The sequence below is a fragment of the Felis catus genome, chromosome C2, assembly GCF_018350175.1.
Source record: "Felis catus isolate Fca126 chromosome C2, F.catus_Fca126_mat1.0, whole genome shotgun sequence".
NCBI lineage: Eukaryota > Metazoa > Chordata > Mammalia > Carnivora > Felidae > Felis > Felis catus.
In genome coordinates, this window is record NC_058376.1 from 52,243,055 (window position 1) to 52,315,143 (window position 72,089).

The following is a 72,089-nucleotide window of genomic DNA, read 5'->3' on the forward strand; positions in this document are numbered from 1 at the left end:
ATGGGGGGTGGGAGGGAGGGGTGGGTAGGTGATGGGCATTGAAGAGGGCATCTTTTGGGATGAGCACTGGGTGTTGTATGGAAACCAATTTGACAATAAATTTCATATATTAAAATAAATAAACAAATAAAATCTTAAAAGTCCTCACCATTCCTTCTTCATTTCCCTTCTCATCCTGGTCTTTCTCCCCTTGAAATACCCAACTAGATGTTCTCAAACCTGGCTACACTAGAGTATTAAAAAAAAATACTTTTGCTGCAATGTACCTCTGGAGTCGGGCTCATACCCTGGTATTTTTCAAAAATTTCCACAGATGGCTCTTTTGTGCAGCCAATGTGGAGAAAAACTGATTTAGACAATTTTCTTCAATTGCCTCAAGGAGGGGATATGATAAAACTGACAAAAAAAAATCTTGAGTCCTTTTCTACCTTTGTGCATCAGAAGTCTGTGTCATTAAGAGAAAGGTTTAAAGAGTTGATGCCTCACCTTGGACTAGTAAAAGATAGGAGATATGAAATGATGGTTTACACCTTCCCAGGAAGAGAGGGCTAAGACAAAAAAGACAAGTCACAACCAAAGGACAATGTGAGGAGGATAGAGCCAGCATTGGGGACTGTGTAGTCTCTTAAAATCAGTCTAGATCCCAGCTCCACACGATGGAAGCCCTTAATCACCCACAACAGGGATCACATTAGCTGTTTCCTCCCATCACATCCATTGGCAACAACCTTTTGTAGTACCTCATGCTTCTCCCGGATGAGCCAGTTTGTATCTTGAGAGCAGGGGTCTGTCCTTTCTCTTTCTAACTAAACCTTGCATCTTCTACTTGTAAACCCCAGAGAACTGGATGTGATAGTCTTTTCCTATAGAATTACTTATGTCAATTTTTCAAAAGGATGAAAAAGGAAAAAAAAGAACATTTCAATTTGGGGAACGTATCATGAAAGGTTTTTTCTGTTTCTTTCCTTCTGTCTTTAAAATGTATAGACAATAAAATTCTTTATAATTATTTAGTGCTTATATTACAACAGGTTATCTCATTTTATAGATGAGAAATATAGAGCAAATAATCAGGAATTATCCTTAGTCACAAAACAAAACAAGCCCTGAACCTATTCTTTAGCCTACAAAATCTCTCCCATTTGGGAACTGAATTTTATGCCATCTGGCTCCAAAATCCGAGCTTACAATGTCAGGCAGTACTTGGAGAAAACAGCTGCATACAGATCACTCTGAAGCCCTCATAAAAATATATGGTAGTAACATTTTTTTCTTTTTAAAAATGTTTTATGAGATCCCCCATAGTATCTTTTGCTAGTCTTGCTGTAAAAATAATGTTTATGGTGATTGAATATACTTTCAGTAAATAGCTTCTGTGGCTATCAAATGACTGTTTTTCTTCTGCATTTAATCACCTGGGAGGAAAGAAATGATGGCAAACAGATTTCACTGCCTTAAACAATATTTGTTAAAGAAAGACTTTTGCCCTGGAGCATCTTACTCAGAAAGTAATTTCCTGGTCACTGCTTTGGAGTCATTGCCTTATTATTTAGGATTTTCTTTTTCTTCTTTCTTTTTTTTTAAAGCATGAATCAGCTCTCTTTTTTTCTTTGTCTTCCTCTATCTACATAGCTCTGAAGTGACATCATGGTCTCTTAATATCACAGTGAGTGAATAGCACTCCCAATTTGTTTGAGACTAACCAGGCTCAGATATTTCTGCACTGGTGATGTTGCAAGTATCACATTTTGTATTTTTAAGGGTCCAAAGATGTTTCAGTAGACTGTGGATTCATGTAGATCTATGTGGGTCAACTTAGTTATTTGGCTTTTGGTCTTTTTTTTAAATGTTCATTTATTTATTTTGAGAGAGAGAGAGAGAGAGAGAGAGAGAGAGCAGGGAGGGGCAGAGAGAGAGGAAGACAGAGAATCCCAGTCAGGTTCTGCATTGACAGTATACAGCCAGACAAGGGGCTCAAACTCATGAACCCTGAGATCACGACCTGAGCCAAAATCAGGAGTCCGATGCTTAACCATCTGAGCCACCCAGGTACCCCTTAATTATTTGGCTTTTGAAATAAAACCTATCCTGAAATTTGTTATCCAGAATAAAATGTAATATCTTTGAAATAACTCATGAAGCAAATTGACACTAAACATCAAGTAATCCATTTTTCAGTAGATTTAATATGTAAGTTTTCATGTAGACATCAGGTAGATTTTACAAGCTCTAGTAATAATATTAACAACAACAATGATAAAACTGCAGCAAATGTTTTGGGATTTCATATAAAATAGATTAAATATCATTGAAAGACAAAAATTGAGTTGGAAGAAAATATTTCCTAAGGGAAACCAAACGGGGCGCCTGGGTGGCTCAGTCGGTTAAGCATCCGACTTTAGCTCAGGTCATGATCTCGTGGTCCGTGAGTTTGAGCCCCACGTCGGGCTCTGTCCTGACAGCTCAGAACCTGAAGCCTCTTTCGGATTCTGTGTCTCCCTCTCTCTCTGACCCTCCCCCGTTCATGCTGTCTCTCCCTGTCTCAAAAAAAATAAATGTTAAAAAAAATTTAAGGGAAACCAAACATTAGTCAAATGAAATATAAAATAAATGATAGTGTCCTGAGAAATAATCTGGCCTTGAAAAGAATGCTGTGAATATGCAAAATATTTAAATTAAAAGAGAGTATCGCTAATTAACCTTTGCAGTGGTAAGCTTTCGGTTATTTGGATATTATCACTATTTTTCTGTACCAGTTGTTCTATAAACACACTCTCAGGATGAGTTACAATTCTGCCCAGAAAAAAAAATCATGAGAAAATTATTTTATTTATTTTATAGCAATATTTGTGAACATCTGGGTTGAAGAGAAACTTTACAATGATTTTATAGCCTTGATGATTCTGATCTTGGTTTGTCCTCTCTGCTACCCAGCTACAAAAATTAAATCCTGATTTTTAACTAAGTTCTTTCTCATCAAAAAATATGGGTTCACTTTTGCTCCTTATGAGTTTGCCCAAAATAATAGTAGAAATCCTAATAATCAGTTGCTTCAACTTGAGAACATTTATTACTTTTAAGAATATATGTAATGATACAGTAATATGTAAGGCAGAGTTTCATCCAGTGTTACAATGACCTCTGAAGAATGCAAAGATCTTTCCTAGCATTTCATTCTTTTTGCCATTGCTACACCATTTAAGTCTTGACATTCTGCCTTCGGGAAACAGCAAAGAGTTGGTTCTCTGTAGTGGTGACCCTAGCAATTCTTACAGTTGTATGGCTTTTGCAAAACAATGAGGCTGTACTAAATTGAGTCCCCTGTCACATATTCATTGGTGCACTACATTCGCTCCTCTAATCTCTAGCAAGCAAGGAAAGGTGTGAAGGTCATCTGGGCACTAGTCTTTGGAGAGTAAGAAAAGTCAAAAATTAGCCACTGCCATTTACAATATTGATTGGGTCACAAATGGACCTGGAAAGGAAGGATTTAGAATTAACAGGAAACAGGGTTTGGGGAAAATAAATCCTTGTTTCTTCTATTTCCCAATAAAGATAAGAGGGTCTAAGAACCAAGTCCATTTCTGGAGTTTCAAAAGTGTAACTTTTAACATTTATTTATTTTTGACAGAGAGAGAGAGAGAGAGAGAGAGAGAGAGAGAGAGAGAGAGGCGGGGAGGGTCAGGGAGAGAGGGAGACAAAGAATCCGAAGCAGGCTCCAGGCTCTGAGCCGTCAGCACAGAGCCCGAGGCGGGGCTCAAACCCACAAACTCTGAGATTATGACCTGAGCGGAAGTCAGACACTTAACTGACTGAGCCACCCAGCTGCCCCTCCAAAAGTATAAATTTTAATGAGGCAAAGAACAGAGTATTTGTGGCTTCCTAGTTGTTTTTAAGTTTTACAGCATAGCATTTTAATTTTTTTTTAATTTTTTTTCAACTTTTTAAATTTATTTTTGGGACAGAGAGAGACAGAGCATGAACGGGGGAGGGGCAGAGGGAGAGGGAGACACAGAATCGGAAACAGGCTCCAGGCTCCGAGCCATCAGCCCAGAGCCTGACGCGGGGCTCAAACTCACGGACCGCGAGATCGTGACCTGGCTGAAGTCGGACGCTTAACCGACTGCGCCACCCAGGCGCCCCAACAGCATAGCATTTTAAAATGACAATCGCCAATCATACGTGTGTGTGTTTGAAATAGACATGCTTGACATTATTACACTGATCAACTATTACCACTTTTGAAAAGATATTTATTAGTCAAGTTACTGACAACTATTTTAATGCAAAATAAAACTGAGACTTTACAAGCCTGCTGTGTTTATACAGCACAATCAACATTATCTTATTTAGTTCCAAAATAATTCCTTGTGAGGGCAACACAATGCCAATTATCAATCTGTTCCCAAGTCAGTGTTTCAGTATCCAAAGCATACTTTAGGTAAGAGCCAGTATTTTCATAGGAATGTGTTTTCAAGCTCTACTTAAGAGTGATGATTGTGTTATGGTTTTTTTGCACATCAATATTAAACAGTAGCTACTAAAAGTAAAGGTGTGAGCAAAGACTAGTCATTAAAAGAATACACAGCTTGTGGTTGAAAGCAGGCCAGAGTTGACACGGTGACACTTATCATCAATATGAATAGTGCCAAATATGCTATGAAACACACAAATTAGCTATATTTTTCATTTCCACACGAACATCTAACTTCTTATATAAATTCTATCCTCTATCAAATGATAATATATAACCAATATGGATTCACACTAAGATTAATGCTCATAAAATGCATTTTTTACTTAAAAAAGAATTTCTGAGGATGCCTAGGTGGCTCAGTTGGTTGAGCCTACAACTCCTGAATGTGGCTCAGGTCATGATCCCAGGGTCATGGGATCAAGCTCTGCACTGAGCTCTGCTCTAAGCATGGAGACTGTTTGGGATACACTCTCTCTCTCTCCTCCTCAGCTCCCCTCCCTCACCTACACTTGTGCACTCTCTCTAAAACATAAAAATTTTAAAAATAATAATAATTTCTGTAATTAAAAAAAAGAATAGGAAAGCTACCAAAAACGAATTCCAATTTTGTAATATTTCTGCATATATTAATATTAAGTTAAGGACAATTGGCCCCATAAGCTTATTTTTCTTTCTTTTAAACATTCTACATTAGCCAAGATCACAGATAATGGTGTATCCACCTTATCATCAACCAATGTGTGGTGCTTGCATAGTCTTGAGGTGAATACAGAATGGAGTTTTTAAAAAAGTTCCTACAGGAAAGGGCATTTTTAAAATTAGGGATTAGGTTATGAATGATTTTATAGCCCACTTTAATTGTCTCAGAGATGTTATAAAAAGTTACATAAATTTGTAAAGTGCTTTCTAATTTTCCCTTGATACATTTTTTCCTCATAAAACTCTGTAAGGTAGGCGAGGCAGAAAGTGTTATCCTTAATGCACAGGTGAGTAGATTAAGAGTTAATAAATGTTTAATGATTTGCTTATCGTCGCCAGTTTTTTCAGTGCTGTCAAAATTTGAATGCAAATGATAATAATGTAATACATCAACTTGCAAAAATATGACAGCATAACAGTCATTAACTTCTCATTGTCCACCATCCCAAGACTGTCAAATATACCCTCTTAGGTGGAATCATGGGTAAATTGACCCAGATTTCCCGACCCAAGAAAATATCTCAATGTATAACTAAGAGTCTATCATGAAGCAGAAGTTCTACCTGATATCCTCAAAATGACTATGCTTTAATGAACAGATACAAAAAATTATTCAGAGAACATAAAACGATGAGGAGAATTATTAAAATTAATTTTGGTGTGAGCTTTCCTACTTTATTTACCCCTCTTCTCACACTTATGTTTCTACATTTAAAGCTCTCCTAGATGCTTGGCCACCTCACAGACAAAAACTGCTACACAGAATGGGCACCTGGGTGTCTCAGTTAGTTAAGCGTCTGACTTCAGCTCAAGTCATGATCTCATGGTTCATGAGTTCAAGCCCTGCATCAGGCTCTGTGCTGACAACTCAGAGCCTAGAGCCTGGAGCCTGCTTTGGATTCTGTGTCTCACTGTCTCTCTGCCCCTCCCCGCTTGCACTCTGCCTCTCTCTCTCTCTCAAAAATAAACATTAAAAAAAATTGCTATGCAGAAAAAGTTGTCTGAAACATCCAGAGCTAAATTAAAAAAAAAAAGTGATAAACTAGGAGATGTAAAGATACAAAAAGAAGAAATGAGAACAGAATAAGTAAGGTTGTGAATACTTTGTGAGGGGAAATAAAATTGTAAGAATGAAACAAAACAAAACAGAAAATCCTAATATCTAAATATCTTTCAGCATCCCCCCAGTACTAACCTGCTCATCAAGACAAAATGGTTACTATTTTATCTGGATTAAATTACCTATCCCTTCCTCCACGCCTTTCTCTCTCATCATTTTCCTTGTTTAGAATGTCCTCACGGTCATATTTAGGGATAGAAAATATGAGGCAGATATGCCACTGATCCTTTACCCTACACCTAGGGCAGACGCAATGAAACATTCCTCTGTCTGCATTCTTAACCTAGGCTGTGAAAATAGCATATGTACATACACACACACACACACACACACACACACACACACACACATATATGCTTGAGAATAATAGGAAAAAATGCTTTTTCTTCAACCCCCACGTTTACCCGTTTCTATAACAAGAACTATGTGGTCAGGTTGAGGTAAAAGACACTCATTGCTTATGCATGGCACAGCCTGTTGACTCCAGTTTTACCTCTGGAACTCACCTGCCTATAAAAGGAGTAGACTTCTTTTCTCTTGTTAATATGTTTTTTTGTACTCTTGCTCTCTGAATTTCTTTATCTTACCTCAACAGGTTGTGAAGTATCTTGAGGCCCTCCAGGTAACTGGCTAGAAAAGGATCTGTACTGTCTGCTCACGTTTCTCCATAGGTTAGGTTTTAAAGCTTAATATATTTTAAGTTTTTTTTTTTAATTTTAGAGAGACAGCATGAGCAAGGGAGAGGGGGAGAGAGAGAGAGAGAGAGAGAATGAGAATCTTAAGCAGGCTCCGTGCTTAGCACGGATCCCAATGCAGCAGAGTCAGAGTCGGAAACTCAACAGACTGAGCCACCCAGTTGCCCTTCAAGGTTGAATTTTTAAGAAAAAAATTATAGGAAGTCATATTATGACCTCAAAGAAGACATATATTCTGCATTCCAATTTTCCTATTAATAAAGGTGATAGTTTTGCATATTGATTGAGTCAGTCTTACAATCTTTAATATCAGTCACAGGAAGCCACTACAAACTCTCACTCCGGTTAAATTTTATGTGTCAGTTCTGGTCTAGGTCATACTTTTCCTTTGAAGACCAATTTGTCTCTACCTTTTTACCGAAACATCCCCCCAATACTTCAATTTATTTTAACCTGTCCCTACTAAATTCCAATGACCCTCATTGATGCTACCACTTATTTAGTACTTAGCACATCCTAGCTCATTATGTGAGCTATATTTTCAAATATATCTTCTCATTCTTTAAATGAATCAGAAGCCCACTCAAGGGAAGCCCTGCTTCTCATGCTTTTTATACCTCTGGAGTTTGACATGCAATGCTCAATTAATATTCTTTGACATTAATGATGAGATTCTAAGGAAATTACCACAACAGACTATGGTAATAGTGATTTGTGTACTGAACTACCCTTGATCCATTTTATGCATATCTGCCTGGACTTCCAGCCTTTTGGGCAGATTAAGTAAAGCAACATAAGGAAGACTTCTTTAGAGAAATCTCAGTTGTAAGGATGGCTAAAAGTTGCCTAAAATGGAAGAAGCAAATATATGTTCCTAAATATTTCATAGGGCATACACTGGTGTCTTTGAAATTAATGAATTAGAATTTCACTTTTATTCTGACATCTCTGGCAAATAGTAAGGAATATTATTTCCTGACTATACGGACATTAAAAATGGAAAAAAAGTTCTGATAAAAAATGAATACATAGTTCTGAAATCTCTAGGCAATATCATTCCATGTTTGGGCAAAGTTGTAAAAGAATGTAAAAATAAAACTTGATACAAGCTGCACTAAATATATCCAAATGAACACTTCTCTCGCTGACCTTCTCAAGTAAAATGTCATTTTAACTCAGATGGTCATTGAATTTGCCAATCCAAATCATCAGTTCTCCTACTAATTACTATATAACCTTGAGCAAGTCTTTCTACTTTGAGTTGATTTCTGTTATCTAGCTGTAACACAAAAATATTAATGCTTACTATTTGCCAGATTTCATGAAGATGATATGGACCTCAGATATTTTTCAGAAATACTTTGTGTTCTTCAAAAGAAATATGTTTAAATAATTACAAATCTTTGCTTTCAAGTAAAAGATTAAGAGAATAATACTACCTATGAGAGATTAAAATGTAAGCTAATTAGTCAATGGATTCAACATGTTCTAGAAATTTAAAAATTTAGTAAATATGTTTTGTCATTGTCATAACTTCTTCCTTAGTGGTTATCTTTGTAAATAAATCTATTGAATTCGTTTGAACCCCTTTGTAGGTTTTCTATGGAAGAGAGGATTTATCCTGTAACTTGCATTAAAACAAGATAAGAGAAATTTGTGTCTTAAAAGCATAATAGGGTGCATTTTTACATGTTGACAGAACATGCTTCTGCATCTAGAATCTAAAGAATATTTAATATGCAAAGTTAGCGGCAAACAGAGAAAGTAAAGATAGTTACCAACCATGCATCACCTTTGGTATATTTAACTTGGATATTTACCCTTCTCTTAGTGACATGAATTCTTCTTGTGCAAACATTTAATAAATACTGTCCAAGGTTAACTCTAAACCTCACAAGCCAGCAGAATGAACTCACATACTTTTGCTCCTAAAATAAGCCACATATTAATGCGATAGCAGAGGAGAAAAACAAAAAAAATAAAATAAAATTCTTAACCACTAAATGAAAAACTCTAGAAACTTCACTCCCAGGTCTCTATAACCTAAATGATCTCAGAACATGAACATATCGACCCATACAAACATTAACAGAATGGAGAAAACCTCTACCCTTTAAAATTATGTCAGAAAAGTCAAAGTAAAAGACTTAGAATCAAATGAAGGAAATTTTGTAGCAAGATCTTAATAAGTTGCTTATTCATGGATTCTTTTTTTTTTTTTTATTCTCAAGTTAGTTAACATACATTATAGTCTTGGCTTCAGGAATAGGACCCAGTGATTCATCACTTACATATAACACCTAGTGCTCATTTCAACAAGTGCCTTCCTTTTTTTCTTTTAATGTTTTTTGAAATTTATCTTTGAGAGAGAGAGAGACAAAGCATGAGCAGGGGAGGGACAGAAAGAGGGGGATACACAGAAACTGAAGCAGGCTCCAGGCTCTGAGCTGTCAGCACAGAGCCCAATGCAGGGCTCGAACTCATACACTGTAAGATTATGACCTGAGCCGAAGTCGGCCGCTCAACCAACGGAGCCACCCAGGTGCCCCTGTTTTCCTCTCTGTTTTTATCTTATTTTTGCTTCTTTTCACTTATGTTTATCTGTTAAGTTCTTGAACTGCTTATATCTGAGATTAGCATCCACCTCCTTCTGAAGAGTTACATTGTGCTCCTTTGCCCCCTTTTTAGTAGCTATTAAACTAATAACTGACCATTAATCTTTCTAACTCATCCTCATCCCTCAAAACAAAAGGGTTCTAATTTCACTCAAGTTGTTCTATAGTTGCAATGTTCCTAACCTGTTCCTTATCCTTCCGCCTCTTCTTACCTCCCTTTCAATAAAATTATCACTTATAGCTGTAATTGACTTCCATGGAGGACCTACTAAGTGTCCAGTACTTGGAGTACTCAAATACTCAAATCATATATATATATAGAGAGAGAGAGAGAGATAGATACACAATCACATATATAAATCCAGTCACATATGCATATATATACATGCATGTACATATAATCACATGCATACCTTACATATATACATGCACATACACAATTATACACAATCCACAATCACATACACATATGCAAGCACTTATTTATCATAAGCACACACACAATTACACACATACACAATAACATAATCATATAATCACATATTCATATACAACTGCATACACACATACAATCATACATACATAATACACATTTAATCCTCCTATAAATCCTATGAGTCTGATTCTTATTATCATTTTTCAAATAAGGAAGTGAGGTACAGAGACCTGTACAATATCAAGCAGCTTGTAAGTGATGAGGCCTGTTATTTGAAATGTAGACGTTTAACTCCAGGGTCCACATTCTTAATCAAAGTATGTTGCACCAACAAAGTATCTTTAGTATTTAATTCTAGTAACTGATTTCCCTGTCACTCTTCTGTGTTTAGCTCATAATCATTCATTGTCTGCAGTATACTTTAACCATGTTGCTAACCCCCTATCATGACCTCTCAGATGGCTGAATCAGTTTTTATATAATTCCTTTTGTAAAATACATTTCCTTGCATTGATAAATACTTTGTTAAATGTATTTTGACCATTATTATAAATTTAGATAAAGGAACAATCATCTCTTAATGTTAAATATTTTCAAATTAATATTTTACTAAATTCTAAATATTAAATGATATGTATATACAAGCATATTCTTGCTTCTCCCATAATATTCCAGCTTTATCTTTTTCTTTTCTCACCCATTGTATTCTCCTCCCGTTTTGAGATTTACCTTTTCCATATTCTCTACTATTCCTTTTATTCAAGCGCAGAAACCTGGGAAACAGAAAAGGAATCATGTCTACCCTGAATCTTTGGATTCTGTGTCAGGACTGATTGATCAATTGATTAGAAAAAACAGTCAAACCAGTCCCTGGAATATGTGGTCCCATTATTAAACTGAAGGGGTTTTTTTTCTTTGTTTTGTTTTTCTTTTTCTCTAGGGTAATTTACTAAATTGATTTTAGTAATTTTGGCTTCTTTTGTCTTATCTTTTTTTATAACACTTAAAGATTTTTAATGGCTGCCTCTATTGACATAGGTTTTCTTTTGAGCAAGAAACTCCCCTCCATTCCAAGAATATAATACATTTTATCAAATCATTTTACAAAAAGAAAATGGAGACCAAAAGAAAGTACGACACTTTTTATAGGGAATTTTACCTCTCTAGCAATATAGTAAAAATGGCGGCAATAGGTTGTTAAAAAAAAAAAAAAAAAAGTCTTATCATTAACTTGTCTAAATTTCACTTATTTATAAAATTACCAATTGTTAGAATATTATATAGGCAATACCATAAAATTTATTTTCTAGCAAGAACAATTATATCCAAAAAAGAAGTCCTCTGAGTATCCATTTGGGAAGGAAAATATGTATTTCATGAGAGCAAGAAACTGTCAGATAACCAATTTGTAAACCTACAAAACTATGAAAAAGCATGAATTTAAGCTCAGTTTAAACCACCCCTCAGAAATTTACAATCCTATAAAAATAGACACTAAGCTCAAGTCATATCACTCAGCTCACTCTCCAGCTCTCTTTGTCAAGCCCCATTGTACAGACCAAGGAATCAATGTGCAGAAGAATGTATACCACTTGTGAACTTTTTAAGAAGTAGTCATCTATCCCAAATTCAATGTCATTATAGATTAAATTTCTTCCATGCTCCTTACAAAACAAATCTTGCCTTAAAATAATATATATATAAATATATATAATATATATATTATATTCAAACTACAAAATCTATAGAAAAGTCCAGATACTCATGAAAAAATCAGCAATGACCTCACTACAAATCTCAATGTAAATTATTAATTCATGACAATAATTTACCCCCACTAAATGTACCTTACTAAGGACACTAGAATTTTAACTGTTCTATTTATTGATACATATTTTTCTTCAAACAATAATGCATAAAGTTCCAGGAATATAATGCATTTCTTTCAAATCATTTTACCAAAATACGTGGAAACAGAACAATTCAAAATTCTTCATAGAGACAGTTACCTCTTTAGCAAAGTGGCAGTTGTCTTTAGTGTAAAAAAAGTCTGCAGTCGATTGCTTAATAAAAAGAAAAATCTTGTTTAAGAACTTGTGTCATGGGGGCACCTGGGTGGCTCAGTTGGTTAAGTGTCCAATTCCGGCTCAGGTCATGATCTCGTGGTCAGTGGGTTCGAGCCCCACATTGGGCTCTGTGCTGACAGGTCAGAGCCTGGAGCCTGCTTCAGATTCTGTGTCTTCCTCTCTCTGACCCTGCCCCACTCATGCTCTGGCTGTCTGTCTCTCAAAAATGAGTAAAAGTTTAAAATAATAATAAAAAAATAATAATTTGTGTCATGGAAAACACTCAGGTTTCTAAGCTTCATGGAAATTCTGATCTATTCAAGTGCAAATGATATTCTCTACCACCTACTCCTCTTTGGTGTTTTGGGTGTTTTCCCCTATGTCAGTCCAGCTAACAAATGGTTAAGAAACATTCTCTGGGCAAACATCTTTCTAGTTTAAGAAATTTCATTTCCTCTGTAGTTGAGGTCATGAACTTGAAACCCTTTCATAAAGGAAAAAACACTCTCAGAGTCACATAGGTGTGAATCTGCTTAATTCAGTGATAAAAAAAAAAAAAAAAACCTAAACTCCTGCTTTGATACTATTTTTAAAATTTTTAATATTGCTCAAAATTTATGCTTATCACCCAGCTGGGTTTAGCAGAAAACTGAGGAGGTATACATTATTTTTTTCCAATACTTATTTTAAAAATTTACAAATTTTTTTGCTAATAAAGTTAATGTTACTCTTATTGGTTTAAAAACATTGAAATTACTAAAAAGCAAAGGGAGTTGAATAAAAGTATTCATCTTCTCACACTAAGAAAGCTTATATTATTCTTTCAGTGGATTTCCTTCACAGTATGCTTATGACACAATGTACCTTCTAAAATAGAAACAACAACACAGAAGCAAAGAGATTCAGAAAAGGACAAAAAAACAATAATTCAATTACAGCAAGTTTCCATATATGTGTTATTTGGGCACTTGGATTGTGACATCAACAAAATAAATTTTAGTCATTAATTCCAACTATCTTCATCAAACTTTTGGAAAAAAAAGAGGTGGCATGAAATGGAGAAACTTTTATAAGCAAGAAAAGGAAAGTTAAAGAAAATGACATTAATGAAGCCAGGATAGTCCACACACTAATCAATCAACCTCTAGATTTTTAAAAACGTGACATTATTTATCCTGTAGTGATTATCATGACTTATTTAAGTTTGAAGAGCTTCTTGCCATTTACATCCTAAATCCAGTTTTCTCTTAATGCCATAATTTCCAAAATATTCAGTGCCTAATAGCTAACAGTAAAATCTAGAATGATGTTTTTGTCATACTGAAATTTCTAGGTGCTATATTATTCAAGCCGCATGAACATATTCGAAATTTAGTTCACCGTTAACTTTTTAACAAGAGGCTTCTATTTTAAATCTATTTCAGAATCACTTCAACTATTTTTAACCGAAGAGTCATTCAGTTTTTGGTGTCACTCCAGCAGCATGGCCCTGCACTAAACAATGGAATAAGAGAGTAGCGAGTGTATAAAATATATGCCAAGAGTCTGGTCCATAGCAAAGGGCATTTAGTCTGTTTAGTATGTTCAGTAAATTCAGTTATTTTTCTTTCATCCAGTTGAATAGGTTTTCTTTCTGTAGACAAGGCCTGTCTTTCTTGTCTGCTGCTTTTTTCTCTTCACCTAGCCTGATGCCTGGCACAAAGAAATAAATATATATAAGCAAACGAGTCAATTAAATAAGACAGCCATGTAGAGATTTAGTTTGTGTTAAAAGAGCCATTTTTAAGTCTTTTTCGTGTAGCTTCAAAATTTTGAGAATTTGTATTTTGTTTCTTACTAAATTGGTAGTTATTTTAAATGAAACTTTTAATTTATTGCCATAAAATAAATTGTCTAGGACAACGTGCCATGTTTGCACGAACTTTTCCGGTACCCACAGAACAGCATCACACAAATCTGTGCAGACATGTCCCAAATTAGAGAATATCTCACAGAATTTTAATAGTTCGTGAAAAGATTATTACTCGCCAAACTTTACATAATGTCAAAATAATCCCAATTTTTAAAAACCCATCTTTGTTATTTAATGAGAAAAGATTATATAAAGGATTTACACATATTGATCAACCCAAAATGAATATAGAACATTGAATAATAAAATACAACTTTTATCATATTTTGAAGGCCAATCTTCACTCTGAGAGTTGTCTGCATGGGAACATTGACAAGGTGTCCAAAATCCACCTTAAACACCTGAAGTCCACTTTTATAAATTTGAAGACCCCCAGCAATCTATTCTCAGGCAATCTTTGACACCACTGCATTCACCTAATAATTTCACAGCAGAAAAAAAAAGACCAGTTAAAACCATTATTTCAATGAATTTTGATTGAAAACTTCTGCCGCAAGCAGCAGTAGATTCCACATGAGGTAGCAAATCGTTTTTGACACTAAGTCAAACCATTGTTATCAAGAAGCAGAGGTAATGTATACTTTGGGAAAACCCATCTGCCATATTAGAGCGATCTTCTAAATCTCAGTATTAGTCATATCATATTCTTCTTCAAAAACTTCAATGACTACTCATCATCTAACAAATAAGTCCAAGCCTGTGGAAGAAGTGAGGATAGAGTACAGGAGCATGGCTAACAAAGACCTGACTACCAAGGATTAACAAAATTGGCCTTTTTTTTTTTCCCCCACATACCATGAAGTCCAGAAGTAAATGAAGGAACAGTAGAATGGCTCCAAAATGCCAGAACAGATTAAAGATTGTTTCCATTCACTCACATGAAACTTTTGTCCTCACAATTCTTATTCTATGATAGCAAGACTGCTACTGTGCTTCATCACTGCACCCACAGTTCGTGCAGGAAAGGGTGGGAGGAAACTTTCATGCTTCCCAGATGTTTTTCTCGGTCCATTCACTTCCCTACTGCCAACCAACAAGGACTAGTTCATAGGTTCTCCTCTACCTAAGCGTCCATACCTCCATAGCACGTCTTCACTTTCAGGTCATGACTTTGCCTCATGTTTCCCTGAGGAACGTGAAGCAAGCAACAGCAATCTTGATAAACTTTCATTTCCACATCTTCTCAACTACCTCACTGGCTGCTGCTTCTAAATCTCCTTTGCTAATTCTCCTCCTCAACCTGAACTCTTGACATGGGAAAGCCCCAGGATTTGGCATTGTATCTCTTCTCTTCTCCTATTTACATGCAGTCTTTTGACAACCTTTTGCAGTCTCAATTCTTTAAAACTGTCTACGCTGACGACATCCAAATAAATCTCTCCAGTCAAGATTTCTCCCCTGCCTAAATCTAAATGTCACTTTGACAGCTCTATGTGAATGTTAATAGGCCACCAAAATTTTAAAGGTCCCTAGAAACATAAATAACAAAAACAGAACAACAACAACAACAACAACAAATACCCTGTTTATCCCAAATCTTTTGTATTTGGCTTTCTCAATTAATAGTCATAACATCCTATCATTAACTTAGAATAAACTCTCATAGTTTTCTTCAAATACTATGCATTTCTCACCCCCTATATACCATGTCAACAAATTCCCTATCTTCAAAACACAACATACCCAGACTTAGACCACTTCCTTCCACTTTCCCTACTACCACCATGGTCTGAGTCCTTAACATGGCTCACTTGGAGACTCTAATAACCTTATAACTTGCCTCTCTACCCTCAACTTTGATCCCTTACAGTCTACCATAAACATGACAACCAGAGAGATCCAGTAAAGAACCAATACAGGACTTGTCATTCTTTGGATCAAAATTTCTAATGGCTTCCAAACTGACACAGAGTGAAACACTTACAGAATTCTAGAGCATCTAGTTTATTTGTTTATTTTGAGAGAGAGTGAGCACAGGAGTGTGAGTGGGGGAGGGGTAGAAAGAGAGGAAGAGAGAATCCCAAGCAGGCTCTGTCCTGTCAGCACAGAGTCTGATGCGGGGCTCCATTTCACAAATCATGAGATCATTGCCTGAGTCAAAGAGCCAGAAGCTTAACCAACATAGCCACCCAGGCACCCTAAATACATGTTTCTGAACTTTTGTTCAAGTGTTTTTTTTTGTTTATTGTTGGTTTGGGGGGTTTTTTGGTGGGGGGGGGGGCTGAAATTCATTCCCCATATCTCTACCTAGAGAAATCTTCAAACTTGCATGACATTCTCTACTCCTCTTTCTGAAGAACTCATATTTTCAAATGTGAAGACCCAGTTTAAGTATCACCTCCTCCAGAGAGCCTGTCCATTCCATCTATGGGCTTTCATAAAACTTGAAAAACTAAACATTAAATTTTTTTTTAAATAAAATTAAGTATTTTATTAGAAGGTGATAAAACTAACAAATAAAAGTGAAAGAAGGAAAGGAAACTGAAATTATTGTATTAGCCCTAGAAGAATAATCAACAAATGTTTACAAATGGCTATCTATTTAGTTATGAGTACTTTCTCTTTTATACCTTTGTACATTATCCATTTTTTCTAATGTGGTATTTACATAAGAAAGCACTTAATCTCCTTGTTTATCAGCACAAACATAGCCTTAAAAATATAAAAGCAAATAAAATTTAAAAATTTCATTGTCACAACTTTCTATAGAATTGAGGTTATCCCAGAACAAGACGATTTTCTGAGAATGGGAGGAGTCCCACTTCTGAGACACAAATCAAGTAATCACGGCAATGTGTATTGAGAAACTGACAAATGTTGAGAAGGATGCTCAGAGAATACCAGGTAAGCACCCTTGCTGCTTCCCTCACGGGGATTATTGGGCAACCTCCTCCCTACATATATATACTACCTATAGATCTGAAGAAACTTGAGGGGAAAAAAAATCAAAGCAACATATTATTGTAAAAGAATGACACAATGAGGAAATCCTTCCAAACCATCAATTTTGCCATTTTACTTTCTAACTAAAATTGCTAGCTTCAATATTTTTAGCTTCTGTTCATTGCAACAGTTCCACACTCTGCTGTTGCTAAGTGGTGCCTTTTAATCTGACAAATATTTTGGTCTCATCCTGCTATCTCTTACTTGACCCTAGAAACAAGTACCACCTCTGAAGCCTAACATGCAATGCAGTGATTCACTTATAAATGTATAACAACACTTGGTCCTGTGTGTGTGTTTAGGAGTGTGGAGGTGTCCTAATTTGTACCATTTGCAGATTTCTGTAGTGTGAACACTCTCATCATAGCTGATTTCCTGGAGGTGGAAAGAGAGATATAATAGGCTCTCATCAAACAATTCAAACCAGTTCCAGCACACCACTAAGCCAAGCTCTCCATCATCTGTCCACTTCATGTGTTTAACCTCATGTTTTACTATTCCACACAGGAACTCTCTGCTCCTGTGATCATCCTTTACAGAACACCCTTTTACACTCTGACCATGTTCCCTGGGCCTGAGCTGCTTCCCTCACTGGGATTATCAGACAATCTCCTCTCTGTCCATGGTTCCATAGATTATTACCCATAGATAGTCAATTGAATTATTCAAATTCAACCTATGTCACATGATGAAGATCTCTTTGTTCCCCCCATTTCTCTGTGCTATTTCCTTCTTCAAAACTCCTCCAGCTCATATTTCTTAAGGACTTGCACGTTAGGCACTACACGTATAAAACCAAACAGCCACAGACCATGTCTTCATAACACACACTTTTAAGACAGGAATCAAGTAATAGGAAACAGACAAAGGTTGAGAAGGATGCTAAGAGAATGCCATGTCACAAATGACTTGATCACTTCTGGGGGATCCTGTGTTCCACCTCTGCATCATACGTATCTTATTTCTAAAAGTGTATTGTGTTCCTCAATTTCAACATACACAATTGTTACGTCGACACTGGCTGTGCCTTGTCTCAGCATTATCTCTGCCTTGAGTATGTTTTCAGGAACAGACTTAGGACTTTAAAAAAAGGTCTTGCTCTGACTTAACCTGAAAGCAGCTGATGACGTTGAAAGGAGGGCAACAGGGCCTAGGAATCTAAGAGAACACCAGAGGAAGAACAGGGCCAAGCAAGAAGTGAGGCTGACCAAGGACCCTGACCAGAACAATAAATTTGGTTGGGTGGAACTACCCAGGGAGCTGATAGCCAAGAAGAGGTTAATCAAGTCTAAAGATCACTGATAGCAGCTCACTGAAGATCAGATGAAGAAGGCTCTCCACCTCTCGTTTAACCAGCTTCCCAAATTCAGAAGTCTAAAGTGGTCTCTAACTTCAATTCAGAAAACCGGTATCCTAAAGAAACTGGATATTAGCAAACTTACATCATTCCATTACTGATAATAAATCAAAAGGATTGGGGGCAACAGTAGGGTTTTAAACAATCAATAGGTGACTTCATAGTTTGAGGCATCTTCTTTACAAAGATATATTGATTGACCAAGGCAGGCTTTCCGACCTCTCCAACACTCACAGTCTCATTTAATATCCTTTATGGTTTGATTTAGAACAGAAAGGTAGACGCATTTGAAGAGGAAAAAAATCCTTTATAGGTAGAAAAGTTCTGATAGCTTCTACAAAAGAGATTAAAAAATAAAATCAGTGTGAAATTACTGGGCTTCCCTTCTTCCACTTTCACAGAAACATATGATATTGAAGTTTAACCCATCTGTAATATTTTCCTCCTACTTTGAACAGATAACATGTATATTACAGATGAGATGATAATGCAAATAACTAAGGTATTCTTAAAGACCAATTCTTCTTAGATTTAACATAACTTAAGTCATTTTTCCTTATGAATTCATTATAAAATGGATGTTGGGGAATGCAAGATGTTGAAGAACATGAGTAAGTTAGAATAAGACTTCCAGATAATTGTAACCAACTTACTTTTTTGCCCTCACTTGTCCAAAACAACTACTTTGAGAACCAGTGGTATACAACCAGCAGTGCTCACACTAAGTCTTGAATATATTTGCCAATATCCCTCTTCTATGCTAGTATCAGCAATGTAGCTCAAACTACCACAAGTATAAAAATAATTTTGTCCAACATGAAAGTAGCTTGATTTTATAATTCCCCTTCACTGAAACATAATTATTTCCACTATAAAAAAAATTGCTACCAGTATAAAGTATATAAAACATTAATATCTTTGTAATGAAGCAAATTCTTCTGGCTTCTTTGATTTTCTCAACCTCAAAGAACTAAATTAAACCTCAAGATTATCATTAATTTAATACCAAATCAAACTTTTATTTATAAAAACAAATGCTGAATGTGAGTGACACTTTCAGATGATCATAATCTGGTGACATGTGCTAAATCTTTCAGAATGCCCTGCACCCTTTCTTAGCTTTCATTTGTGCACAGAACAAATTATTAGATTCTAACATCTACATCTCAGCAGCAACCATATTTTCCTTAATGACCTCCTTCTGCTATTTTCAATACCTTATCAAAACTTTAGGATTTCCCTGACTTCTTTCAACATTTTCAGTGGTAAAGTCAGCATAAGCAATCAATGTAGACTTAACACAAATCTCTTGTCTTCCTGTGCAAACATCAAAAAGTATATACACCATATAACATAAATTTTGCTGCCAAGTCTGAGATGGTTTGACTTCTAGGAGTCTGTCTTATTTTTCGTTTGTTCTAGTTTAGAGTAGTGGTTCTTACATATTAGCATATGTCAAAATTAGATGTAGAGCCTGTTAAAACATAAATAGTTGGGCCTCAACTTTCTGACTGAGTATGCCTGGGATAAGACCCAAGTATTTCTTTCCTAACAAGTTTCTAGGTGACAGTGTTTCAGGTTAGGGGACCATCCTTTGAAAGCCAGTGACTTAGAGATCACAGAGTTTCATTCTAGGATAACCTCTGCCATCCACTAGCTGCATTTGATCAAAAGATTCTTCTTTTTTTTTTTTTTTAGAATTTTTTTTGTTTTGTTTTAACATTTATTTATTGTTGAGAGACAGAGAGACACAGAGCACGAGCAGGGGAGGGGCAGAAAGAGAAGGAGACACAGAATCCAAAGCAGGCTCCAGGCTCTGAACTGTCAGCACAGACCTCAACGCGGGGCTCGAACTCACGAACCACGAGATCATGACCTGAGCCGAAGTCAGACAGCTCAACCGACTGAGCCACCCAGGTGCCCCTGATCAAATGATTCTTAAGAAAAGTTCATAGTCATAACTGAAATTCCAATGTGAGAATTAATTTTCATCTATTTTTTCAGTCTTCTTTCTACAGCCCTGCTGGAAGGATAGTAAAAAGTATTCAGCCCAATCATAAACAAAGACACATCAAGGATTTTAATATTTCAATGGAAGAAGAATCAATGAGTGCACAACATATTGGTTAAAGGTTAACAGTCAGAGGACAGCTATTATTACCTTTTGCAATAAAGAAATAGAAGTGCTAATAGCTTACCAAAGTCATTTAAAAAATTTCAGGTGTATTTAGAAGAGGCTCTGATCAACATTCCTTGTTTCTTATTTGTTGTAATCACAGGATAATCTGCCTTCTCTTCCCTATTTCTTTGTTTTGATACTTAAAAGACAGTGTTTTGGAAATACTCCATTTTTAAATTATGATTTTAAAAAGAATTTAACACAGAAAACGAAAATGTTTTAAAGTGTTGGTTGGCCATGCATATTATTAGAAATAGATAATAAATGAAGTTGTTGTGATAAAATACTTGCTTGCATCAGATGTACAAATACAAAGGGCTTAAAATAAACAAAACAAGGAGAACAAATTCATCTTCACCAAGTTGGATTCACCAGGCAAATGAGCAAGGCTACAAAGGCCTCACCTCTCACTCCCAACCATGCCTCCAAGGAGCATTTGTGAAAGTCAGGCCACCTCTCAGGACGTAAGTATCCTCCTCTGTAACAGGAATAATACTGAACTATGCAAGTATCAAATTCATTCGAGCCCTAAGTTTATAGTTCACGTAACAGTCTAGCTAGGAAAAACTTATTTCTTTTGTTTTCTTCTCTTTAAATTAGGGGTGGCAATTAGTCCCAAATAAATAACAAATTTTAAAAACTGTATTGCTCTGAGCAAGTACATTAAAAACAGACTCACCTCTTCAGTGAAATGATTGGTCCCAAAGTGAATCTTATAATAAAAACCAAATACATATATCCTGTTAAAGTTATTGCGCACTGTAAGAATGATAAAGAATAGATGTATCATAATTTTTAAAACCCTGCATAAGTTGTTATTATTGTTGTTTGTTAACATTTATGGGTAATTTTTTTTCCTGGTAAGCTATCAAACGCTATTTTAAAATATTGTCTTGTTTTTTCCCCTGTCTCTGTCTCCCACACACATGTGCTTTTTGTTTCCTCCATTATGTCAACTTCAAAATAATTATGCAAAAAGATCTAAACTGAAATTACAGTCAAGGTCTGCTTACAACCCCAGAAAATACTCCAATTGCTAAATTTAGATATCCAGGTAACTTCAGTAAAGGGTGCTCACCAGGAACCAAGTTGCTTAAATATTTATTAGGGATGTAACGTCACCATTATATAAATATAAGCATTGTCTCAAAGCAATATATCTTAAATATGTTTCATGAAAACCATTAAGCTATTTTATCATCTAAACAGATACATGAACATTCTGTTTAATTTTTCTTTCAAAATAGCTTATCTCTTTGTGGACTCTAAGGCCAGAAATAATTACTAATGTGTCTCACATAAAGAGGCTTTTCAAATATAAATATTAGTCATAGACCTTTTTATTACAAGATGTTAAAATATGCAAAATAGATGACTTCAAAATCCACACTGACCACCACTGATTTGTACTATGTCAATTCATGTTGGCCAACATCGTTATGCTGAAAGCAGTAAACCTGGTCATAGAATTCACCCTGCCATTATGACTAGGGAAAAAACAAAACTCTCCATCCTAGAAAAATCTCTCTCAACTTAGCATTAGATTTGCTATTATGAACATTTTTAGAAAGCTACGCTTAACAAGTATTTTGAATGACCGTTGACAGTAAGCCAAACACGCTAGCAACTTGAAAGTCACATTGGTGGCTATCACCCCAATGTAGAAAAGAATTTAATTGAAGATTGCATCATTCTTAATGCATTAAGATCCAAATATAGTATTGATTTACTTTTACAGGTGAATGATGGATATTTCCAGAAATTATTTATATCATCATCCCAGATTTTCATCATTTCTTTATGGATTCCATATTTAGCAATTATCATGCCAGTGACGAAGACAAGTTTCAGCCCTTTTTTCCACTCCTCACTGAATGAATCTTGTGAGGCAGGTTTGTCTCTCTTTCTTTGTGATCCCTCCAGGTCAATCATAAGAGAGGTGCATGTTCTCACTGGTAAAGAATGTAACAGGCAGGGCCTCCGTCTGCTGCCCTCCCCAGAGTATGTGCAACATGTTCAAATGTTCTCACAGTTCATTGCAGTGCAGCCCACTTCCTTCAGAATTTTTCTGAATTATTTCTCCAAAACGCATTGAAAAATTGGAAGAAAATACATGAAGACGGAACATGTGGTTTCCCTTGCTTATAGATCATAAAAGGTTTTTATTTTTTAAGACTTCAGTCACATTAGTTTTTAAATTATTATTTTTAGGATAAACATTTTAAAGTACCATGAAGAATGATCTCTGGAAGGATCAGTAGAAGCAAGGGACTAAATCCTTATTCTCTTATATCCGTGCAGAATATATGTCTGCCATGACTTTTCAGAGGTCAGCAGAAACTCTGGTCAGGCAAGAAGTAAGTGTGTGCTAAGGGAAGCAAGTTTAAGAACAGAGAAATATCAAGAAATGGACACAGAAATGTAAGACAGAGAAGGAAAAGAGAGCAGAAAAGGTGATACTCTCAAAAATATTCATGATATCCTGGATATTAAATTTAGTCACCAATTTAAGTATTAACACAAATATAAAGGTGATGATACTAGACACGAAGTGAATGGTTAAAATTACGGCTTCATGATATGAAACAAGGGAACATTACAACCACTATTTAATAAAAGTATTGTTTGTTTGTTTGTTTGTTCTCAGAGTCCAGCAACTTTCACTTTTCACTTTTTCAATATATTTTAAAATTATGAAATGGGATGAAAAGAGCCTCTAAATTTCTGATCTCCTTCAGTTTGGCTGTGTGCTAATGAATGTTACATAAGAAAAATTTTTTATCACACAAAAAACTTTATCTACATAAAATATATTATTAGAAATTCTATTTTTTTAACGTAGGACTTATTCTAACTTTTGTGAAATGCTCTGATACACAGTGCCCCCCAATGATGAAGATGTGCTAAAGACAGACATTTATTTATTCAATTTCTAAAGTTATCAGAACTCATAAACAAAATCAGCCATGGCTTATTATTAAAATTCCATGAGCTACATATTCAAGATATGTCACAAACTACTAGATTGTGGTCGTATTTCTTGTCATCCATCATTCCAGAAAGTGAAGTAAGAAGGTTCCTGCTAAATTAAAATCCAAAGAGATTTTGGAATTTTTGTGTAAATATGTTGTCCCCATAAGTACAAAAATAAAATCATAAACGTGTGCTTTGGGAATTAAGCTTTTAGAGTAACTACACAAAACTTGTTCCAGAAGATAACAGGTTCTAATAGCTACATTAAAGTTAAGCCTAAATATGTCCGCATGATGATTATCCTTATACAGCCTTAGAATGAGTACAAAGACTGCACAAAGAAAACTGTCTTTTGATTTCAACCCACAACCAGCTTGGCGATAATATCCTATCCGAAGCAAAGAGGGATTAGATTTAAACAAAGTTGTTATTCTTATCTCAAATTTGCTACTTGACTGAAAACCTATGGAAGGAAACAACTCTATCTAAATCACCACTCCACCTGTAGCTACTGGCAAGGTGCTCAATAAATTTTTTCTAGTATATTCACTCATTTTAATTGAAATCATACTTAATAAAATTGGCTCTATGATAGGTAATAGTGATACCAAAAAAGGCAAAATATGGATCTCAGCATAATTTTAGTTATTTTGGCCTCCATTTCCATATCTGAATAAAAAAGATACTGGACTGAATTATTTTTAATGTTCTTCCCCACCTTTAAATGTTATGATTCTACTACCCTAATTATTAATTATTTAGCTGTTAAAAAATTCAAGGCCACATTATTATCAGCTTTAAATGATCTCTGTTAATGGTAAAAAAGTAGTACAGGGTAGTGGTTTAAAAGCATGGAAATTGAGGTCAGACAGCCTTGAATTTAATCAAGAGAGAGTAATCACACAGTAATTTAAAAAGGGGAAATTTAATATAATGAACTATTAACTACAATGAGGGATTGGAATAAGAAGATATTGGCTAGTAAAAAGTAAAGAGACCTCTAAAAATTATAGGAACAACAGGTATAAGGAGCAATAACTACCCTTATTGCTGAGAGAGAACACTATCCCCCATCCCCCAGGGCTGAGATACAGACCTCATAGTAGAGGGTGTAGCTGTGACCCACTGAATGGCACAGAATTTGCTGTGATGCTTAGCTGGCAGAAATTGCTGGAAACGAGCTCTAAAACTTGGGTGAAAGCTATTCACAGAGAGGTGCCTCTCACTACCAAACCACCCAAGTGGTAGCCTTTGTCTACTAGGTGCTGCTGGCTGCCATGACCTGCAGGAGCCCGATGCTGAAGACTCTACCCACCACACGGAAGTTGGCTGCTGGAGGGGCAAATGCCCACCAGAGGAGTTTCAGAAGCTGAGCAGTAAAGAAGCTATCCATGCCATGGGATCAAACACTCCAAAACCAGAAAACAAAACCCTTTCTACCTACATTTTCTCGCCATCGCTCTTTAGCAACAAAACTTAACATTGTGTCAGTTGGCAAAAGGCCCAGATCCATTTTCACAGAGCAGGCAAAAAGGTCAATTAGAGCTGATAGGCAACAGATAGACAAAGGAGTACAGCCCACTCCTTTGACTCTGGACTTCCTTGCCCCTGGCTTTTAGCTTCCATACAACAACAAAACAACCTCATATAGCAAAACAACTTTATGTAACAATGTACCATTATCCTTCTTAAAAGAGAAGGTTTTATTCTTTTCCCCCAAATGAGAAATAGTCTGACAAGTCATTGCATCCATTACTAGCTATATTAATTGTTCCTCAAATTCAGTAACAGTCCCACTGTTACCTGAAGTCAAAATTGTAAATGTAACCACCAATAGTAGGTGTCTAATTAACATAAAGAGAAAGCAAGAGTCGAAGAAAGTGGTTAGCATACAAACGAACACACACACTCACGTACACCTGTCCAAAAAATCTTGTGAAGCTTCTATAGTCCTCATTTCTGTAACTGGTCATTTTAATTAATTAATGCTTTTAATTGATATCTTTGGCTTCCTTCTTCCATTACCCATTGGTCATTACCTCTACCATCAGCCAGAACCTCAATTAGCCAGGGTTTGAGCGACTCAAATCTTCACTGCCAAAGAGTCCGAGTCGTCAATTGTCCCATTCTTACCTTTCGTAAGTTGCTCGACCTTTCCAAACTCTTGTTACTTCCTTCATAAAATGGCAACAGAGGTACTAGTTCTCACTTCAAAACTTTCTGATGAGGACTAAATAAGTTAATACATAAGGAATTCTTCGTACATAGTAGGAATTATTATGAAAGTCTTTGTTAAGTCTTTATAATTATTATAAAAGTCTTCCTCTTTTAATAAAAGTATTAGGGCACACATTAGAAGAGTTGTATGTGTGGCAATATTTTCCTTTGGACTTCCAAAATAATTTTAAAGAATTACATTTACAGATACTTTCATCATGGTTCCTATTTTTCAGTATGATCTGAAAATTGTAGGGTAAATGTTGTATCTCTGAAAGGTGAAATCTTTCCAGGTTAAGATGGAGCACAATTTCACTTTTTCTTTATGTATATCTATGGTACTCAAATTTGTTACTACAAGTATGTATGATTTTTGTCCTAGCCCTGTGTCTGCAAATTTCCAAAATGTAATACCTGGAGGAAATCACTTAACCTACCTGGAGTTATTTTCTAATCTACAAAATAAGGGATGTAGAATAGATGTCTTCTAAATTTCTTCCATCTTTAACATATATGATTCTATTTTACAACTTCAGAGCTCTGTTCAGGTATACTTCACATATAGTGAACAAATGAAACTTTAGTTTATGTAAAGTTTATGTGAAGTCCACTCTTTGGACTAAGATAATATCAGTTCAAGTGCTACCATTTACCAGATATATAAGTTTGAGTGATCTGCTTGTTTTGGGGGCCTAAGTTTCCTCATCAGTAAAATAGAAAAAAACTAAGACCTCATGCACATTAACATGTGGTAAGAGTTCAACTAATTGTAGCTATGCTATGTTTTCAGATTAAAGTCTGCATTGATTCTAAGACATATTATCATTAAGTTATCATCCATGAAGAAAGAAAAATAAACAAAAGAAGGGATGGGGCACCTGGGTGGCTCAGTCACTTAAGCGTCCAACTCTCGGTTTCTGCTCAGGTCATGATCTCATGGTACGTGGGTTTAAGCCCCAAGTCAGGCTCCGTGCTGACAATGTGAAGCCTGCTCGGGATTCTCTCTCTACCTCTCTCTGCCCTTCTCCTGTTCGCTCTTTCTGTCTCTCAAAAATTAAATTAAAAAAATTTTAAATTAAATAAAGGAAGGGAAAGAGGAAGGAGAGGAGGGATGAAAGAAAGAAAGGAGGAAGACAGGGAGAGTTTCCAATTAAATTACTAGTAGATGTGTTCCAATATCAGAGATGGATATCCCAATGTATGTGTTTGTGGTGGAAGGGTGGGGTTAATTTTTAAATTAGTAAAATAAGGCATTACTGTTATTATTATCTTCTGCACATATACCGCTCTGGTTGAAAAAGCAACAATCATTTTTCAATTCTCAATTCCAACAATTAAAATATTAAATCAATACTGTAAAATGTGGGAAATGTGTGTCCTTTCCAGAAGGGTAGGGTCAGTGTGTTCTATGATGAATTAATTATTGAAAGATAGGCTGTTGGCTGATTGAAATACAGTAGCAAGCTAAAAGAGAATCCCTCTTCATATAGCAGCAGATAGCCTGGAAAGGGGGGAAAAAAAAGTATTCATGTAATTTGTGAAGATAGAGTAAAGATAGGAAATATTTGCAAAATAAAAATGGAGGACAAAACTGCACTTTTTTCTCTTAAAATAGAATATTAAATCTTAAAAATGTGGACATTTTTAAGTACCTATTCTGGAAAATTTTACATGTGCAGAATGTAAAAAAGTATCTTACATTGAATCAATGCAAAGCAAATGATTCAGTAACTAGAGCAAGGTGCTTCTAGGATTAGAATAAGAAGCCTAAAGCATTAGAAAGAAAGAAGCATTTAAAAAGAAAGTTAAAACATCGATCCTCTCCAAAGAAAGAAGCATGATAATGAAAGTTAAAACATCCATTTCCAATATACCCATTGATTTACGAATCTACTGTAGTCTTCAAGAATCTAGGGTTTTGATTCTTGAATCAGACAAATAAAATATATGAAAGAAAATAGATTTGCTAGTCCAAACACAAAGAGGGGTGGAAGGTGATTCCATAGAACAAGCTTCTAATCTGGAAACAAAAATGATTTGCTTTAAGTCATCTCACTCAAGAACAAGCAAACATTCTTTAACTAGATAATAGTGGCCATGGTAACACTGGGCTAGCAACAGAGCCAGAAGGCATTTAGTAATCTTTTATTTACTCAAAAGTATACCTTGTATGTCTAAGGCGGAAAAATAATGTATTCATTTTTCTTCTATCTTGTATAACTTGTTTTGTTTTCATTTAAAGCTATTATAGGATAGGCATTTTGATCAGTGTTTTTCACAATAAAGCAAGTCATTGATAACATGTAAGTGATAAATAGATTAATGAGACTTCTAAAGGTAATTTTGCCAACTCTTTTCCCTACAGAGTTTCATAGGCAGAGGGATGTCAGCATGAAATTGTACGCACTTCTATAGAAAGGAATTCTCCATTTCAAGTAGTCCATTGGTATTTATACATGTAGGCAAATGCTTTGCTTGTGTTCCATTAAAATTGGAAACAAAATATGCAATATACTCTGTCTTCTGGTCCCATGGAGATCAACCTCTTAAGGAAATACTCTGTTAGGTATGAAGTTTCGGATTTCATTGGTGACCTTGTAACAACATAGATTATTTAGCAATATTTTTCCAACATTTCATTTTGAAAGAAGAAAAAAATTCAGAGTATATATGCTATATAATGTAGTTAAATGAAAATAAATATCTTTTTTTTTTTTTTTTAACCTCAGAAGATAACTTGACCTATAATGGCTACCGTGTTTTGTTTTGTTTTGTTTTTCTATTCTTCTTTCTTTGCATCTCTATGCCTGATAAATTTTCAATCCCTAACCTTTCTGGACTCTTGTTTCCCCTCTACCTACATGTTTAATATTGACTAAACACTTAAAATTTGTTGTTGATTAAAAAGGAAAATAGGGGGATAGAATGCCTTATTTGTATAACTAATAATGCATAAGAGTTACACAAATATTATCTAACATATGCTTATTATCTTAAAACAAAATTATATTAGAAAGGAAATAAAACTTCAGAGGGTGAAGAAAAAGAGGTATTTCTGAGTAGATATTGTGGGAGAGTAACCTCAGGAGCACAGATTCAATTAATGTACTCCCCTAAGTTAGAAAATACAGAACTAGAATTTGGAATGTGAGTGATGAGAGTTATAATCCTTTGTTAATAATGATCTTATCCATAGAAAAAGAAGTAAGGCCTATAAGATAAAATAATAACAATACATTTCTAGTACTGAGTACAGTAAAAGCAAAAGCAGAAAGATATAATTCTAGAATAAACCAATCCTAACAAATGCCAATTTATGAAGAGTAGATACATGAAAACACCCAGGGAGAGAATTTATACAATTCCAAATTTCCATTCCCACTATAGGATTTGGTATCCAATCTGCCCACAGAAGGATCTTTCAGTACCTTGATTTTTACTTACAAAGAAACCTACTTAGGGGCTCTTGGGTGGCTCAGTCGGTTGAGTGTCTGACTTGATTTCGGCTCAGGTCATGATCCCAGGGTTGTGAGATCAAGTCCTATGCCAGACTCCATGTTCAGTGTGGAGCCTGCTTGAGACTCTCTCTCTCCCTCTGCCCCTCTCCTCCACTCGTTCTCTCTCTCTCCAATAAAGGAAAAGGAAAACAAAAGAAAGAAACATACTTAGAATTTTCTGGTTAAACTTTGTGAATCTAACATATACATTTATTTCTGATCCATCCAAACTCAAAAAAAATTATAGTAATTAAAAAAGGGTGGGCTCACAAAGTGTAAAATGAAAGAAAGAAAGAAAGAAAGAAAGAAAGAAAGAAAGAAAGAAAGAAAAAGGAAGGAAGGAAGGAAGGAAGGAAGGAAGGAAGGAAGGAAGGAAGGAAGAAAAAACAAAGAAAGGAGGGAGCAGGGAATGAAGGAAGAAAAGAGAGAGAAAGAGAAAGGAAGGAAGAAAAACTGGAGCACTGTAGAAAAGAGACGTTAAATAATTTTGGAAACTAGAAGCCAACTAGGCAGTTATTACTAATTTAGGAGACCTGAATGGAGATGTTTATGTGTGTGTGAGAGAAGAGGGATTAACAGCAAGAATGTAGCTGTTTCACACCACAGGAGCCTGAAGAATTGAAGGGATCAGTTACTTCAGTGAAGATGCAAGGCAGAGCAGAATGCAAGATAAGTGGCTAAGTCTTTAAAAAGAGCTGCTATATTTTCTTGTATCCCAAGCAGCCAAGTAATTATCTCTCTCCTACCTCTGCTAAAGATAAAGGGTTTAGTCTCTGGAAAAGCTGAACAATGGAGGATCTTATCTAAGGATATAAAGCATAGGTGAGGGAAGAGGTAAGTAATGTACTAAAAATAGAATTTGAGTGGTAACTTATTTACTAAACACTGAGTCCACCAGTCCCTTGACTATCCTGGTGCCTGTAATACTAACATCCATATCTAAATCCCCCAAGCAGGAAAAAGAAGGAAAAACTAGATTAAAAAAAAAAAAAAAAAATCCTGGCGTGCCTGGGTGGCTCAGTCAGTTGAGCGTCCAGTTTGACCTCAGGTCATGATCTCTCAGTCTGTGGGTTCGAGCCCCACGTTGGGCTCTGTGCTGACAGCTCAGAGCCTGGAGCCTGCTTTGGATTCTGTGTCTCCTTCTCTCTCTGCCCCTCCCCTGTTCATGCTCTGTCTCTTTATCTCTCTGTCTCTCAACAATAAATAAATGTTAAAAAAAAAATTTTTTTTTTAAATCCTATCCAGACCAACAATGGGAGAGCCCCTCAAACAAAACAAAAAGCCTGAATTCTCCCCTGGGTAAAATTCATCAGTAAACCAGCCCCACCTGAGAAAACGGGGCTCCAATAAAGCTCTTAGTGCCTCATTCTTTTTTTTTTTTTTTTTTGATTTATTTTTGAGAGAGAGAGAGGGAGTGCAAACGAGAGAGGGACAGAGAAAGAGGGAGACACAGAATCTGAAGCAGGCTCCCGGGTCCGAGCTGTCAGCACAGAGCCTGAAACAGAGCTTGAACTCAGGAACTGGGAGATCATGACCTGAGCCGAAGTCAGACACTCAACCCACTGAGCCACCCAGGCTCCCTTATTGCTTCATTCTGAATATAAATGAGAGGCCAAGGACCACAAGCCAGTTGTAGAAAGTCTCTGGTAAAAAACATGAAAATTAAAACATACAGAAAAACAACAACAGAGACAAGTGAATTTAAGGAATAAAAGTTTTAAAATATTTTATTGTCCTTAAAGAAATGAGAGAAGCATTTACCTATGGCCCCAAATCAGAATGCTACCATAAAAGGGGGTTATTTCAGATAACAAGAAGAAAAAAAGTCTTAGCAAATTAAAGTATAGTAAATTAAAAATAAAATAAATATTGAAAAATAAAGTTGAGGATATTTCTCAGAAAATAAAACAAAAAAAGAGCAAAGAAAAATAGGAGAGAAAATATGAGAAAAAAAAAGATTGATTCAGTAAATCCGACATTTATATAATAAGAGTTCCAGATAAAGAAAGCAGAGAAAATGAGAGGGAAAATTATCAAAGAAATAAATTAAAACAAGGAAAATTCCCCTAATTTAACTGGTATACATGGATCTCCACATTGAAAAGAGCTTAAAGTACCCAACAGAAACGAATTGAAAAACAAAATAACTCACACCAAAGCCCATCACTGCAAAATTTCATCATCTGAATAGTGAGGGAAGATCCTGAAACTTTGCGGGTAAAAGGGAGACAAAATTCACAGGCATAGGTCTGGGCATAAAAGTACCATCAGCCTTCTCAGTAGCAATGCTGAAAGTAATAAAACAAATGTAAAAATGCTTTTAAAATCCTGAGTCTTGATTTGCTACCTAAAAATTTAAGTCTAGGGGCACCTTAGTGGCTCAGTCAAACGACCGACTCTTGATCTCGGCTTAGGTCATGATGTCACAGTTGGTGAGATAGAGCCCCGAGTTGGGTTCTGCGCTGACTGCACAGAGCCTGCTTGGGATTCTCTCTCTCTCTCTCTCTCTCTCTCTCTCTCTGTGCCCCTCCCTGCTTGTGTTCTCTCGCTTTCTCTCTCAAAATAAATAAACATTTTTAAAAAAATAAATAAATAAAAATTTAAGTCTAAACTACCAACTATGAGAATATAAAAAAAATTCTAATATAGGTGTTCTCAAAAACTTTTCTCCTTCCATATAATTACTGAAAGTTGCTGGGGAATGGTCTCCAGCAAAACAAGGGAGTAAATAAACAAGGAAGGTGTGATATATCTCCAAGTTCTAGAGCAGCCACAGTTCCTAGTTCCAAAGAAGATGAGGAGGCTGGATGATTAACTGATGAAGAGTTTATCCAGAAGGTATGGTTAATGTAGAGTATCATTGGAGGGGCTACAACACAAGTCATTCCACAGCACTGTCACCAGAGAAATGTAACATTTTACACCTCCTGAGCTGTGCTGAGGTTGGGGTGTGGGAGAGGTGCCATCATCAGAGTTGGCATCCTCCACAACAAGGGCCAAAAGGTTAAGGTTAAGAGCCCGAGAGCCAGGACACCGACTCACGGCTGTTGGTCAGGCTGTACAGTTTTCTTCCCAAACAAACCAACTCCACCTTCAACCAAGTTGTGCTGAAGAGGTGGTTCATGAGTCGCACCAAACCAGCTGCTTCTGTCCCTTTCCTGGATGATCTGGAGGATGAAGCATCCTGACCAGGAAGACAAAAAAAGCTGTGGGTGCAGGAACTGTAACGAGTGACCTCAGTGTACAGGAGGTACCCAAACTGAAAAGAGTGCATGCTGCACCATAAGCAGCTATGTGCGGAAACTTCATCCTCAAGGTGGGGGCAAGATCCTCACCTTCAACCGGCTGGCCCTGGACTCCCCCAACCGCTATGGCACTGTCCTGCTCTCTGCTCCTCTGAAAGGCGAGACGTGTACAGGCATTCTTACAAGGCCGGAGGAACCCTGTGCAGCCACACTACACCCTACGTGCACTCCAAGGGCCAGAAGTTTGAGCTCACCAGTGTTCAATGGGCTCACCGTGGTTACAAAAACTACCCCTTTGTTATTTAAAAGATTTTGGATGCAAAAAAGTTAATTAATTAAAAATTTGAAAATGGATTAATGAGTCCTTTTTATTTTGCACACAAAGCCATCAGAGATCTTACCTGCGGACACCTCGGGAATTGCAATATAGATATACATGGCTCCAGACACTTGGTGGGAAACAAACGTGAGAAAAACTATTAGGGAGAAACACTTATTTACAGACTGGAGTTTCTGGTAGGGTTCCACATGGTAAAGCATGGCTTCCGTAGTGGTACTAAGAAAGCAGCAGGAACATCACAGGGATGGGAGAGGGCAATTAGGTACCAGGGGTCCCTGCAGGTATTGGCTGGGGACCTTGAGCTGTCCCTACCCACACCAAGAATCCCACCTTACAAACACTGTTACCTCTGCTGCCTTCAGAAAGAGCACTCCCTGGCCCCTCTTTGACACATCATGAGCCAAGTTACTGTCATGAACATATTTTTTTTTTTTTAGTTTATTTATTTTGAGAGAGAGAGGAAGAGTGAGCAAGGGAAGGGGCAGAGAGAGAGGAGAGAGCAAGAATCTCAAGCAGGCTCTGCACCACCAGCATGGAGCCCAATGTATGGTTTAAACCCACGAACCGTGAGATCATGACCTGAGCTGAAGTCGGACGTTTAACCGACTGATCCACCCAGGCGCCCCTGCCATGAACACATCTGACTGAGCCATCCTAGCTCACACATTTGTGTCCTGGATAAAAGAATGTCAGTGAAAATGAGAATCTAGCCTTTTCAGCTACTGTACAGTAAGTCAATCATTACTTTCTTGCATTGTCCATAAGAATGAGGATTTCCTTTATCACAGAAAATGCTTCAGATGCTAGGCGTGCAACAAATGTCCTTTGTAAATGAAGTCCATGAAGTAATGGATCCAGCACAGGAGAGAGGTGAAGAGAATTTTCTGGAAAACAACAAGAAGGGTGAGGATGATGGATATATGTCCAACCTCAGAGAAAAACCAGGCAAACTGAAGCAGATGAGGTAAGACTTGAAGTTCTGGCAGGAATTTTCCAAAATTCCTATGACAATAAATAGCTTATTTGACAAATTTGACTTCGTGGAAACTAGGACTGAGAAGTGAAGATTATGGGAATAATTTAGGCCAAGACTGTAAGAAAACTAAATAACAAAATAATAAAGGGCAATTAACTCCACAAAACACCAGCCAAAAAGTTGTACAAGAAAGGAAATTTAGCAGAAAGTCTTAACTTGGTTCTGAATTAAACAGTATATGCATAACTATGATAGTTTAAAACTCTGAATACAGATTTCAATTTACATGTTGAAAACTGGGTTTGTTTGATGGGAAGAGTAGACATGTATCTGTGAGAGGGACCTCAGAGTATGAGAGGGATTTAAAAGCGCTAAATCTTCAGTTTCTATAGAAGGAATACACAGTACACAATATCTAAAATTTAGAAAGATATTCAAAATAAGTTATTTTGGAACCGGGCTAACCACCAGAGAAGACACTTGATGGCATCCACTTGGAGAGCAGAGAACCGTGGGGGGAAGGGACAGACAGGAGACTGCAGTTTAACACCTTCTATTATTGCCTTTTGATTTACTTTTAATTGATTTTTGATTTTTAAAGCATTTCTAAGAATTACTTTGAGAGAACGGCACACTTAATCTGTAAAAAAATAAAAATCTGTAACTATGGAGAGTGTAGTACTTACTGCTGATGACATTACAAATTACATTATTTAAAAAACTATATGTCAAAACATAGCAAAAACTATAAAGATTTTTATATGCTTTGATTCAGTAATTTCATTCATGATAATTTATCATAAGGAAACAATTCAAAATAGCAAAATACTGTTCATTATAGTGTTATCTATAATAGCAACAAATATAAAATATATGTCTAAGAAGAAAGGATTTATGAATTATGGTAAGCTTAAGGACATAAAGGATTTGTAATTAAAATTTGTAATTATAAGTGCCATGTAGAAACATAGGAAATTGTGTGTGATATATAGCCAAATTAAAAATCATATGTACAATGCAATGGCTACTATTTAAAACTATGTTGCACATGGGGAAAGAACAGAAAGGATAAGTAAAGCAAGACTAAAAAGCAAAATTAAAATAAAGTAGATATGCAAATTAAAAAAAAAAACAACAGATTGTTTAGCCACCACTATAAAGACAATGTGCAAACTGGGCAGTGTTTGCAATACTTTAGGGAAAAAAAGCTGTCATCCATATGTGAGTTTTTGCCACGTGACAAAACACCCCAAAATTTAGCAATTTAAGACAAGAAAAAATTAGCTCATGGTTCTGAGATTGTTATTTTGGGGGTTTTGGTTCTTTTGCTTTTTGCTGGGTTCATTCATGTTGCCGAGTCTAAGACAGGCTAAGCAATGATGGCTCATCTCTGCTGCATATGGACTTTCATTCTCCAACAAGATCTTCAAGACTGGTCCACGTGGTAGCTAACTAAGTAGGATTCAAAGAAACTGAGAGAAGCATGCAAAATCTTTCGAGGTCTCAACTTGGAACTGGTACAAGGTCACTTCTGCTGCATTCTATTGACCAAAACAGGTCCCAAGCCTAACCTTCATACAAACCAAGTGGGGAAATGGATGCTAACTTTAGAGAAGGAGAGAAACGTGTCCATTTAGAAATGGACACAACCGTTGCAACCAGCCATAACTCTTAATACATGAAAAAGGTTTTTTTTTAAAGAGAGAAAACAAAAAGCCAACAACTTTCCATAAAAATAGCTTGACGATATGATCGTATAGCTCACTGAAAAGTAAACAGAAAACCCATTAAACATGAAAAACTAATGTCATAATAAGATAAATCCAAATCAAACTATATGGGGATACCATCATTTTGTTTATCAGTGTAGTAAAATTCCAAAAGGTCAAGAATATACTCTGTTGGTGAAGCTGTGAAGAAAAGAGCATTTCCATACATTATAGGTGAAAATGCAGAATAGTGGAAAAGAATTTGCCACTATACAGCCAAGTTGAATATGCATTTATTCTTTGACCCAGAAATCTCACTTCTAAGAATCTATCCCAAAAATACAACGGCAGGGGTGCCTGGGTGGCTCAGCCAGTTGAGTGTCTGGCTCTTGATTTAAGTTCACGTCATAATCTCACGGTTTGTGAGATGGAGCCCCATGTCAGGCTCTGTGCTGAGTGTGGAGCCTGCTTGGGATTCTCTCTCTTCTTTCTCTATCCCTCCCCCTGCTCTGCCTCTCTCTCTCTTTCTGTCTCTCTCAATAAATAAATAAACATTTAAGAAAAATATAATGGCAAAAATATGGGCAAAATTATGCACAAGGCTATTTATTAAAGCACAATTTGTAACAACTAAAGATCAGAAGCAAACACATGGTAATTAATAGGGAACTAGCTGAATAAATGAGAGTAAATCCACATAATGGAATATAATGCAACTGTTAAAAAAAAGAGAGAGAGAATGCTATAGGCAGTTATATCTCCAGGATTTAATGTTAAGTGGAAAAAAAAGTCATGCTAACATGTATCTAACAAGTCATATGAATATATATTTGTTTAGTTTCAAAAGAGAATGAGAGGATAAATCATACAATTAGTAAAATCTTTGTCTATGAAGGAGAGAGGAACATGGTTGGGGAACCCATGATAGAAGTTAGACTTCCCTTGAATTACTTGCTTTGTAGATGTATTTTGAACCCATTAAACATTATATAATTATAAGGTAAAAAGATATTAAAATAAAAAAACTGCAATCTTCAAAATTCAGAAGTAAAACCAAACTTACCATATATTTACTTAGTTTCTGACTTACCTAACAAAGAAAAATAATTTCAATTAATGAGAAACAGAGACCTACCTGCCCTTCCTGAGTGGAATTACCTTAAAAGAGTAATCTTTTAAAAGGGAATCTTTACTTTTTTAGCAAAAAGAGCTGCAGATAAAACAAGCAGACAAACACTTATATATATAAATGGTTAAAGCAACTATTTATAAATGTTAAATACATAAAAAGGAAACACAAAATTAAGAAATCAATGCAGTTAATTAGAATTCCATAATGAAATCTTATTATAAACTCACGATTTACTTTCTCTTAGAAAATGATATTTGGGGCACCTGGGTGGCTCAGTCAGTTAAGCATCTGACTCTTCAGCTCAGGTCATGATCTCACCAGTTCAAGCCCCTCATTGGGCTCTGCACTAACAGTACAGAACCTGCTTGGGATTCTCTCCCTCCCTCTCTCTCTGCCCCTCCCCCAGTCTCTCTCTCTCTCTCAAAATAAGTAAACTTAAAAAAAATGATATTCATAAGCTTGTCAACTAAAAACAGAGAAAGGCCGAGAAACAACAAGCAACCACTGGTTAAAACCAATAAGCAAACAGAAAAGACCCTAGCTTGCTTTCCTTCTTTTCTTTCTCTTTTTTCTTTTTTTTTTTTTTTTTTTTTTTTTGTCAATCACAAAATACCTTTTTGTGATTTGAAGCAATGGTTAGTTCCAGGTTTGGCAAAGGACATGTTAAAGATGATCCTGATCATCAGTTCATACCTGATAGCTAAGAACCTATCAAAGACAACTTTGATAAGATTATTTTGGGAATGATTCCCAAAAAACGGGGTTATATCCAATGGATGGAGGGGCAAACTTGATAAGATCTGAGACAAAGATGGACAATGTGTGTATCAACAAAGATGAAAACTTCAGTGGATTGATGATAATCAAACAGGTTAAAAATTCACAGTTCAGGGGCTCTTGGGTGGCTCAGTGGGTTAAGCATCTGACTCTTGATTTCAGCTCAGGTCATGATCTAGAGCCCCTCATGGGGTTTGGTGCTGACAATGAGGGACCTACTTGAGACTTTCTGTCTCCTTCTCCCTCTGGCCCTCCTCCCACCCAATAAGTAAACTTTAATAAAATAAATTCAAAAAATCCACAAGTTCAAAATGATATTTAAAATAAATTAGTCACTTTGGATGATGGTAGATAACTACTTCATTACTTAGAAAGTGGTAAATAAAGGGAAAAAAACAAGCATTTAGCCTGTCTGTCTCATAAAAAAAAAAAATACTCAATTTAACAAAATACTTGACTGCTAATCTCAAGACAGAGGGAAACCAAACATTTTGTGTCTCCAGATGAAAGATACAACACCACATCAAAGTGTTTTTACCCAAAGCAACAAGTCTGAATCAGATCAAGATATATAAAATCTGGTTTTCAACAAACAAATTGCAAGAACAAAAATTAGTAGGAGAGGTAAACTACAGATTAGAAGATACTAAGAAGACATATCAAAATACATGCAATGCATTCACTTTATTTGGATACTGATTTAAACAAAAAGTTGTAACCAAGCTTTTATACAATTGGGAAAATTTGAACACAGACTGGGTAATACTAATAGGGTATTTCTCATCTTTTTTTCGATATGATAATATTGTGGTATGTTTAAAAGGGAATCTTTACTTTTTTAGCAATATATGCTTATGTGTTTACAGATAAAAATATATAATATCTAATTTTTTTTCAAAACAGTGCTATTTTGAGTTATAAGAGTAGGTAGTGATGCAGCAAGGTCACAGTCAAGAACAAGATCAAGTTAACGTATCATTTGTAAGATGCATTTACCCATCCCCAAAGGGAACAAATGCTGGTAATGTTTTGTAAATTTTCTTCTCAAAATATATCCTATGAAGAAATGATTGAAATGAAATTTAGGGGGCACCTGGGTGGCTCAGTTAAGAGTCTAACTTTGGCTCAGGTCATGATTCTGTGGTTTATGAGTTCAAGCCCTGCTTTGAACTTATGAGTTCTTATGAGTCCTTATGAGTTCTGCGCTGACAGAGCCCCTCTCTGCTCCTGCTCTCTCTCTCTCTTTCTCTCCTTCTCCCTCAAAAACAAATAAACATTAAAAAATTTTAAAAAGAAATGTAGGATTGTTTTTCATTCAGTATATTAAAAATCAATGGTATAAACCAAAGAGAATTTTTGATGCATTATATCTCATTCAATTAACAATTCAAACTAAGTAAAATTTTGTCTCTCTTATTCCATTGTTCCTGCCTTTTTTATTCACTTTTTCTTTTTTCTTTTTTTTTTTTTTGCATTTACTCTCTAGGTTTATATTTTATCCTCTACTCTTTTATCATATTATTTACTTTTCTGTTCCTCACTTCTTTCTTTATCAGATAAACTTACCTATAAGGGAACTCCATTGTGGAAGTGCTTTATGAATGTCTAAGGTGAGCACAAACTTCAAAAAGTTGGAACTGTTAGCTGTAAAACTCCAGTGTAACCGTATCTTGCTGTATAGTTTTTCCATAGTTATCTACTGATGTATGTATGAAGATTTAATCACAACAGTAACACCAGAGTTCTCACATGGTCCAACTGTTAAATAACTCAGCATAATAAATTTAGCTGTTTTCACATGAACCACTGATGCGCAAAAATAATTTCCTGCTAATCAGTAATAATGACTATATACCCAGTGAGTCACCGTTACACTTTAAGAAGAAGACTGTGCTAATGCGTGAATAATTATTGACCTGATTAAGTGTCCAATCTTGCTCTTGGAAAAAAAAAGTGCACATCATTTAACAATTCAGCTCTATATTGTCTGTGCGATAAAAGCAGGAGGTAATTTGGATAACTAATGCACCAGCTCAATTCCGTGAGGCAGTTCCCAAAAGTAGATGATTTCCATCTCCCTTAAACATTTCAGGAACTTACATTTTTCTCTGCCTTGTGTCCTTAATATGCTGTCAACTATTTTCTAATTTTTTTTTCCTTAGAGGCAAAGGGAAAAAAGAATTAGAGAAAATGAAGTAGATGATAGGGTTTTATCTATCTCTCAGTTAAGAGGGCTTGGGGTTCAGAGAAAGAGCTATTACTAGTTAGCACACAGAACATTTCTCTGCAAGGCCACTTTTTAATGCTGTTAGAAAAGCAGGCGTCTTTGGGGAATGAGAAATGCGCATGATTCCATATATTTAGCAAAGACCAAGTCAGCGTGGGATGAAGAGCTAAGAGCTACTATTTGTCAGGTGACAGTTGTCTTTGATCAAATGCTTACTTGCGCTCGTTTTCCCATTAAATACAAAGATTATCTCACATTAAGTACAAAGAGAGCAGTTTTGCTGTCCAGAAATGTCTTGACATTGTAAATCAGGTCAGCGGCGTAAAGCAGAAAAGGAGAGTGCAAGCTGGAAAGGATACAGTGCTCCTTCATTTATGAATGAGTGTGGTGAGATCATGAATGCTACATTATTCACAGCTGGATAAATATACTAGGTCAGAAAAACTTTCTGGAAAATTAAAATCAGAAATAGTCTGAATCCTGGGGCTTTTGGTTGGCTCCATCGGTTAAGCATCCAACTCTTGATTTCAGCTCAGGTCATGACCGTTCATGGGTTCTAGCCCTGTGCGTGGCTCTGCATTGACAGCACTGAGCAGGCTTGGGATTCTCTCTCTCTCTCTCTCTCTCTCTCTCTCTCTCCCCCCCTTTCTTTGCCCCTCACCTGCTCACACATGTGCACACTCTCACTTCCTCTCTCTCTCTCTCTCTCTCACAAAAATAAATACATAACCTTAAAAAATATAGTTTGAATCGTGCAGCAAATCTGTTGAGACACCACCATAAGACGACTCACTATATACCACTATTTAAACATTTTTGCTCTACTGAGAGAAGAGGAATTAGTCCACAATCAAGTTAAGGGATATGGACAGCAAAGCAATGTCTTTTTCTTCAAAAGAGGCATTTGCTACCCACAATGATACTGTTCATCACCCAAACTACATCAGAGCTAAACAAGATATAAAGTATCCCTGCAACTGTCATTTCAAAACAATTTCAGTGATCCTGATGAGTGATCCAAGGGCCTTTGAGGAATAACTGAAAACAGATTGCAACTCTGAGAAGGGCAGAATATTTTCACTGAATGCAGCATTTGGGCATAATAAAAAATAGAGAACAGAAAACCTTGAGCCGTCTCTTTTTTGGAGATGTTATTCTTGTATCAGTTTTGCCCACTTCCAACCATTTACTTTAATTTTAAGGAAAATGTGAAGCTACCTCAGAGGCACGTTGAAACAACAGAGTAATATTGAGTTTTGGTCTCATGAGGCAAGTATATCTATAAGTCTGCCCCTCAATATTAACTCCAGGCTTTAACCATTGAACTTTTCAACTTCTTATTTACTGAATGGTATTCTCTCGTCTTGTGCCATAAAAATATGGATTCCCCACTGTACTACACTAATGAGTCACTGAGAAGGATGCACCCACTTCAGACTATAAATAATACCTCTATATTATATCACCAAATAATAATTGTTCTTCATTCTCATGACTTTAGGTCATTAATAAAATGAGTATGTAATGATCATTATGCTCTATTTAGAAAGGTAAAGCAGTATATAATACACTTTAGAATGACTTCTATCCCAAATGGCTAAAATATAAAGCTGTAATGAATAAGGATAATTTGTGTTATCAAGAAAATTTACTGGCCAGAAACCATTTACATTCCATTATACTGTAGAAAGTACTGCTATAGCAGCATAATAATATTTATCAAAATGTTTATTTCAATATAGATTTTTCCAACTCTAAAGAGACTCAATATGTTATTTCTTTCTCTGAAATAGATTTATCCATATTTGACTGGATTTACATCAGGCAGAAGGATTCAGAAAGGTGCAGACAAAATGTTGATGAAAATAGTGTGATGTTTATGCCCACGGAGATAAAGTTTATGTTTCTCTTGGATTTATTCAGCAGGGCAGAATGGGTATTGTTTTTGAGTTGTGCAGATTCTAGCAGTTTTCCCCTACCTTGATTCTGAATTCCTCTCTTCAGGGATTTCACTTCAAGAGACCCGACATAGGTATCCTGCTCTCTTGCCCAGTTAAGCCTCTTGATTCACTATCCTTCATCTCATCTCTGAAATAAAAATCTATTCCCCTCACTGGCATTGCATTAACATTTTTATTTGTTTGAATTTGAGTCACTGACTTGATGAGATTTTCCCCCATGATGCTGCAGAGAAATAAGGGGGTTCTTTGTATCTCTCTTTCTGAAGGCCAGAGTAACTATGAGACTTCACTGCAATTACACTTTTGCAGGGGCTAGCCATGTTGAGTATATGGTCTAGAGCAGAGAAGAGGAGAAGTATGTTTGTGAAAAAAACCACTTCGATTGCATTTATGATTGTATAGAGTGGGGTATCTGCTTGTCCTCATAGGTCAAGATCTTTATAAAAAATTGAACACTTTGCTCTACCTACTTCCGGAAAAAAGTTTTGTGAAATTGAAAATCAAAGAAATAGTGACATTTACAATATGCTTTAGGGGCCCCTGGGTGGCTCTGTCAGTTAAGCATCTGACTCTTGATTTTCGCTCAGGTCATGATCTCAGTTCAACAGATCAGGCCCCACATCCTGCTCTGAGCTGACAGCGTGAGCCTAATAGAGATTCTCTCTCTCTCTCTCTCTCTCTCTCTCTCTCTCTCTCTGTCCCTCCCCCACTCATGCTCACATGCTCTCTCTCTCTCTCAAAACAAATAAATAAACATTTAAAAATATATGTTTTAAAAAAAAACTCACTAGAAAAACTGAATTGGTTAAATGAAAGGGAGAAAAATAAAAATATCATTCCAGAAAACCTAAGCTCAAGAAAATCCTACAGTGGAATGAGAACATCCCTGTCTACCAAAAGAAAGAAAAGGAAACAACCAGTTGTTTCATAATTCTGATCGTCAAACTTTAGAAAGTTCATCAAATTATTGGGAGAGACTAAGTTTCCTTATGTAGGAGATGTGAAAGGAAACAGTAGTTGACTAATTTATTCTCTGTACCAACACAGTTTGTTTTATTTTGTTTTTTTGAAAATCTGTAACTGGGACAGAGGGAAATATGAGAGGGTGTGTTTCTCAAATGTATACTGCTGACGAAGACAGAGATGTCTGACTTTTTGCTTTAATCTATATGACAATATTTCTTTAATATGAAGTATTGCTGAATATCTCTTTGGCTTCTGTAGTATTTTCCAGACTGTGTGTATTTTCTCCATAAAAAGCAAAATTAGCACAAAGATACAAATTAATGAGAATAAGTTCACTGATATAATAGCGAAAATTTTCTCTTTTTCTATCACAGGCTTTTGCCTTTGGTCATTGTGATTGGCACATCCAATTCTACAAGAAGAAAAAAGGAGATAAAAGTTAGGTTTATAACTTCAATGAGGCTCTCTTCAAAGATTTAGTGGGAAGAAGATTAGAAACATAGGCCTGGTTGAGCTTTACCATACCCTATAGATTTCTATTTTCCATTTTTTTCATAGCTTCCTACTATACAATTCATCAAATATTTATGGAACACCCACACATGATTGGCTCAGACAGTGTTAGGAGATAAGGGACTGAAAAGAAATATGTAGAACGGTTTCTTCCCTAGATAACCTTAAATTCGTGTTAGAGAAATAACACAGGGTGCTCTGGTGGCTCAATTGGTTAGGCATCTGACTCTTGATTTCGTCTCAGGTCATGATCTCATGGTTCATGAGATCAAGCCTTGAGTCAGGTTCCTTGCTGACAGTGCAGAGCCTGCTTGGGATTCTTATGCTTCCTCTCTCTCTCTCTGCCCCTCCCCAGCCCTCACACTCTCTTCCTGTCTCTCTCTCAAAATAAATAAATAACATTAAAAAAAAAAAGAAAAGAAAGAACACATAGAGATTTTTTCTTTTTACATAGGTAACTTTTAGACATCAAATGATCAAGGTCATGAGTGAAAAATACAAAAAGAAAAAATGAGATTAGAAAAGAATGGTCTATAGAAGACTTATAACTTGGACCAGACCTTTAAATAAAATTGGTAATCTAGGCCAGGGAAGCAACTTCAGCCAAAACAAGAAGAAAAAATAAGTCTGAGACTATTGTTGGAGATAGAGACCTGTGTATAAGAGAACTGGAGAGCTGACAACATGAGATAAACATGGATGATGACAATTAACAGTAAATAGAAGACTAATGATATACAGTGAGCAAAGAATGTAGTCTACATGTGTCCTGAGTTTCATAAAATTACATACTTTATAGTTAAATGACATCATGTAAATTTTTACACTATAAACTGAGACGTTGTTTTGTTTCCACATCTATGAGAGTCTGAGGAAATTGCAGAGGTAAATTTTATTTCCTCTCCACACTAACTGGCAGAGTGAGTCAGAAACCCTGGCAAGCTCTGAGGGCAAGACATGTTTTACTTTTGCTTGAAAACATTAGCAGCTATTAAAATAATTCTCTTCATTTCATCTGTTATACAATAGACAGGAAACGCATGGAAGAAAAACACACATACCCAGGATCCATTAGTCCTTTCACAGCTGGGGAGAAATGAAACCTTGCTTTATCAAAGTAATTGGGTTATTATGTGAGACTAACTTCATTCCAGACCCCCTTTCTTTCTGTGGAGGATACGTAAGTGATCACTGTGTCATATTTCCACCTCACTACACTCCTTTTAAGAATATTTCTTTTATACCTCAGTAGATGATACATATATTTTTCAGCTTAAACTTATTATCATAAGCTTGTTAATCATTCAATTATTATGTAAGGGCATGTCAGGTGCTCTTATAAGTACTAGAAATAAATGATAAAATAAAGACTAAGGTCCCAGCCATTGTGGAGCATACATTCCAGTGAAGGAAGACAGCAAAAAATAAGAGACAAAAAGTAGACATGATGATTTCAGGCTACGGTCAATGCTATAAAGGAAATAAACAAGGTCACATGACAGAGAGTGAAGGGAAAAGGATGAAGCCTTCCCTTGAACAGGGTGGTCATAGAAGTGATCCCTGAAGAGGTACTCTTGAGTTTAGCTGGAAAGATGTAAGGAAGGAAACAGTAGACAGAAGAGTTCGATGAAGAGCATTCAGGCAAACAGAACCGTACTTGTGTCAGTCCTGAAGTACCTACAAATAACCCAGTGTGTTAAGGGAACAGAAAGGGGGCAGTGTAGCTTGGCTGCAGGTGGTAAGGGGGAGAAGGTAGAATAAGCTTGGAAGTCGAGGGGGGGACCCCACTGTGGAGAATTTTGTAGGGTTGGGAATTGGGAAGAAAAGAGTGGATCAGGCAAGAAGTTGAGGACTGTGGGGGAGATAAGGAAAATGGTCCTCTCACAGGGTTAAAAACAAATCTTCTAAAACATTATTGTCTTGACAAAAAATGTACTCTTTAGTTTGCCAGTTTCTCAAACAGAGAATTTTACTTTTAATTAGCTATTTGAAGCTGTGAGAAGCCAAGACAAAGTGAATTGAAATTTCACTTTCCCTTTGTCTTGGACGTTTTCCAAGAATGTATATACAAAGGAAATCTAGTAGAAAACTAGAAAACTTCCAAACTATTAGTCAATAAAATTAGACAAGTGTTTATTAATCCCTTACTGTCTACGTCACTATTCCAGGCGTGCCAGAATTACCAAAGAAGGCAGAAATCATGGCTCCTGCCCTCAGGGAACTTAACCTATCTGAGAAAACCTGCATAAATGCAAACACTAGGGTGTAGTCCTATCACAAATATCTAAATCAGCAGAAGGGATTGGAGCATAAGTTGTACCCTTCATTTTTTTAAAAGTTGTAGAATGATATAAAAACCACTGTGAGGTGTATTCATCCAAGGATATTGTATGACGTAGTTGAGGCAAAGCCTGGTTACAAAAGGGGAAGGAAGTGGATTTCTAAACAAGGGATAACATTCACAAAGTTGGAATTGAATACTGGATTTCCAGAGGGAGAGTAAGACTGCAACTGAATGTTTATCTGTAGCTAAGGAGAAAGATTAAGAATAATTAGGCAAGGAAGGAAGATATAACAGAATTTCGGTAAACCAGACTAAGCTATTTGTATGTCTCCAAGAGTTGGCAGAAAATGATTAAACTTTTAATCAGTAGGCAATAAAATGGATTTTTTTTGGTAACACACAACAACAAAAATAGCAAACACATGTAGTGTTTCTCATATGAAAGGTACTTTAAGTAAGTCTCCTTAAAATCCTTATAGCAACTCTCTGAGGTAGATAATTAATTTCAGGTAACAGACAACAGTATTGAGGCATGTACTGTTACCTAACTTTCCCACTGTCACCATATAATCTCTCATAAAACCAGACAATGAAACTCACAGAGTATGTCTCACAGCCCAGGTTTTTTTTTTTTTTTTTACGTCATCAAAGATTACACATTGTACCTATTCTATGAGCAAATATGGCAAAACAAAAAGGGGCCAGGGACAAAGCCCAGGTAGAAGGGTTTGGTACCTATGAGCTGGAAGCCAATATCTCAGTGCTAACAGTGAGAATGAGGAGGAAGGTATAAATCCAAGAGCTCTTGTAAAGGATGATTGTCCAAGCTTTCAGAAAATATGCATATAACCAAGGAAAAAAGGAATAACATCAAAAGAACTCAGGAAGTGGAGAGGGTATTAGTGTAGTTGGCATGAATATAGAAATTGGAGAAGAGGATTAATTACTGGTAAAAAAGGATAGTTGTCTGGACATAGAGTTTAAGGAGATACAAGAACTTCACCGGGAAGGTACTCAAAGGCAATTGTAAAGCACATAGAGAATCAGTTTAGATCTTCATGCCAAGTTGACTTCAAGTCAAAGTGACTTTTCTACCACTGTCTTTCTTAGTTTTAGATTTGACTGCAAAAACTGAGATCCAGAGAAGATTCTGGTTTAATTGCAGATGAATAACTGTAGCAGCTGTGTCTAAGACTAGTCATTCTCAGAGGTGAGGGGGTCACGCTCCACAGTTAACTTGACATTTTGTTTAAACTGAGCTGCCCATCTGCTCTTCCAGACTAATGGAGCTGCGGTTCACAAAAAGAGAATATCTTTGTCACCTATGACTACATTTGGGAAGTAGACATACAAGAAATGACGGATGACTTTACTTCAGCAAAGTGCAGAGTAGAAGTGGGAGAGAACAAAGGTGAGAGAGTGAGGAAAGTTTATCAAGCACTGAGAAAAAAATCCAGCTTTCCTTTAATTAATTCTTTGCTTCTTTACTGTTTCACCCTCTTGTCTTAGAAGTGAACCCATTGTGACTTTCCATCTCACTTTTATTTTAATACCAATGTACCACAGTAATGATGAATAAAGCAGCCACATATTAAATTTTCCTATTCTTCTCTCTCAGAAGACCCACGGCAACAGATGTTAATTGGTGCAGATGTGGCCTACACCCACAGGTGTATGAAAATCACTTATTTTTCAAGATAACCAGCTTGCTTATGAACTTTTCACCATCTTTCCTTTCCTTCTCACAGAGAGAAAAAAAATAGGGCATGACAGAAACTTAATTGTACATTAGCTCTGAAGAACAAATCAGTTTAAACTTCTTTGATGTGGCAGAATTCCCATAAAAACAATATTACAATATGGCGTCAGAGAAAAGTATCCTTCCGCCTCAAGCCCCAGAGGCCATTTGTTCCACACTTCATGAAGAAAACCAAGTAGAATAAATCTTGAACAGCCATCCCAGTTTCATTTCAGTAAATCATCAATCTGAAAATAATAATTTGAATAAAGAATCATGGCACAAACCTAAGAAGATCTCATTTATTGATGTAGGCTGCAGTAACGCATATACTCTGCGGCCAATGTTTAATTTGTTACCAAATTTTAAGATAGGTATTTATATAAGAGAAAAGGCAGAACCTTGCCCCACATGTGATATATGTAATAATTTCCTTCCCTGCCTAATAATAACATATCACGTTTGTACAATGCAAATGAAATCTATAAAAACGTGGACTCACAGGTTGTTTTTTAAACTCTATAGCAAGAAGGAGAATAGCGAACTCCTATCCACAATTCTCAAGTCAGTTCGTTGTTTTTTTCCCCAAAATAATTCAGGAGAATAATGTTTGAAAATCTTTCAGTTTCACAAAGGCTTATTTGATTTTCTATTAGCTCCATAGATAAGCCAGCCATCAAAATAAAATGTACAAAAACATCAAGGTATTATTTTTATACCTAAAGAGACTACTAACTATACAGTTCTATGAAACATATTCAACAGACAAGTGTTTCCTTTTGTACTGACTTGCAATAAATTTGGCATTTCTTTTCTGAAACAGCTTTCAGGTTTTGCAAAATGGTTGCAATTTGAAGTAAAAAAGTGGTTTACTTATGTCTTTATAAAATGTTTACAAAGACCCAGTCATCAGACTCTGTGCTATCCACAAAAGCAGAACATACTATTTTGAAAATATAATATCCTTTAATCTCTTGTGGCAGTCTTTTGTCTGACAAGTTCATGTGCTTAGTCCCTGATTTAAGCTAAATAATACAATAATAACAGCCCTGAAGTCCTCTCCACCTTAGGCAGCTGAGAGGAACTTGGTCCTCAGGATGCCTTGACAGTTCTACAGCCCTCTAGTCAGCATTGAAGATACTGAGCTGTTTTATTTTGGGGGCCTTCTATCTTATTTTCTAAGTGTGTATGAAAGTAACTCACATTCAGGTCAGCTGAGTCTCATACAGAAAAGTTACTTTCCCACAAAAGAGTGTGTGCATATGTGTATGCAGAGAGGGTGTTAATGATAGTACATGCAGAGCAATTTTCAATCAGTTTTTGTTGTTTTGCTGTCAAATAATGGTAACAGTTCCACCCCGGTAAATTAGTTTTCTTAACTAGATTGCCTCACTTGGTGGGAACAAGAGAAGAAAAGCTTACTGCAATGAACTTACCACCAGACATGTAAAAGATTATCATATTATCATTTTGTTTTCATATTAGCCATCATTAAACATGGTCAGGTTTGTTTTGTTTCCTTTCTTTTCATAGAAATACCCATTATTCTGCATTCTAGCATATGCTGGTGCATAAAGGGTAGAAACTTCTTATGGTTTTATCCTAGGTCGTATGTTGATATAAAAACCTGCTGGTCACATGCCATATTATTTTAAGAATAATATTTGAAAAGCCTCGAATAAATTTAGATGAGTTGATGAAATGCTTTGTTTCTTTTTTCTTCTTCCTTTCTTTGTATCCTTCAAGATACAGGGGAAAGTGGTCCTATCCCCCAATTCCAGGGATGAATCTTAATTGAACTAAGCCAGTCATAAAACCTCCATTCCCCTCTCAACAACTAGTTTTAGTAAGGACACTTGCCACAATTTTGATGAATGAAACATGAGGGAAAGTCTGTTGGGGACATCTGAGGAAAGTTTCTTTACTGATATAAACGAAGACACATATGCTGAAATTGTCACATCTGCATCTAAGGCTTGGAGCCACAGCAGTCATCCTGTAATCATAAAGAGGACCCAACCTTTCCCCAAAGGGTCATCCTATTCTTTATTCAGTAAATATACTGAATAAAAATAAATACCCAATTTCCTATAGAGCCTGTCTGTGGAAGGTTGATGGATACTCAGATCCAAAGCTCTATCATGACCACCTATGAGAGTAAGGATATGCAGGGGTTCTGTAATAAACGGAGTCCTGACCCATGTCTGTTTTACACAGACCTGTAATTGCTTTACAGTTTCTGAAAGTGAAATCCAAATAGGCATGCTCTGTAGCTGATGAAACTATCACACTGGAGTCCATGATAGCTTGAGTGAGCCCAATTCACCAAGTAATAATGTGGGATGAGCCCAATATAAATCCATTGTAAAACACCAATAGTTTTCCTAGGATTGTACTTGAGCAGGTCTAGAGGGCACAAGTTAACTGCACAAATAAGTGTCCCAGACCTCCATGTTACCTGTCACTTTTATATCTCTGTCTCTCCATCAGCTCATACCTGTGGCCTCATAGAAAGTTCCCTAATATCACCTATCAGAGAAGGAAGAACTCAGCTTAGCTCATGGAATGAGTTTACTTCACATATAAATCCAAGCTATAAACTGTTACTGTGCTGTAGCCCCAATAAAGGATAAACTTGATAGACCAATGAGGAAAGTCCCCCAGGGCACAGAGCTTCTGACTGTGTTCCTGATCAGCCACTTTTTGCAAAGAGAAAATATGCCCCATGGTAAGGACTTACATAGATTCATGGGCAGTGACTCTTTACTTGACTGGTTCATCAGCAATCTGAAGAAGCAAGATGGGAATACCGGGAATAAGTGGATAAGGGGAAATGACATATGGAGGTACCATATATCAAATACCCTTAATAATTGACTGGCCAGAAAGAATGAAGAAATGGACTCTTAGAGTTGTAGGTGAGACTTCAGTTTGATCATAATACCTTGCAATGATAGAGACTTTTTGGGATGCATAGCCAATACAGTATCCCCATTAGATAGAATGCATGTGTCCATGAATCAAGGTGAGTAATCAGGAGGGACCCTATTCATCTTACTCATCTTCAATCTCAACAACCTATTTGGAATTGGTGCTTCCTGTCATCTCAGATTTGGATTTTTTTTAAAAAATATTATAGTTAATATACATTGTTACTAGTTTTAGGTGTACAACATAGTGAGTGGACAATTCAAATTTGGGCTTTTTAAAGCCATAAGTCTCAGTTTCCAAAGCAATGGACAATGATGCTTCCACCAGAGAATACACTGGGAATCCAGCTTTAACAAACAAACAAACAAACAACAACAACAAAAAAAAAACCCGCCATGGGTACAGCCAGTTTGGGACCCTATTCTTGTAGGTTACTAGTCAAAGAAAGGAGTTGGAGTTATCATACTAATAAGAGCAATTGACCCTGGTCATAATTAGGGGATAGGATTAAGGTTGCTGCTATATAACAAGGTCTAGGAGGAATATGTTTGGCACTCAGGTCATACACTGAGGGATCTACCCTACGTAGAGCAGCTTTGTGAGCTCGGAATAGGAAATAACTGTGCCTGACCTGGAGTAGAAGTGCAGTGTCAGTCAGGATATATACAAAACTAGAAATATTTTCCTAAATTTTATGGACTAGGTAAATCTCTCAAAACTCTTGGATGATCCTAGAAAAAGAACATTAGCTTCTAATAACCATGACTGAGATTCTATTTTCTGCTAACACTGAAAAAGGGGGATCAAGTCAGAATTTTTAATTAGGAAAACATCAAAATGTAAGATATTTATTTTTCTAAATATTGTTATGTTATGGAATGTATTCTTACCAGGTATCTATCTAAATACTATATATAGTGTTATTTCCCCTGGTACTAAAACCCACCAGATCCACTAAACAAGTCTTGCTTCAAATTGTTAAAATGCATGTAAAATACTAAAATACTTTTTCTTCCATAGAATTTCTTTAAGTATGCAATTCATTCATGTGTGTATATATATGTGTGTATATAATAGATACAGTGTAAAATGACATGTTATATTATTTTACAATCAGGTATTCAAGATTAAATTATTTATAATTTTGTTGGCATTAATGATTTCTAACAGGCTGGAAGTAATTGCATTTTTTATTCATGTGTTCACATGTTTTCAACTATAGCAGATGCTTGGAAAGAGACAGACCTGTGTTTGAAAGATAGCTTGGTTATGATTTTTCTAGCTATGTGACACTGGACAAGTTACTTAAACTCTTCAACCCTCAGATTTCTTTATCAATATTATTTCTTATCAATTAACAATTCCTATCTTACAGGGTTCTTATAAATATTTTATGCAAAACATCTAGCAGGTTGGTGACACTAGGTGGACGTTATTCTTTTAAAAGAGAAGAAAATTACCCAACACATGCTATTATCTGAATTTTTTAAAATATTGGACCAGAGCCCCTGGATGGCTCAGCTGGTTGAGCATCTGACTCTTGATTTCTGCTCAGGCCATGACCTCAGGATCATGGGCTAGAGCCCTGGATCTGGCTCCATGCTAATCATGGAGCCTGTTTAAGATTCTCTCTCTCTCTCTCTCTCTCTCTCTCTCTCTCTCTCTCTCTCTCCTCTCTCTCTCTCTTCCTTTCTCCTCCTCCCCATACTCCCCCGCTCACTCTCTCTCTCTCAAAAAAAAAAAAAAAGGAAATAAAGAAAAATATTTGACCAACTGTTCCCAGAATTATGCCACATGTAAAGCACACAAGTTTATAGTGTTTCTCTGTTTCTTGTCAAGTATAAGCATCTATTGTGAGGCTGTCCTGGTTCCATCTCTAGGTATGCCATGCAGTCATTCTTTGCTGGCTTAGAAAGAGTGCATGTTCCTTCTGCTCCCTCTTGACTTACTACTTGTAGAGAATATCTCTGTGGTCTGTGTGAAGAGTGCCTGATCTCTCTGCTTGTTTCCGGATGTCCCCTCCCTGACATACCCACGTATTAATTAAGAATAGGCTAAGCTGTAATAGAAACCCAAAATGACAGTTGCTAAATAAAATATAAATACAATCTCTCTCATGCAAAAGTCAGAAGTGGGCTGTCCAGGAGTGATAAGGGTGTATCTGTTATACCAAATCTTCTTCCATATTGTTCTGCCATGCATGGCCACCATTACCAATATTAACTCATGGTCCCAGATGGCTGCTTGGTTTCAGTCATCATGGCTACATTCTGAGTGTCAGGAAGACAGATGAGACAAAGTAAACAGAGGCCAAAGGTACACAAAGACCTACTTTGAAGGTAAATGTGGTATAGGACACTCTGTTTACATTTTTTAGACAAAATTTATCCCCATGTCCACACCTGGTTTGCAAAGAATGCTAGAAAATGAATTTATTTTTCTGGGCAGAAATATCTAAAACTAGAAGTGGAACTATTGCTGTGGAAAAAGAGGAAAAGAAATATTGGGGAGAATTAACAGTATCTGACATGGCCCACCACAAGCCACTTGACTTAGTCCAAAAATATCTAAATCTTCCTTAAGGCTTTGACTTAATGGAACATAAAAATCAGAAAGGTGTGCAGACCATTTCCACCTTCTGCCCCTCTTCATATCTCCTCTGAGGCACTGAATAGGAGCAGGCTTCCTTCATTAAAAGATAAAGAAGAAAATTCAAGGGAAATGAAGCTTAAATTAGCATCTGAAGCATTAGGGAATTATATATGTCAAGTAGCTGACTTAATAAGTACTCAACAAGTACTCAATAAGAGGTAGTCATCTTAAATTATTATACTGATTAGTCCATGGTATTATACATAGGGACAAGATATTTTTCAAACTCTATATCATGATGAAACATTACCCTTCTCAGTTTTTCCCCAGTGTATTGTTACTATTATTTCATGTTTAACTTCAAAGAGGAAAAATAAATGATTATATAATTCTACTTACAACTCACAAAATTCCCTTTTACAGGCATACTACAGGTCATCTTATGAACATCGGAACATAACATTATTTTTTGTTAGTTTTATTTAGATATCAGTATAATCCACACACGTATCAACATTAATGACAACATGATACAGTGAAAAGAACCCTGGATTAGAGACAAAAAATTAATGACAGAAATAAAAGCCATATTTCTTTTAGTTATTTTATTTATTTCTAAAAATTTATTTCTATTTTATTTATTTAGTTAGTTATTTCTATTTAGTTATTAATTCTCAACCTTGGGCAAGTTATTTCTTTTTTATTTTCTGCATTTATTTTGTAGCAAAAGTAATATGTGATAAGAAAATTTACAAAAAGTTATATAACTTTTAAAAGTTAATCTCCCCTCACCAACTCCACTCTCATTGCTCAGAGATATTAATATCTTTCATGCATATCTGTCCATGCTCTTCACAATTACACAAATATATATAAACATATAAACAACATGAGTAGAAATTGTGTATTTCTACTGGAAATAAAAGAAAGGGTTGGTTGTATTTGCCTTTGTCACAAATACATTTTAGTCAACCTTTCAGATACACATGTATCTGAAATATATATATATATATATATATATATATATATATATATATATATATATTTCAATGCATTCTCATTATTCATGGCAGTCACTGTGAGCACTGCATTAGCAAATACTGAATCATTGTTCTAGGTGAAACACAGGGTTAGGTTCCTGAAAGCCTCTAGCCACAAAATTTCCATCAACCAATCAATATATAACCTTGTTTTATGTGTGTTTCTGTTTAAAGTCACCTTATTTAATATATATTGGTGATTAATTAACATTGAACTCACTGACAACAACGTTATAACTCATGCCTGAAAGAAACCCATGGAACACACATACTTCTTCAATAAGATTCATCTCAACCTTTTTGCACCTGGGAACACTACACGGCACTTCACTACATTTGAGGGCTATTTTAAAGAACAATATCACCACCATACAGAACAAAAATGCAAAAATCATGGCGCTAAATAGACCACAAAAAGAACACTTGTTTACAGTATGAAAGTTTAGATATGAAGGCAGAACTATCTTTGTATTCAATCTCAGCTAGAAATGTGTGCATTTGACAATTCAAACTTTCTGCCATTCTACACATGCCTATGTCCACAAATGATTGTGAAAGTGTCATGAGTATTGATCTGAGTATTAGAAATAAATTTTAGGAAGTAGGAGAATTTGCAAATACAGATGGTCTGTAAATACACTATGCCTAGTACAACCACATTATTTGTGGATTCTATATCTATATGCACACACATGCATATATACACACATATATAGAACTAACTCGTATCTTTTTTTCTGAGACAGAGAGAGAGAGAGAGAGAATAAGAGAGAAAGAGAGAGACAGAGAGAGAGAGACTGAGAGAGAGACTGAGAGTCTTAAGCAGGTTCCACACCCAGTGTGGAGCCCGACCAGGAGGGCTCCATCTCATGGTCGTGAGATCATGACCTGAGCCAGAATCAAGAGTCAGATACTTAACCAACTGAGCCACCCAGGGGCACCTAATTCATATCTTAATAACAATATAATATTTCATAGTATGAGAGTACCACATTTATTTAAGTGTAGTTGAAGATATGTTTGCACTCTGCCAAAAATTCCTTTTGAATATTCAAGTTGATTTGAATTATTTTATCATTATAACCAATGCTGCAACAAATAGCCATACATATTTATCCTCAAAAAGTTCATATTTACAGAAATTTATGGAAGGTGTATTATTTTATTTGAATATATAGTTCTTCAAAAACAACTTTCCAAAAAAGTTGTAGCAATTGACTCTCCAACTAGAAATACATAAAGGCAGCAGCAATTCATAGAAAAGTTACTAAATTTAGTTTTTCATACTTCACCTGTAAAAAGCAAAAGTGCATCAATTTTTCAGAATTGTGATAAATATAGAAAATAATATGTGTGGAAATATCGTGTATGGTTAAGTGCTACTTGTTTATTCACTTGAAATTGCACTCTGAAGAGTATTCCATTAATGGGAGCCTAAGTGGCTCAGTTGGTTGAGCGCCAACTTTGGCTTAGGTCATGATCTCTTGGTTCATGAGTTAGAGGACCACATTGGGCTCTATGCTGACAGCTCAGAGCCTGGAGCCTGCTTCGGATTCTGTGTCTCCCTCCCTCTCTGCCCCTCCCCAACTCATGCTCTGTCTCTCTCTGTCCCTCAAAAATAAGCAAACATTAAAAGAAAAAAAAGAGTATCCCATTAAAATGCTTTTTTAAAGGGGCGCCTGGGTAGCTCTGTCAGTTAAGCATCGAACTCTTAATTTTGGCTCAGGTCATGATCAAGCCTGGCTTGATCAGTTCATGGATCAGTTCAGTTCATGGATCAAGCCTGGCTTCAGTCTCTGTGCTGACTGTGAGGAGGGATTCTCTATGCCTTTCCCCTACTCACCTGTGCATGTTCTCTCTCTCTCTCAAATACATAAATAAACTTAAAAAAAAGAAAAGAAAATTATTTTAAAAAATGAAATGATTTTTCCAATACTTAACCTTTTTTTTCTGATGGTCTATCAGATTATTTGCATTTATTATTATTATATCCTTCTGGATCTTTTCTGTAAGAGATTAGTAACTTTTGCCTTACATATTTTGTGGATTTATTCCACATGTTTTTTACTTAATTTTATGACAGAATAATTTTTTCCTAGACACAATTCCTATAGCCAAATAATGATGAAACATGTAGCTGAATATACCACAATATACTGAAATTCCTCTGCTATTAGACATTTAGATTTTTTCCCATTGTTTTCAATTAAACTTTTGCGGCATAATTTTTAAACACTAACCTGAACTCATTGAAGGAGTACAATTCAATGAATTTCAAAAGGTATACATATTCAGAAAACAATAACCACAATCAAGATACAGAGCATTTCACTTTCATAAAAGAATTGTCTCATACTCATTTTCAGTCAATTCCTTTCTCCATCTCAGGACTCCAGAAAAACAACGATCTGCTTTCTGTCATTGTAAATCAGTTTGCATTTTCTAGAATCTCATGTAAATGAAGTTATATAGTGTACATTTTATCTGGGTTTTTCACTGAGCATAATATTTTTGAGATTCTTACATGTTATTGTATGTATCAGTAGCTTTTTTATTGCTGAATAGTATCCTATTGCTTATATGTGCTATCATTTTAATTACTCATTTACATGGTGATAGACATATGAATATATTCCATTTGGGGGATATTTTGAATAAAGCTACTATGAACATTGATGTACATACAATCAGTGTGTGGTCATATGCTTTATTATGGAATTGCAGGATGGTATGATATATATATATATATTTAACTTTATAAAAAAATCTATCAAATAGTTTTCCCCAGTGCTTGTGCCATTTCTCATTCCCATCAGAAGTGTACAAGAGTTCCAGTTTTTCCATATCCTAACCAACCCTGCTAGAATTTTTAATTATAGCTCTGTTAATGTGTATACATTGGTGAAGGAGTTCAGAACAGGTCTTCCCAAAATATACCACCTTGGCATGTGGACTATTTTGAGCCGAAAGCAACATGACCCAACAGACTCAAGGAAAACTTTTACCTGTTCCTTAAGTACCTAAAAGAATTTAGATAGGGGACCTGATCCAAGAAAAGAACTATCAGAGACAGTTCCAGAGACAACTACAAAGAACATGGGCTAGTTATAGTAAACTGTTGAGAGGGAGGAGGAATGGTTCGGTATGTCTCGAAAATCAAATTCCTTCTGTGCCCATTGTCTGCATGACATGGCAAACATTTGTTTACCAAAAATTTGCCGTTCCTATCTTCCTGTGAATTCTCTCTCCTCCCTTTGAAGTACCACCCGCTTCTTTTTAGCTCAGAACGGCATTTGACCTTCAATTACCTGACTGCCTGTGTCTCATATTGTTAGAGGACTCCTGCACATTTGTAATTAAGTTTCTTTTTTCCCTGTTAATCTGTCCTATGTTAGTTTGATTATTAGACTAGACAAAGAATTAAGAAGAGTATAGGGAAAATTTTCCTCCCCAACAATTTTATTTCATTGTGTTTTAAATGTGCATAATCCTAATAACCAATGATGCTGTGCATCTTTTCATATGTTTTTTGGCCATTCATATATCCTCTTTTATGAAATGATCATTTCATTAGGTTTTGCCTACTTTTCATTAGGTTGCTTTCTTAGCACTGAGTTTTGAGAATTCTGTACATATTCTTTGCCAAATAAATATATTAGGAATATTTTCTCTCCTTTTGTAATAGTCTCTTTTGGAGACCAATTTTTTAAATAAAAGTCCAATTTATCATTATGCCCTTTATGGTTTGGGCTTTTGGTGTTCTACATTGGAAATATGTATTTGCCCTCTTTCTTTTCCCATGGAAATTTTATACTTTTAACTTTTACAAATTAAATTTAACTATTCAAATTAAATTTTGTGAATGGTATGAGGTAAGGGGTAAGGTTGTTTTTTTTTTTTTCATAAAGATATCCAAATGTTCCAGAATTACTTTTTAAAAAGAATTCCCTTTCTCTCATTGAATGGCCTCAGGACTCTTCTCAAAAATCAGTTCACTATATACCTGTGTGGATCTGTCTTTCGACTCCCTGTTCTGTTTATCTATATTTATCCTTTCACTTATACCACATTTATTTTGATTATTGTAGCTTTTATAAAAGTCTTGAAATCAGGTATTATGTGTTGTAATATTGTGATTTATAACAAGAAATATATATCTGGTGCTTCTCCCCATTTCTGGCACCATCTCCTAAAATCCTTGAAATTTCCTGAGCCATAAGAGTGACAAGAAACATCTTTTGTGACAATGGTTGGTCTATTGTCCTCAGTTCCTGAAATTACTTTAGAGCCATAAAGGTGAAATGAGTGTCTTCATAAGAAGCTCCTTTTACCACAACTGAGTTTATATTAATGAGGTATCTTTTGGAAAATCCTTCAAGATGGGGGTTGCTGGTTGCCAAGGGAGCCAACCTTGTGATTAGACTTTCATTCTTATCCCACCACCACTCTCTGGAAGAAAAAGAGGGCTGGAGATTGAGTTCAATCACCAATAACTAATGATTTAATCAATCGTGGCTATGTAGTGAAGCCTCCATAAAGACCCAAAAGGATGGAATTCAGAGAACATTTGGAGATTTGGGGAGAATGGTGCACTGCCTTTTTCTCATACCTTGTCCTACTCATCTCTCCTACCTGGCTATTCCTGAGTCATGTCCTTTCATAACAAACCAGTGATCTTGTAAGTAATATATTTCTCTGAGCTCTATGAGTCACTCTAGCAAATTAATTGAACCCAGTGGGGAAGCCCTGGAACTTCCAACCTATAACCTATTTGTTCAGAAGCCCAGGTGACAACCTGGACTTGCAATAGACATATAAAGTGGGAGAGCAGGGTGCAGTCTTATAGAACTGAACTCCTAATCTGTAAAATATGATTCTATCTTTGGATGGATAGTGTCAGAATTGAGCTGAACTGTGGGAGGGACACCCAGCTAGTGTCCCATAGATTGCCTGGTGGTATGGGGTAGTCCTCTCTCCTTGCCCCTGCCAAACACACACACACTGTAACTGCTGACCAGAAACATTTTATTAACCCCCTAACTTTGCTCATCTTTATAAATTGTTTTGTCTATTCCAGGATATTTAATTCCATATAAATTTTAAAATACACCTGTCAAAAATGGCTCGCATTTTAGTCTTTTTTCTTCTTTTTCAATCTATATGCCTTTTATTTATTTATGACTTATTAAAATTTCTAGGACCTCCAATAGAGAGGTTGACATCCTTGCCTAGCTCCCAATATTAGGGAGAAAATAACTAAGTATGATACTAGCTACAGAATTTCCAGTAGTGCCCTTTATCCAGTTAAGAAAATTCCTTTTGATTCTCAGTTTGCCAAAAGTTTGTATCTTGAATAGATATGATTTTGTCAAATGCTTTTTTAAATGTATTATGCTTTTTGTATATTGCTGATTTAAATTTGCAACTATTTTGTAAAAGATGTTTGTATCTATGTTCATGATGGACATTGATTTATAATATTTTTCTTGAAACACCTTTGTCTAGTTTTGATATCGGTGCAATACGGTTCTCATAAAATAAATGAAAATATACTTCCCTATTTTCTGAAATAATTTATGTAAGATTGGTATGATTTCTTTCTAGATTTTTTTAAAGAATCACTAGTAAAATCCTCCCAGCCTGAGATTTTCTTTTTAACACGCAAGTTTTAAATTATGAATAAAATACACTTGATACACTACAGATATTCAAAAATTTTAGTTCTTCTCCTGTCAGTTTTGTAATTTTTATCTTCTAAGGAATTTTTCCTGCTCAAATAGTCATCAAATTTGTTAAATAAAATTTTCAATAACATATATTTGTTGCTCTTTTAAGTTTTGAAGGCCTGTATAAGCATCCTCTCTTTTGTTCTTGATACTAATAATATAAACTCTTTTTATTATGATCAGTCTTTTTAGGAAATGAATGGTGAGCTGTAATCTGTGGACAAATCTGTCTCATTATTGTTTTTGTATAACCCACAAGCTAAAAATAATAGCTTTTACACTTCTAAATATTTGGAAAAAAATCAAAAGTTCAAAACTATTCCATGATACTGCAAAATTATATGAAATTCAAATTTCACTATCAATGAACAGTTTTCTTGGAATACACCTGTGCACATTCATTTACAAATAGTCTAAACTTGCTTTTATGGGAAGTCAGCAGAGATGACCATTTGTAATGGAGACCTTAATGCCAGTAAACATTAAGGTATTTAACATTTGTCCTGTTATAAAAAATGTTTGCTTACACCAGTTTAGAATGTTATCAATTTTATTGTTATTTTCAGAGAACCAGATTTTGCTTTGATTGATTTTTCTCTATTACACATCTATTTTCTGTTTTACTAGTTTCTGCAATTATCTTTTTTATCTCTTTCTACATGATCTGGGTTTAATTTTCTCCTCCTTTTCTACCTTTGCAGGGTGGAATAATTGATCATTGACTTTAGATCTTTCTTGTTTCTTAACATAAGCATTTAAAAATATAGACTACACTCTAAGGAGAGATAAGCTGCCATCCATAAATTTGGATATGCTGTATTTTCATTTTTATTCAATTTAAAATATTTCTTAATTATTCAAAGAAAAAGAAGATAAAAGAGAGGAACCTACTCTATCATATATGGGCATATGGCAAAGTTATAGTAATAAAAAAGGAGTGGAATTAACCAATAAATAATAAATTTGACTATCATTCAATTAGGGACAGATTAGATTAAGTCAATGGCATATTAAATCTATTGTTGATAATAAATTGTTCTAATATCGGTGGCTTTAAGTAACAAACATTCATTGTCTCACAGTTTCTAAGTGTCAGGAATCCAATTTAGCTGCATCCTTTCAGTCAAGTTCTCTCATAAAGCTACATATAAGGTTCTGGCCAGGGCTACAGTCATCTTAAGACTCCACTGGGGATCAATCTGCTCCCATGCTCATTCATTTGGTCATGGGCAGGCTTCAGATCCACTTCAAGCTCATTCTTGTGTCTGTTGACAATGCTCAAGTCCTACTTGCTGTTGGCTAGAGATGTCAGTCCTTTGTCATGTAGCCCTCTCCATAGGGCAGCTCACAACATGGCACCTTGTTGTCCCAGAGTGAGAGAACAGACAAGGAGAGGACAAAAAAGGAGTCACAGTCTTTTGTAACCTAACCTTGGAAGGGACATCCCATCACTGGCCATAATCTGTTGATTGGAAGCAAGTCACTCAGTACAACTCACTCTTAATTGAAAGAGATTACTCAAACAGATGAGCACCAAGAAGCAAGGTCATTGGAGGTCATTAGGAAGGCTGCCTACCGAACGAAGATGGTGTTAAAAGACTGGCTTGTTGTATGGAGAAGAGTAAAACTAGATCTCTACCTAACATCACATAAAAAGATGAAATCCATACAAATTAATAATCTACAATTTGAAAGATATAACAAAATAGTATAAAATGTAGATTTAGGTATTGGAAAGAATTTTTTAAATAAAAGTTCAAAAACAAACTATAAAGAAAGTGACTGCTTCATTACATCAAAATAAGGAATTCTGTAAGATAAAAGATATGATGAAAAAATTAATTACAAAAAGAACAAATGGAGGAAGACATTTTTAAATTCTAAACTTCAAGTAATTAGTATCTAAAGTATCCTGCAAACTTATCTAAATCAACAAAATCAGGGGCACCTGGGTGGCTCAGTCAGTTAAGCATCTGACTTCAGCTCATGATCTCATGGTTTGTGGGTTTGAGCCCCGTGTTGGGCTCTGTACAGACAGCTCAGAGCCTGGAACCTGCTTTGGATTCTGTGTCTGCCTCTCTCTCCCCCTCCCCTGCTCACACTCTGTCCCTGTCTCTCAAAAATAAATGTTTAAAAATTTAAAAATAAATAAATACATAACCAAACAAAAATCACAGAATCACTCCAAAAGAACAGATGCAAAAAAGATAAGAAGATGCAATTTAAAAGATGAAACCCAAAGGTTGACAACACAGAAAAAAAAATGTTCAAACTCATTACTAATCATTGAAATGCAAATTAAAAGAACAATGAAATAACATTTTACGTCTCAGCCTTGCAAAAATAAGTACTCTGAATAATGCAGAAAGTGAAAAGGAAGTATGGGTATAGAGGCCTTTCACAGTAGAAACAGTAAGATCGCAACCTGACAGTATTTAGCCAGATTAAGTATATGCATACCTTATCACATCAGCCATTCAATTCCTAGCTCTTTATATCTTAAAGAAAGTCTTATAAAATTCATTAAAGGGGAATTTATAAAAGGAATGTCATTGCAGGACTATTCAATTTAGCAGGTAGGTAGAGGTTATCTGGCATCCATCATTGGGAGAATAAATATAAATACGAAAAATGCACCCTTGTGGAGATTGTGCAACAATAAGATGGAATAGATTTAACATTCACATGGTCACACAGGGGGATCTTGTAAACACAGTACTGAGTGAAAATAATACTAATAAAAAGGAACAGAATGAAATAGCTAACATAATACCTTTTCTAATGCAGTATAATATTTTATTCCTTGTATATACCATAATTCATTTAATAACTAACATTTGTTGAATATTTAAATTGAGCATACCATATACAATCATTTTTGCCACATCACTATTTCTTAATGTTTATTCTGAGAAATGAGATTGGTGAATCAAAGATTAGAAAATTTGAAAGTATTTCTATGTACGCTGTCAAAATTTTCTAGAACTAAAGTTCCAATTTATGTTTCCATCAACTGTGCGTGATAATACTGTCTCAACTATAAACACTTGGAATTTAATTCTAAAAATATATTTCCTAATTTGAAACATAAATATTTTAATATACATTTCTTTGATTTTTAGTACAACTATTTTCCATAACTTGATTGGCAACATATTATTTTTCTAATTGAAATTTTTTAAAATGTATTGAGGTAAAACAGATATACAACAGATATATGATATCTGCATATATTCAATATGTACAGTTTGATGCATTTGGAAATATACAAGCAACCATGATGCCATCACTACAATCTAGGAATAGACATATCCAACACTTCCAGAGTTTCCCTCTGTCCCTTTGCTTTGTTTTTTTTTTTAAGATTTTTTTTTAGAACAGTTTTAGGTTCATAGCAAAATTGAAAGGAAGATACAGAGATCTCCCATTTACACTCTTTCTCTACACATTAATAGCTTCCTCTACCACCCGTGATTTTTTGTTTTTGTTTTTGTTTTTGTGGTAAGAACAATTATCAGGAGATTTACCCTTTAAATTCTGAAGTACACAGTACCATAATGTTAACTATTATACGGCAGATCTCCAGAACTCATTCATCTCTCAAACTGAATTTTTATACCCAATGAACAAATGAACAACTCACTATTTTCCCTACGGGTCATGCTTCAGCTTCTGGCAACCACTATTGTATTCTCTGCTTCTAAGAGTTTTACTATTTAAGATACCTCATGTAAGTGAAATCATGCGGTATTGGTCCTTCTGTGAATGACTTATTTCACTTAGCATAATGTCCTCCAGGTTCATCCATGTTGTCACAAATGCTGGGAGCTTCTTCCTTTGTAAAGCTGAATAATATTCAATTCTATGCATATACCGTATATTCTTTACTCATTCATCTACCAATGGACACTTGGTTTTTTTCTGTATCTTGGCTATTATGAATAATGCTGTAGTGAACATGAGAGTGCAGATATCTCTTTGAGATCCTGATTTCAATTCTTTTTGATATGTACCTAGAAGTGGGATAGCTGGACCATATGGTAGTTCTACTTTGAGTTTTTGAGGAAACTCCCTACTGTTTTCCATTTTACATTCCCAAAAGTACACAAGGGTTCCAATTTCTTCACATCCTCACCCAGTATCTTTTTAAAATGTGTAATAGCCATCCTAACAGGTGTGAGGTGATATTTCATTGTAGTCTTGATTTGCATTTTCCTGATAATAATGTCAAGCATCTTTTCGCATACCTGTTGGTCATTTATATATCTTTGGAAAAATGTCTTTTCAAGTCATTTGCCCATTTTTCAATTGGGTTATTTGGGGGTTTTTTTTGCTATCAACTTGGATGAATTTTTTACATACTTAGGAAATCAACTCCTTACCAGATAGACAGTTTGCAAGTTTTCTTCCATTCTGTACATTTTCTTTTCATTCTTTTGATTGTTTCCATATTCGTGCAGAGGGTTTATGATTTGATGTAGTCTCACTTGAGTACTTTTACCTTTGTTGTCTGTGTGTTCTTATTGTTATATTCAAAACATCATTGCCAAGACCAACGTCAAAAAGCTTTTCCTCTACATTTACTTCTAGGAGTTTTATAGTTCAGGTCTGTGTTTAAGTCTTTAATTTTGAGTTGATTTTTGAGCATGGTATAAGGTAGGGATCTGATTCTTTTTTTTTTTTTTTTTTTTTGCATGTGAATACCCAGTTCTCCCAGCACCATTTGTTGAAGAAACTATACTTTTCCTTTTCCCATTGTGTCTTCCTGCCACCTTTGTTAAAAGATCAGTGGGTTTATTCCTAGGCTCCCTATTCTGTTCAATCAATCCATATGTCCGTCTTTATTCATGTATTGTACTGTTGTGCTTAAAATAGCTTTGCAATATATTTGAAATCAGGAAGTGTGATGCGTCCAGCTTTGTTCTTCTTTCTCATGATCTCTGTGCCTATTCTGGGTCTTTGTGAATTTTAGAATTGTCTTTTCCATTACTGTCAACAATGTCATTGGGTTTTTAAAAAGATAGTATTGAATCTATAAATTGTTTTGGGTAGTATGGACATTTTAACAATATCAAGTCTTCCATTTCATCAACACAAAATATCTTTATGTATATATATGTATATGTGTGTATATATATATATATATATATATATATATTGCTTTCTTTAATATGCTTTCTTTATTTTGGAAATGTTTATAATTCTCAGTGAACTTCATTACTTCCTTTGTTAAGTTTGTTCTACAGTATTTTATTATTTGATGCTACGTAAATGAGATTGTTTCTTAATTTCCCTGTCAGATGGTTTGTTGTTAATGTATAGAAATGCAACTGTTTTTTGCATGTTGACTTTGTATTGTATAATTTGCTGAATCCATTTATTTGTTCTAATAATTTTTTATGTATGGAGTTTTCATGTAAGTCATGTCACCTGCAAAAAGATAAGTCATTTCTGCCTTTCTGATTTGAATGCATTTTTTTTCTCACCTGGGACTTTTTCTTTCATAGGACTTCCACTACTTATCTTGAATGAACGTGGTGAGAATTGACATCCTCTTCTTATTCCTGATCTTAGAGAAAAATTTTCAATTTTTTACTATTGAGTATGATTTTAGCTGTGGGCTTATCAAATGTGGTCTTTATTATGTTGAGTTACATTCCTTTTATACCTAGTTTGTTGAGAGTTTTTGTCTGAATGAGTGTGTATTTTAAATGCTTTTTCTGCATCTAGTGAGATGATCTTGTAATTTTTATTCTTCATTCTATTAATGTGGTCTATCACATTTATTGATTTACGTATGTTGAACCATCCTTGCATCCCAGAAATAAACCCCACTTATCATATTGTATGATATTCTTAATGTACTATTGAATTCAGTTTACTTGTATTTTGGTGAGGATTTTTGCATCTATATTCATCAATGATATTAGCCTATCATTTTCATTTCTTATAGTTTTCTTTGTTTGGCTTTGGTATCAGAAATGCAGGACTTACAAAATAAATTTGGAACTATCACCTCCTATTCAGTTTGGGGGAAGGGTAAATTCTTCGTTTTCATTATTTTTATTTTTTCCTCACACTGCTTTATTGCAAAATCTGGAAGGCAGGTGAACCAGTCCCATCCCTCTGCCCATCTGTGGGCAGAATGGAGCTGAAATGAAATCAAAAAACATTCAACAGACACGACTGGGCAATATTATAGAACCTCCTTAAACAGTGAACTCCTGATTTGCTGCCCAGAGAGCCCTAGCCTTGAGGTTGGGTGGCATGGGGTGAAGAGGGTCAAGCCTGAATATACTCCACTTTTGAGGACTTCTCAGGCACCCATGGGAGAACTAAAGTCTCTGGAAAGAAGTCGAGATTGAAGAGGGCCTGGGTCCCAGATTCCAGGTTTGGAAGGTTGAGTCTAGAGCCCTGATTTGGGAAGAAGTTTTGGTCTAGGAACCCAGACTATAGGGAAGATGGCTAAATTCTGGAGTCTAGGCTTGCAGTGGGGATTTGAATCATGGAAGCTCCATAAGATCCCAGGTTTGGGGGTCCTGGGTAAACAAGTACCGGTCTGGGTATGTTAGAGCATGGAGGCTGAATCCTGGAGCCCAGAAGGACCCCAACTGGGTCCCAAAGGTGGTTTGGAAAAGGAGCCTTAGTCCTGGAGCCCTGGTTTAAGAGGCTATGGACCCAGGAGTCCTGGTTCAAGGCCTGACAGGCTGCACCCCTGGCACAGCACTTGGTCTTCAGCCCCCCACAAATCCTTGGCCCACCAGGGAGGTGGCATAGCGGGCACAGGAGATGGAGCTGTGGTGCCAGTGGTGGTCTTAGAAGGGCACATACTTGCCTCCATCCAGTCCTATGATGCTACATTTGCAGCTGCTGCACTTGGGTGCAAACACTTCTCCAAAACCAGCCACTCAGTAGGGATCATCATCCCTGGAAGCAAACTGCTGCTCTGCCATGCGCATTTGGCTCCCTGTGCAGACCAGGCATTCTTGATGCCAGGGCTGATCACGGTATGTTATGCACCCTATGTCAATGACTGGCTGCGGAGGGTACGGTGAGGAGAAAGCTTGTTCTCCTGGCAAGGCACGCAGTAATGAGCATGCTTGCAGGGCACAGAGGAACAGGAGCCCAGCAGCTGCTCACAAACCACTGCACCAGAAGCAGTGCTTGGGCCCTGTCTGGCCTCTTCTGCATTCCAGCTTCCGGGACCTACGCATGATGGCGTACCCTGCAGGTGAACTCCCGGGACAAGGCACTGCTGCAGCAGTCAATGCACAGCAGCTCACTGTACTGGCAAGAGAAGCTCTGGCACCCACAGCAGCCCACCTGGATGTGGCAGTCTTGGTAGAACACCTCCCTTGAGTCGTGCCCCACATGCGACTGGAACTCAGCACAGGCGGCGGCAAAGGTGTTGTCATAGCAGGGCACACAGTCGGGGCCATCATCCATCCGGATGTATTTGAAGCCATACAGGGATTCGCTGCATTTTGCACAAAGTCCTAGCTCATGGTGGCTATGAGTGAGCCCCCTAAGCCGGTGGTGGAGCCAGAAACCGCAGTTCCCTTGCGTTTTCTCCATTATGTTTTGTCAATTACGTCTAATTATTGATAGGGAAGGACTTACTATTGCCGTTTTGTTTATTGTATTCTGTCTGTTTTGCAGGGGCTTTGGGGGGAGTGGCTTAGAGGGCAGGGGGCTGACAAGAGTTAGAAAAGAGGTCAGGGAAAAACAAGAGTTAGGAAAAGGCTGAGCAAGAACCCACGCTAGAGTCTGTGCCTTCAAGATTCGTGCTTTAGACTGGAGGTTGACAAACTGGAGTACCAGCCCACCACCAGTTTTTGTGTAGCTCTGGAGTAAGAATGGTTTTTATACCTTTAAAAGGTAGAGGAAAAAATCAAAAGAATAAAATTTCCTAACATGTGAAAATTCTATGAAATTCACATTTCATGGTACATAAGTTTTATTGGAACCAAGGCATACCCATTCATTTACATGTTGTCCATATACTTTCATGCTGAAGTAGCAGAACTGAGTAATTGGAAGGAGACCTTTTGGCCCATAAAGCCTTAAATTTTACGATCTGACCCTTTACAGAAAGTCTGCTCTTTCTGTAGAGCTTTGCTGGTCAAAGTATGATCTACAGACCATGAGCAAGAAGTATCATATGGGAGCTGTTAGAAAGGCAGACTCTCAGGTCCCGCAAAAGACCTGCTGTAACCAAATCTGCATTTTACAATGATTTGTGTCCACATTCAATTGCATGGAGCATTGTTATATTAGTGTCCTGTTTTGGCAGATGGGTCAGTAAGTCTAGCAAGTAGGACATGGGTTGGGTTAAGACTAGGAGACAGAGGAGGAAGGGACAGGGTCCACAGACATTTAAGGAATGTCTGTCACTTGGGGGTGCACAGGAAGGCACACATTCTTACCCCAGGCTTCTGAGATTCCTGCATATAAATATATGGACAATAGGAAGTCATATGCAAGTTAACATAAAAGTTTGCATTTCTTATTATTAAAGTATGCTTTGCCAAAGCTGATCAACAGGAAGATAATCAAATTAGCCAATATCCACCTTCCCATCTCCAGCCTCAATGTAGGCACACACACAAGAAGAGTTTTCTGACAAGCAAGAATGACATTTTTACTAGAAATTGGCCAGAAGCACTGCTATGGGGAAGTTTCTTAGGAGGTAGTAACTCAAATATTTTGCTAAAGCATTGTTATAAATGCTAGAATAGTCATGAATAAGATGGTACAGAGTACAGTCCTCCCTCAAAGATACTCTACAAGAAAATTCACCATTTGATGTTCCTTTCCTTTCCTTTTCTTTCCTTTCCTTTCCCTCACTTCCCTTCCCTTCCCTTTCCTTTCCCTTCTTTTCCTTTCCCTTCCCTTCCTTTCCTTTCTTTTTCTCTCTCTCTTTCTTTCTTTCCTTCTTTCTTTCTTTTTCTTTTCTTCCTTAATGGGAACTTTTAAGATTTACTCTTTTAGCAACTTTCAAATACATGATACAATACTGTTAACTTTATTCACTATGTTATACATTACATCTGCAGAATTTATTTATCTTATAACTGGAATTTTGTACCTTTTCATTACCTTCCCACATTTTGCCCACTTCCCACCCCATGTTCCTAGTAACCACATCTGTTCTGTTATCTATGAATTCATTTCTTAAGATTCCACATATAAGTAAGACCATATGGAATATATTTATATATTCAATTTATATTCAATTCAACATTTTCTTTACCAGTTCATTCACTGCTGAACATTTAGGTTGTTTCCATGTCTTGGTTATTGAGAAAAATGCGATGAACATGGGTGTAGCTTTCTAAGAGATAGTGGTCTCATGTCCTTCAGATATATACTCAGAAGTGAAATTGTTGGGTCGTATGGTGGGTTTATTTTTAATTTTTGAACGATCTCCATACTGTTTTCCACAGCGACTACACCACTTTACATTCCCACCAACAACATACAAGCTTCCCCTTTCTCTACATCCTGACCAACAGTTGTCATCTCTTGACTTTTTAATAATAGCCATAATAATAGACATGAGGTGATGTCTCAATATGGTTTTGATTTGCATTTCCCTGATATTCGTGATTTTGAATACCTTTTCATATTCCTCTTGGTCATTTGCATGTCTTCCTTGGAAAACTGCTCAGTTCCTTTGCCCATTTTTTAAATAAGTTTTTTGGTTTTTCTTCCTTATTGAGTTGTATGAGTTTATATGTATATGCATATACATATATATAAATATATATTTATTAATTATATATTAGTATTAACTCCTTATCAGATATATAAGGTGTAAATATTTTCTCCCACTTCTAAAATATCAGGATATTAGCTGTAAGTTCCACCTATTTCCTTTCCTGTTTAAGGAGAAGATTCTAGATTGTATGCATTTTTCTCTATCTCTCAGAGCTGTGGTGGCTGCTGAGAGCCACCTGCACATTTTCTTCCGGACAATACACTGAATGGCGTTTGGTGCAGTGGCCACTTCTCTCCTTCCCTTCTAACGGAAACATCTCGGGATTGTGCACCTTCTTTTAGTCCCACAGAATCATGCTGTTTGATGAAAACGAACTGCTCTCTTTTCTGTAGGGAAGCACACTTAAAGGCCCAAAAGGTGGGTGCAGCTTCCACTTCTCTCCCTTCTTTCTGATGGAGATGTCTGGGGATTGTGCACCTTCTCTCAATTCTGCAGCACCACAGGCTGCACCACTGGCTCCTGAGCGACCTCCACCTCTTTTCCCTGGGGTCTGTTTGGGCTGGAGTGCCAGGAGGTGGGTGCAAGTTCCACCTTTTTTCATGTGCTAAAAGAGAAATCTCAAAATTGTACACCTTCTCTCAATCCCACAGACCCATGCTGACTGCTGAGAACCACCCATTTTTCTTTGTTCTTAGAAGCCCACAGGCATTCTAACTATGCTGACTGCCTCAGCCGTCTCTATAAGGTTACACAGAAGTAAATTTTTTGGGCAGGATTCCCAAAGTCTAAAAATATTGAATGCATGCTTCACTCACTGCTTTCCCCCCTGGAGAAATCTCAGGCCACTTGGATCTCTCTTGGCACTGAACTGTGGCAACTTCAGGGAGGGGCTGACCCAGGTAAACTGAAACTGCTCTTTTGACCTGTTTCGCGGTGTTTTTCCTCATTGTGTTTATCTGGGGAACTGTAATTTCTTAACTGGTCTCTGGAGTTCTCAGAAGGTATTGTGGCTCAAATAGTATTGTTTGTGTGTATTTACGTGGAGGGACAATTGTTCCAATTTCTTATTCTGCCATCTTACTGATGTCATTCTTTAATAGTTTTTAATATATTAAAATCTGATGCACACAGAAAGCACATTTTTGAAAGAATACTTGCAAACACAAGCATACAAATTTTAAAACTTAGAACCACTACTAGGAGAGCAGAAATAAAAGAAAATGGAAAATAGTTATAGCAATAACCCTACAAGCACAAATTTATCTTCCAACTGTAAGGTAGTTGGGTATTGGAGAAAATGAGCAGCCATAAGAGACTAGTAGTGATTTTCTCAGAAGAAAGATTTAATAAAGAAAAGTGTTTGTGAATATAGGTAAGCTTGTTTGTAACACGGAGAATTTCATAGGACACTGGGAGAAACTTGGGGATGATACACACAGTTAGAAATTGAGTTAAATAAAGACACCACTGAGCATTTGAGAAATAATACGCATAGTAATCAGTTTGTGCAAGAATTCACATTTTGGGTGATGACCCAGGACAAAAAGAAGTTGGGCAAGATGAATTTGGCTTTAGCAGCCTCCTGAAGATAGGAAGCAATCCAAATTTATGGACTTCAGCCTTAGGTTGGAGTGAAAAGACAGATGGGTCTAACGTGGGATAAAATACTTCTTTTCTCTTTTTTTAAACTTTTCTTAATATTTATTTTTGAGAGAGAGAGAGAGAGAAAAAGAGAGACAGACAGACAGACAGAGTGTGAGTGGGGGGGGGGGGGGGCAGAGAGAGAGAGACACACACAGAATTGAAAGCAGGCTCCAGGCTCCAAGCTGTCAGCACAGAGACTGACACGGGGCTCGGACCCATGAACTGTGAGATCATGACGTGAGCCCAAGCCGGATGCCCCTAACATTTCTTTTCTTTTATTCTACAGGAAAGAGTGAAGCTAGGGAGCATAATCTTTATGGTAGGTACTTATGGGAGGTAGTTGCAGCATTCCCTTCAGAAGGGATGGCAATAGGATGAGGTCTCTGCATCATCATGCTTCAGGTTGGAGCCCAGCAGAAAGCATGATCAGCACAGCAATCCAAAATATAATCCCTGTGGGGAAAGGCACCACGTCCGCTGCTTTCCTCACTCTGTCCACAGAACCTAAGACATCAAGTAATGCAATAAGTATCTACTAAATGAAGGAATTAGATACCAGTGAAAAACTGGAAACAGAAAGGCAACAAAAGGGAAAAAGTCAAATACATTATGGTATATCTTGATAATGGAATTTGATGAAATAAACGAAAATCATAATTTGGAAGTATACTGTTAATATCAAAAGTATTTGGGGCCCCTGGGTGGCTCAGTCGGCTAAGCGTCCTACTTTGGCTCACTCAGGTCATGATCTCACAGTCCGTGAGTTTGAGCCCCGCGTCGGGCTCTGTGCTGCCAGCTCAGAGCCTGAAGCCTATTTCAGAGTCTGTGTCTCCCTCTCTCTCTGACCCTTCCCCATTCATGCTCTGTCTCTCTCTGTCTCAAAAATTAAAATAAACATTAAAAATTTTTTTAAAGAAAATATTTATGCTATACAATTAAATGCTAAAAGACTGCAAACAATATTTTGTATCATCTTTTTTTTGGCAAACAAATAATTATTCATAGAAAAAAGTTGACAAGAATGTACATTAAAATATTAACTGTAGCTATTTCTGGATGTGATAAGTGACGCTTCCTCTTGCTAATGTAAATTTATGAATAGTTCAAGATTCACCTGAATTATGATGAAATTCTGAAGGTACAAAATATACATGGATTTTGAGAATCAATACCTGCAAGGTGAATGAATTCGTTTTTAAAAACCATCTATGCTAAGAATTTATACTTAGTTGTGATTGTACCAGTTAAGGAGGTATAAAATGGTTTAATAGTCTTCTGATTTGCATTTAATTGCCATATGCTTATGTGGTTAGCAGCTGCAAGCTACTTGAGGGCAGTGATAATATTTGTATGAGTGTCCTGAGAACCTAGGTGTTCAATA

General features: G+C 36.1%; 2 pseudogenes; one reads left to right on the plus strand and one right to left on the minus strand.

The window, feature by feature from the left end:
- The first annotated feature begins 20,918 nt into the window (after window positions 1-20,918).
- LOC101082257 lies at window positions 20,919-32,737 on the plus strand (annotated as a pseudogene).
- Window positions 32,738-66,013: 33,276 nt separating this feature from the next.
- On the minus strand, window positions 66,014-68,216 carry LOC101082511 (annotated as a pseudogene).
- Window positions 68,217-72,089: the final 3,873 nt, after the last annotated feature.